Source organism: Peromyscus maniculatus, chromosome 15 (genome assembly GCF_049852395.1).
Source record: "Peromyscus maniculatus bairdii isolate BWxNUB_F1_BW_parent chromosome 15, HU_Pman_BW_mat_3.1, whole genome shotgun sequence".
Classification (NCBI taxonomy): domain Eukaryota; kingdom Metazoa; phylum Chordata; class Mammalia; order Rodentia; family Cricetidae; genus Peromyscus; species Peromyscus maniculatus.
Genome location: NC_134866.1, coordinates 17,804,183 through 17,876,271, shown reverse-complemented (window position 1 = coordinate 17,876,271; position 72,089 = coordinate 17,804,183).

The window sequence follows — 72,089 nt, the reverse complement described above, 5'->3', positions numbered from 1 at the left end:
TTTTAGGTAAATAACAGTGAGTACATGAAGAGATGTCCTGTTAAACGAATACCTGATCGAGATAGTGAGTTCCTGGGATTCTACTACTCTTACTAGCTAGGGTTTGAGGTACTAGGTAGAAATAAATAGAAAGTAAAATTTGCTTTGGGATTTACCAATTCCATGTTATCACAGCCTAGACTATTTTCTGATGACCAGGACTAAATTTTTTCATTGGTATATGGTATAGATTCCACTCAAAATATACTTTATTCCTTGTTCCATATAAGAAAAGGTGAGTCAAATGGAATACTATAAAAAGGTATCATGCTTAGAGATGACTTGGTTTTACCTTTTCAATGTGCTAGCTGTTTCTTCATTTGCAAAAACATCCTCTATGTATATGTATATGTGTGTGTGCATGTGTGTGTGTATTTATGTGTTGTGTGTCCAAATATCTCCCCTAGTCTGTATCCTCAACTTTTTCTTTCACTAAATGACTTGTAGGATGTATATTTTTTCAGTGTTTTTGTTAGCAATGTGTGGCTGTCACTTAGGACAAGTTTTCTGTGTACCTCTCCCTCTCTCAGTTGTGAAATTGTTTCCATGAGTACTTATCACACACCAAAGCTGTAACTTTACAGTTTGAGGTGTGACAGCAAACTGGAGCACATTCTATTTCCTTCTTCACACGGTCCTTGATAGATTGGTTATCAGTGCATTTCTTACTAATTTTGGACTAACAGTCCCTAGGTATGATTTGATTCCCCCACTTCACTACTCCGGCACTGTTTATCTGGGCACTTTTGTCTGATTTGGGGAGCTATGAACAAAATAAATGACATCAGTTGAACATAAGCCACCAGACACTCCAACAGTCCCATTCTGAATGGAATACAATAGACATTGAGAGTCTCTAATTCCCAAAATGGTAGATAACGTAAGAATTTTGAGTAATTTTAGCAATTTCCCATGGAATATTTTTAACTATTCTTGATCAGAAAAACTGAAGCTACCTGCAATGAAACTGTGTAAATGGAAGGTTGATGTTTAGTTTCACATGATTGATAGACGTCTCCCAAGTGTCCTTATTCAATTCCTACCTTCTGGTGTTTGTACTCTTCTGGAATATTTTACCATTGTGCCTCACTTTGTTTCTACTTGACAGACTGTGGTGGAAGCTGAGGAGATGAAATTTGGTGTGTGTGAAGTTGATGAATTCTATTTTGGGTAATCTCACTAAAATTCATTGAGTAATTCATTTTCGTGGCATTAGGACTGAGGTCTCATAAGAGACTAAGAACTAGAGGACATAAATGAATATTCTCTGACTAGAGAGGTTAACATTTTGGACTTTTGGTTTTAATTTACAAAATTTAGGAATAAGATGTGAAATTATGGTAAGTATCTAATAGAAAGTCTTATTTTAAACAAGCAAGACCCATGCAAAAGAAATCAAAGGTAACATAATTACAGCAGTTGTTTATGGAGGTTTGAAGTAGAAAATAGCAGAAAACATTTGCAAGATTTCACTAACAATCTGGTTAATGAACTAATCCCAAGACAACAAATGTTTGCCTATGCCTCAAAAATGTGGCCATTTTGGTCACTGTGAGGTGGCTCACTGCTTAGGGGCATTTATTGTCTAGCCCAGCACTGAAGTTTGATCTCAGAAACCCACATAGTGGAAAGAAAGAAAGACTTCCATAATTAATCTTCTGAGTTCAATGTATTTATCCAACCTCATACATAAATTAATTAATAGGAGACAACATTAATAGATATGCTAAATTTGAAGGTGGAAATCTTATGAAATTCCACCCTAACCTAAGAGCTAGAGAACATTAAAGACTGCTGAATGGCAGAAAATTTGTCTCCACTAAGAATACACTCCCTAAGTCATTATATACACAGTGGTCAGCCCTGAAATTATACACATATTGGTAACACTAAAAGCACTCAGAAGGTTATAAATGCTTGTTTATATGTATAAACACATGTGGTCATATATTTAAAAAATTAAAATTAAACAAAGAAAGGGGAGTCAGAAAATTGAGAGGGATTGGGAGAGAAAAACATGGCACTAGTTGGCTGTAAAAAGAGAAGTGGGATAATGTAATTATTATTTAATTAAAATTTTAAAAAAGCAAATAAAAGGAATCTAAAAGCCAGTATTTGGGTTCCTGGGTAGATAAACATTGTTTTATTTCAAGTATGAGACCAGGTTGAATCTCCACATCTGATGCCAATAAAATAAGTAGTATATGAGAAGGATAAATAGACTTACAGGAAAAGGGCTGAAAGTAAGACTCTTAAGTTCATGATGGAGCCCTTTAAAAGCTGGAGAGTAGGAAAGACACCACTACTTGCATTGGCCATTAACAATCTCTATAGGACTGGCCACTATGGGTCCTGTAGGCAGAGTTTTCATCCAAATGGTTGGCTCCCCAATAACAACACAGACTTAGTATTCATTCTAAATGCTTGGCCAAAAGTTTAGGCTTATTACCAAATGGCTCTTACAAATTAAATTAACCCATATTTCTCATCTATCCTCTGCCACGTGGTGGTATCTTTCTTCAGCACAAGTTCATCCCCTGCTTCAGCTGCTTCTTCTTGTGACCCAGCCCCACCCCCTGCGACTCTTTCTGTCCTTCTTCTTCCTAGCATCCTATCAGTTTGGCTGCAGGGCTAACATCTTTCTGGCTAGCTAGTGCCAATTCAGCCCTTTCATTAAACCAATACAAAGGTGCTTTGGCAGAGACACATCTTCACAGTGTACAAAAAGGTTATTCCTTAACAGGTCCTTATCTTTAAGTCTAATCTCTTTTTTTTTTCCCCTGGGACATGGGTGTGATGTCACTATCTGCAGAGCTCACCAGACACCAATGGATAGGTGCAAACCTCATGACAAGAGATGGCTTTGGTTAAACTCAGTATCATAAAACAAAACAGTTAATAAGAATGTGAGAAAGAAATTTGATAGGAAGGGGATGATATACAGGAGGGTAAGGAAAGGACAGGGATGTCAGTGTGTCTTTTATACACATATTAAATTATCAAAAAACAAATTGAATTGGAAATTATAAGTGATAGTAGAGTACCCTCCAACTCTCTTAACTGATCAATTACATTATGAGTAAGAAGTGTTGTATCTAGATCTAGCATGTAGTCCATTGGTTAATAATTTGAGGACTCACTCTAGTGCCAGTAAGGAGGGAAGTGAAAACTTTAGAAGATGGAGAAAGTAGAGTGTGGAGGTCATTCTGCACAAGCCTTGAAAGACTACAGTGACTGCCTTACTCTCTCCTTGCTTCCTGTTCTCTGTGAGCTGAACTACTTCCCTCCACCACAAACTTCTGTCGTGATTTACTGACTGGACAATGGACTAACACAAAACAAACAAACCAATCAATAGAAAACAAAGTCTCTATGGGCAGAGATTACTGAAACCACAAGCCAAAGTGAATCTTTCTTGCTTTTAAGCCACCTTTCTCAGAAAGTATTTCTGGGCATCGCAGAAATCACGCGCTTCTCTGCAGAAGCACATTAGCTCCACTTCCTGCCCAGCCAGGTATCTGGAAGAGAGCTAATAGAACAGAACATTTTTACTTGCTTCAGCAACCATACTGAAGAACATTTAATAGTTTAATTAAATTGGTAGATAAAATAATCAATGTTGTAAACCCAAGCTTTCCAAATATTCCTTTAAATCTTTTAGACTAATTCGTGAAAAACCTCAGAAAACTTGGAAATTTATATTCATTTTATGCCCTTTTATTTTGACATTAAAATAAATGAGATTCAGGGCTAAATATTAGAAGATAATATTTCCTGCTGTAGAGAAGCAATTTGAAAATTCAACTAGCAATGTCATCTAAAAAAACCTAGTAACACCACAAAATATTGTAAAATATATATTCAGTGAACTTGGGAGACAAGCTGTGCATTTTGTGCCAAACTTATCAAGGAAGATAGAGTTTCACTAGCAATGAAATAAGCTTCCACAAATTGATTCTCTTTGTGTGTACTCATCAGTGTAAATACAATTAAGCAATAAAGACTGTACTTGTTTAGGGAAAATGTGTTCCGTTCATCCTTATTCTATGCCTGTGCTTCTGGCTTCTGGTAAATTTTTGTTCTGTTGAATCCTTCCAGTGTGACAAGAGCAATAAATTAATTTCAGTCTCTCAGAAAGAGAGAGGAGAAATTGGTCCATTTGTTTAAGAGATCATTGCTGGGTGTGGTGGTGCTGTCCCTTTAATCCCAGTACTTGGGAGGCAGATCCCTATGAGTTTAAGGAAAGTGTGGTCTACAGAGTGAGTTCAAGGGAAGCCAGAGCTACACAGAGAAACTCTTACTCAAAAAAAAAAAATCATTAAAGGTTTTTATTTCTAATTAGCACCATCATACATAGTTTATAAAATATTTTAGTCTGCTTAAATATCTAAAATTTTAAATTTACCAGTTGTGTGATTAAAGTATAACTATTTCCATTAAAATTAGATGAAGAGAAAAAAAATCAGTTGCATCTTTTTTATTACAATCTGCAATTTTTATTTATATCAATTAATGCTTCAGAACTTGAAATCACAATGTAAATTTACAAATTGATTTAAACTATTCAATTTTTACTGTCATCGTAAAATTAGGTAATTTAGTAATACTAATAATTTCATTTATTTTAATTTTCTAAAGTACCTTTAAATGTGGTAATTAGCACATCTGGTATCCTGATAAAAAACTGGCAACTCAAAGGTAGTCATTGTATCTGGAATCATGACACCATTAAACTATCTTATGGGATTCAATTTTTACTAGACCCAAAGCTTTTACTAACAGTAGAAAACAATTATTCATGCTCAGCTCTGTATAACCACCTAACTCTAGTGATCTCTATTTTGCATGAGAAAAGAGAACACTACATTTACATAAATAAAAAAACAGAATCTCTAAAATATGTTGCATAATGACAAGAGGACAGGTGAAGTGTATGTGCAACTGAAACTAAAATTCTCATAGATGACTGAGAGAAAAACTATAGGAATGGACAGAACATTAGCAGAGTTGAATAATAAAGTTACATGAAAATCTCTAATTTCCAGACAACACTGGCATATTTGAAGAATTTCAAGGAGTCATTTTGGTGTGTTTTAATGTATATTAACTATGTCAAATTGCATTTCGTGAGCAATATCTTCATGATCATCAGAAATACACTCATGCTCTCAAAAAGTTGTTCCAAATCCAGCCACAACAATTGTCTTCTCAGAAAGAAAGAAACAAAGAGGGAAACAAAGAAAGAGAATAAGCCAATGCCCTTAAAATATATCCCAGAAACTACCCTCATTAATTCCCTTTCTATTCTACAGCGCTGAAACAAGTCATACGTGCTGTCCATAACACACCAAATTGCAGTACTTATTCAGGGTGATTTTGTGTCTACCTAAGCACAAGAAAAATCTTTTTTTATTGCTGAGGCAACTGTGATGGGATATTGATTTAAACCATCATTTACAGGCATAAAAAGTACCTTATTCTGTGATACAGCAATAGAGAAATCATCATGAGTGGAGCATGCATTTTTTCAAGATCAGGAAAGAATCACCTGATTTCCCATGTGTACCAAGTCTCTCCATTAGAGTCTCTTCAGTGATATCTCAGATTTGCACATAGAAACAAGAGACCTATCTTCGAAACTAGGTTGTTTTAGGGTTACAGTTGCAAAGATACGAAGAGAAACAGAATGAATGGTACCTATGGAATGCCAAAGTGGATGGGAAAAGCCCATGAGGCTTCAACCCTATTCAAAAAAGTTAGGAAACTAAAGAAAGCTGGGAGTGGGAGAAGAGCACAGAAATTGCTTGTTCAGTGCCAAATGGTCAGCTCTGAAAACATAGATACAAGGAGAACTTTAAGAATGGTTAAGAATATAAAGGTGAATATATATACTACAAGCAACAACAATGAAAAAATAGGATATGAATTTGAAGGAGAGTAGGGAGATATATGCGAGAGTTTGGAAGGATTAAAGGAAAGAGAGAAATGTTTTAGTTAAAATATCAAAATTTTTAATTAATCCCTTGTCATCAAGATGAGAAATTTATTGTTATGATCTTGTTTTACCCTAGAAAGTATTTGGTGGTAAAGTATGTTAGGCATCAAGAGATAACATAAATTCTTGTCATTTATAAATTTATCTGCTCACCGTGTTTTGTTTTTTTCACTTGTCTTGAAGCTGAATTCTGTCTCTAGGTCTCCATCTCTGCCTCTCTGTCTTTGTCTCTGTCTCTCTCTGTTTCTGTGTGTGTGTGTGTGTGTGTGTGTGTGTGTGTGTGTGTGTGAGAGAGAGAGAGAGAGAGAGAGAGAGAGAGAGAGAGAGAGAGAGAGAGAGAGAGAAAGAGAGAGAATAAAATAAAATAAAACAAGTAAAGGAAAACTAACACCGTGGTAAAGGACAAAACAAATAGAAGGAAAAGAGCCCCAGAAAAGATGCAAAGGGCACATTATTCTTTCAAGTCTAAAATGCCATGTGGTACAGACCCAGCAGGCCCTGGGCGTGCTGCTTCAGTTTCTAGAAGTTCATATGTGCATCAAGCCTGTTGATTTCAAGGGCCTTGTACCTTGATGTCCTCTATCCTTTCTGGCTTGTACACTTTATCTTCTTCTACAGGGTCCCCTGAGTCTTGAGGGGAAGAAGATGAAAACATCTCATTTAGGGCTGCATGTTCCAAGGTCTCTCACTCTTTGCATATTGTCTGTCTGTAGGTTTCTCTAGTTATTCACATCTGCTGCAGAAGATAGAGTCTCTAATAGTGTCTGAGCAAGGCACTGATGAATATAGCAAAATGTTATTAGGAGTCATTTTCTTGCTAATTTAGTAGAACCATAGTATTTGGTTTTATCCTATTTCCCTGGCTATTTAGGTACAGGTTATTGATCATCCACGCATTGTGGGGCATGGGTTCCATCTCATAGAATTTCTCCTATTCCAGAACCACCAACAATCCACAAATCCATCTATAACCACTATTCTATTTCCCTTTCCTAGGGAGATCTATTTGTAGCCCTGAGTTCCTTACTCTATAAATAACCTCTGTGGTTCTACTGATTGTAGCTTGCTTATTCTTTTAACAGTTAATATCCACATGTAAGAAAATACATACCATATTTGTCTTTCTGGTTCTGGAAAATCATACTCAGGATGATTTTTTTTTCAGTTTCATCATTATCTGTGAATTTTTCTTATTCCATTTTAACAGCTGAGTAATATTCCATTGTATAAATATATCCTATTTTTTACCCATTTATCTACTGAGGGATATGCAGATTATTTCTCATTTTTGGCTCTTAGGAATAAATCAACAATGAAAATGATTTAACAAGTCTCTCTCTGGTAGTATGAAGTGTCATTTGGATATTTGCCCAAGAGTGTTTTCTCTTTTGAAAATTATCCATTTAGATCTGTGCCTCAATTTTTATTTTGGTTATTTGTTCTCTTTTTAGTTCTTTATATAATTTGGATATTAGCTCTCTAGTGTATGTGTAGAAGGTAAAAACTTTTCCCATTCTGTAGGATGACACATTGTCCAAATGAAAATGTCCTTTGCCGTGTGGAAGCCATTCAGTTTCATGAGGACCCATATTAAAAAAAATGAAAGAGAAGAGTATATTATCATCTCCTTAGATTAAAAAAGTTCTTTGACAAAATTCAACAGCCCTTCATGATAAAATTCCTAGAGAGATTAGGGATGCAAGGGACATACTTCAACATAAATAAGCCGATTAAGACCATAGCTAATATCTACTTGATCTTAGAGGGAAACTCAAAGCAATTCCACTAACATCAGTAATATGTTGAGTCTGTCTATTCTTTCTATACTTATTCAATAGAAAGACTTAGCTAGATGAATTAACTAACTGAGGGAAGTCAAGGGAAAACTATGAAGGGAAGAAATAAAAGTATTTTTATTTGCAGATGATATAATAGCATATCTAAGTGACCCTAAAATTTCAACTTGAAAACTCCTAAATTGTATAAACATTTTCAATAATGTAGCCGGATATAACATTAACAAGCAAAAGTCAGTAGCCTTCTTATGAACAAAAAACAAAGAGACTGAGTAATAACCCAGGGAATAACACTTTTCAAAATAACATCAAAGAATATAAAATATTTTGGAGTGATTCTGACCAAGCAGTGAAAGATTTGTATGATTAAAAATGTCATGTCACCAGGAAATATTGGTATACACCTTTAATCCCAGCACTTAGGAGACAGAGGCAGGTGGATCTCTGTGAGTTAAAGCCAGCCTAGTCTACAGAACAGGTTTCAGGACAGCAAAGACTACACAGGGAAACCTGTCTGGAAAAACTAAAAAGTAAAGTAAAGTAACCCTGGGTTTTGTTTAGAACAAAGATAAATTAGGATAAATGAACAGAAATGAATAGCTATTAGTGTAATTTCAGTCAACAGCTCAGACATGGACATATGTGTAATCAACATGAAGAGCCATTTTTAAATGTATTTCAAGTAATTTTCAACCTCCATAATTAAAAGTCATTCCTTTAAGTAAATGTGTGTCATACACATATGGGCAGGTTTAAAAACATCCTTAAATTGAAACACAGAACAGAACACCACGAGAAATATCTTCCTTACACATTTTGAGTCAGACTTGCTTTCTCTTACTTCCTGTTTCTAAAACCATGAACTGATTCCTCACTTAATAGCAATACATTCTCCAGAAGTGCATTAGTTCTGTGGCTAGTGAGACCATTTTGATGTTTTTATACACTAGTTCCAGAGCTAGCAAGTGTCCATTGTGATTGTTCACAACGGTTGCTAAATTTAACATGTTTTGAGTTATGAATAAAAAGTTTTCATTGGATATACAATTTGGAAATATTTTTTCATTTGTGCTTTTCTTTGTACATCTTTGTCAGTGTCTTTCCAAACAAACTTTGAAATTAAGACAAACTTTGATCAATAATATTTTATTAAAAAATGATTTTCTTTCAATAATGGATTAAAGCATTACATAACTTTAAAACTGATTGAAGACAAGGGGACATCACCTGGAATGATCCCACAGTAGCAAATAACTTATATGTTCTATAGTTAGTTACAAAGCTGAAAGGTTAGTCTGATTTCTGTTTCCTTCAGAACAATTTGATGGGCTATGATGTGCATCCAAAAAATTGTTTGTAAGCTAAAAATTTCCTAGTATGCCACTTGAAGGAAGGTTGCTAAGTTCTGCCTATTGAGTTACATTAAAAATGCCAAGAGAACAGTATTTTTCACTTTTGGCTGTTTTTATCATTGGCTCTTCATTTCTACCTGTGTCATTTTGTGATGGGTAAATTTAGATGATCCCAGTGACATTAGTTTATGCATTTGAACTGAAGGTTAACAAACTGGAAATGTAAATGTAGCCATCCATCCTGCAAAACTTGTAAAAATTAAAGTAATTAAAATGTACCGCGGTTCCATCAGCACTTCAGTGGTGAAGGACATACAGTACGCTACAAATTGACTTTTTTTTAACTGTCTTGAGGTAAGTTTTAAAATTCAAACACCTTCAGAGAACTAACATTGCACATAAAGTGTGGCATGTAAATTTTCTTTAATAGTTTGTGCATGCAATTTAATTGACAGCAGTGATAACATTGACAGCAATGTGCACATAAAAATTCCACCTCTGTCCAGAATATATTAGAAATTAATTTACTGATATCAGAATAGTTAAAATCATTTTGTGTTTTTCTACCAAATATCTCATTCCTTAAAAACTGTAAGAACTGCATTAAAGTTTGAATCCTGAGCATGTTAGTTAAGAACTGAATTAAGAAGTGTTAGGAAAAACAATAGTACAATACCACTTTCAACTAGATAGGATATCAGTTTATTCTGAGATATTTTATCACTCTCATATAACATCTGCTAAAGACAAAATTTAACAAAGTACTATTATTCAGGATGCTAGTAACATTTGTGCAGTTCAGGATGTTGCAAATTCATATTGTTCTACTGACCTTTTTCAATAAGGATTATATTTGGTTAGATTTGATCATGGAATTTTTTTTCATTCTACCTTTTGTAGATGTTGCTTAAACAAACTTCAGGATTTATTGTCATATTGCTTTTGAAAGATGAGTGAATAAACACAAAAAATATGCATAGTCCTTTTCTTGTTCTTCTCTCCTTGTGAAAATGTATGTTGCTTAGTCACTGCTCAGATCTATTGCTGTGAATGGATACCATGATCAAAGCAACTCTTATAAAAGGATGGATTTAACTGAGGCTTGATTACATTTTCCAAGGATCAGTTCATATCATCAGGGAAGGGAACATTGTAGAAAATATGGCATTGACACAATAGCTGAGAGCTACATCCTAATCCACAAGCAGAGAGACAGAGACAGAGACTCTATGAGCTTGGCATGGGCTTTTTAAACACCAAAGCCTACTCCCAGTGACACACTTCTTCCAACAAGGCTATACCTTCTAAATCTTCTAATCCTTTCAAACAGTGCAATTCCCTGGTAACTAAGCATTCAAATATATAAGGCTTTGGAGGGCAATTTTGTCCAAGTCACTTAAAGGAACAGGATCCATAAATATACCTCCACAATAGACTACTGGAAATGGTCGAGAGAAAGCTTGAACTGACCTACTCTGGTGATAGGATGGCCAAACACCCTAATTGTCATGCTAGAAACCTCATCCAATGACTGAGGGAACAGGATGCAGAGATCCATGGCCAGGCCCAGGGTGGAGCTCTGGGAGCTCAACTGGCAAGAAAGAGGAGGGTTTCTATGAGCGAGAATTGTGGAGACCAAGGTTGGAAAAAGCACAGGGACAAATAGCCAAACGAATGGAAACACATGAACTATGAACCAATAGCTGAGGAGCCCCCAACTGGATCAGGCCCTCTGAATGGGTGAGACAGTTGATTAGCTTAATCTGTTTGGGAGGCATCCAGACAGTGGGCCTGGGTCCTGTCCTCAGTGCATGCGCTGGCTGTTTGAAACCTGGGGCTTATACAGGGACACTTGGCTCAGCCTGGGAGGAGGGGAATGGACCTGCCTGGACTGAATCTACCAGGTTGAACTCAATCCCCAGGGGAGCCTTTCTCCGGGAGGAGATGAGAATGTGGGGTAGGCTGCGGGGAAGGCTGGGGTGGAGTGGGGGAGTGGATGGGGTGGAGGTGGTGTGGGGGTGGGAGGGGGAGAACAAGGGAATCCGTGGCTCATATGTAAAATTAAATTAAATTATAAAATTTTAAAAAAAAAAAAAAAGCTGAGACTAAACTACCCTCATGCCTGTATCAAGCAATAAAGCTTTCATTTCAATTCAAAAAAAAAAAAAAAAAAAAAAACAGAGAGACAGGATCAGTGCAGGTAGAACCTCCATAGGCTCAAGCTAGAAGCTATTCCAGCATTTAAAGATGCAAGTAGACAAGGGGTCTTACCGCTAACTAATAATCTATTTGTAATTGATGCCTGTTAGCAAAGGGGGAAATTATCTTTTTTTTCCTAATGGAGTGCCACTGGGTGCTGTGGAATGTCGTTCTGTATGCTGTGAATATGTGTTGCTCTGATTGGTTGATAAATAAAATGCCGATTGGCCAGCAGCCAGGAAGGAAGTATAGGTGGGATAAGCAGAGGAGAATTCTGGGAAGAGGAAGGGATGAGTTGAATGTCATCAACCAGACACAGAGGAAGCAAGATGACAAGGCAGAACTGAGAAAAGGTACCAACCAAGTCATGTGGCTAAACATAAATAAGAATTATGGGTTAATTTAAGTATAATAAGCCTGAGCAAATGGCCAAGCAGTTATAATTAATATAAGCCTCTGTGTGTTAACTTGGGGGACATGAATGGGAGAGATTTTTCCTGACCACCAGCCAGGCAGAATGCAGGAAAACTTCCAACTTCAACTGGGTATATCAACCACACTCCAGGACAAGCTTCATGCCCAGGAGTACTTGGCTAACACAAAACATAATTCCATGTTTTTTGTTTGTTTTGTTTTTTGTTTGTTTGTGTTTTTAATTGTCTTCTTTGTTTCATTTTGACATGTTTTGTCTTACTGTTTTTGTTTGTTTGCTTGTTTTGATTTTCGTTTTTGTTTAAAAGAGAGAAACAGAACATAAAGCTGGGTATGTAGGGATATCATGATCTAGGATGTGTTGCAAGAGGGTAAAACATGATCAGAACATAGTGTCAGAAAATATTATAATAAAATTCTAAAGTGCTATGCCATGCATAAAATACTACCTCTAAATTTTTCAGATCTCTGTTAATCTTCTTAATGAATTAAAAATTTCATTGGCAATTTTAAACATACATACATATACTGCATTCTGATTACTTTCAGTGTCCACTCTCTTATCTCCCTCTTCCTCCTCTTATTCCCTCCCTCCTACATCCCATCTCCCACATAAACACATTTTCTCTCTTCAGGCTTTTGTTTTATTTCTTACCCAAATCAAGGACATTTGTGTGACTATACAAACTCCCCAGTGGAGCTGGGTTGGCTCACCTGTTGGGTACACATCTCATGATAATGACTCTTCTTCCAGAATACGTTGGTAGTTATTCAATAGAGAATGGTACAGCCATATGAACTCCTCATCCATTCATGGCTAGCTATGGACAGGCATAGTTTTCTAAGAGCACTTGCTAGCAACCTGTGTGATCCTGATTGCAATGACTATACCCTTTATGTTTGGAAGAAAGCACTTTACATCTTTTTATCTCTATCTCTGACAATCTGTTGGCCCCTTCAGCTCCAATATTTTAAAATAGTCATTCTTACTACCTCAAAATCCATGTGTTAAAAATAATGAATGCTCAGAAAAAAAACATGATAGCTATCCTTATCTATCATAACAATTTCAACTAACACTCGTATAAAAAAGAAAATCTAATACGAGAAAGGTTTTCTAAGTTTGTTAATTTAGAGTTTCAAGTAGTGGCATTCTGAAAGAAAGATCAATTTCTCATATCATTACATTTCTTAAATACAAACAATAAAGTAGAAACAAAGTTTAACTCAAAGGACATAAGCTGAAGATAAATTAACTACAGTCTAAAAAGGGCTGTTGGCTTTGAGTCATCCTGACCTCTTTTCTTCTATATAAAAGATATAATTTCTCCACTGAAAGAGATTTAACATAGAGGCAAATATTGCAGCTTGGAGATTTTCTAATAGCTAGCTTGCACAAAGAAAGGCAGCCTGACCACAGAGTCCTAATTCAGTACATTGGTCTCTTCAACCTTCCTTGGGTGTACTCTTCTACGGCTAAGGAAAAAATTAAAGGGTGATAGTCACGTGGGCTGGAGAAGGTCCAGTGAGACTTCCCCTGAGGCAGTTTCTGAGACGTTGCAACTCTTAACTCGATTATTTAAGTTGCCTAAGCTTCATACTATAGCTTATAATTTTATTGATGCTAAAAAGACAAAAGGGAACTCTTGGTAGAAACATGAATTCTTGGTATAGAAATCTAGGTTTTCAAAGATGCATTTCTGCTGAATGGAAAATCTTATATATCATTGTTCCATTTTCTTAAATGAATGCCTAGTAAGTGAAGAGTCAAAGACTGAGATAATTAAATCAAGAAATATGCTGTAATGGCTACTTGCAGATTATATGCTACTTCTTGTTCCCTGCTGCTACTTGTTTTGTTTTTTGGTTGTTTGGTTGTTTAGTTTCGTTTTTCCCTGAAATGCAATTTGTTTTGTGAACTGTATAAGATTCCCTGAAAGTAAATATCAAACTGCCTTCAGTTTATTGAAGAAATTGTAAAATCTCCTGTTTAATCTATTTGAGTAGAATAGATATATATCTAAGCTATTTTAAATGAATCAATATTAGCTAAGATTAAAAGGAAATGATACATGTTTTATACAAATTGTGTGTATGAGTTCAATAACAGGAAGCAGATATATTAGATAAGGTAAAGTGTTAACCTTAGCAACAGATCTACTTCATACTAGTGCCTGAGTAGAAATACTGTAGTCAACGAAGGAAGCCAAATCTCAACATATAATCTCACCACTAGTTGATGATCTGTTTACATTTGTTACTGTCTGGGAGAGAGAAAGTCAATGTTTTTAATGGTATGATCCTGGTTTAATACATACTACACTCTGGAACAGGCCCCATTCCGATTGTAAATTTGTTTGAATAAATGGAAATGCTTAAGAATTAGTCTTTTAAAAGTAGGCAGAATAACTAATTCTTTTCCCTCACATTCTATTCTTTGGCCTTCAAATTTCACCAGCATTCACAATGTTTCCCTAATTTCAACAATGTCCCTTATTATTTTCACTCTGGACAAAAACTTGCAGTTTTCCAGTACTGGTTTGAGAAACAATTCCCTATTAAGCATTAAATTGCTTATTGTTAAATATGTTCTAAAGATTTCCATTGTGGAAACTAATTCCACATCAATAATCTTGACGAATTAAATCAGATATAACCTTCAAGTCAACAAGCTACTTCAAGGTGATCAGGGAGTACAGTGGCTGCCTTTGTCCTCAACTAATAGCTATATTAATGATGTGGATGAGTGAGCAAATATCATAGCAGGGAAATCCCTTGCTATTAAATATGTAGATTCTTCAGAAACAAATAGGTTCAGTGCTGATGGCTGCAAAACGACATAGAAAGGTCAAAAAGAATTAATAGGGGTCTAATATTCCTCTCCTTTTTGCTAAACAAGGTCACTACATTGATAAAAAAAAAGTAGACAGTGCAGAATTTCAGCAATGATGCCAGTACCAAGAAGAAGAAGAAAAGTTATATGCTGTATATTTATGTAGTACATTAAAGAACTCAATACTTTACACAAGTTTATATTGGATTGCCCTTTCATTCACAAATCATTGAAACTAAACCAGATGCAATAGCTCATGTATTACTTGATATCAGAAGTGCTATGAATGTGGAAAAGTCTACATAAATTCACATAAGTAATATTCCTAACATTTTCATTGTATATATTTTAAATATTAAAATTAACTTGATATTTTATTTACTGTGTATTTTTATTAATTTTGTTAACAGCAATGGCAGTAATATTAACAATGTGTTAAAATTAACATTATGTAACATTGTTACACATAACAATATATGTAACAAACACATAACATATTTGTAACAATGTTAGACATAACAATAACAATAAGAACATTCCCAGTAATATTAACATTAACAATAATGGCAGGAAATGTTGATCTGCAATGAGTCATATCTAAATGACAAGAATGAAATGTTGGATACACTCCGATGCCAGGAATGTTGATTTAGAGTGTATCATAAAACAAATTAAACAATGCACCTGAAAGACAGTAGAATTAAATTTTGGCATGCTGGCTAACATAGAGATGCATGACTGGTCAAGATACTGAGGACACATGACTAGTGAGCGCTGAGCATTAAGTAACGCATGCATATCATGCCAAAAAGCATGTGCCTGTTATATTCTGCCTCCCAAAACTCAGTCTTTTTGATAAAGAACGTAGAAAGGCTGGGAGAAGAAGAGGTGATGAATAACTTGAAGGAAACAATGTTCTCTGGGTCCAACATAGGAGTAACCCAAATGAACTCAGAATGATTAATTCTGTATACCTTTGCAAGCTCAAATAAATAAAATCCCAGCATGGAGTTGGGACATGAAATCTCACCACTAGTTGATGATCTGTTTACATTTGTTACTGTCTGGGAGAGTGAAAGTCCATGTTTTTTAATGGTATGATCCTGGTTCAATACAAACTACACTCCGGAACAGACCCCATTCCCAATGTAAGTTGAGCAATACTAACTAGCCTCCATGGGTAAAGAAAGGAAACAAGCTGTGAGGGAAGGGTGGAGCAGGGGGTAGAGCAGGGAGAAGTGGAGTAAAGGTGGAGACAGCATAGATCACAGTAGTGAAAGACTGTGAGTGTGTGTGATCAAGACATACTATATTAAATCCTCGGAGTTAATAAAATATTTTAAAGAGCTAATTACAAAAGACATTAAAAATGAATGCCCCTCATGTTTTCAGTTTTACTATGACTAAAACTGTAAAGGATTCAAGCTCAGTCGGTTAAAAACCAGCACACAAAGGTGGTGGGATGCATCGAGGGGATGAAGGTGAGAGAGTGTAAAGTGGACTTAGGAGAATAAATTATATGTCTGTATTAAACTATTGTGTTTTATAGATTATGTTTCTACCACAGTAAGTTGAAAAACTCATCATAGCGTCTTCCTTTTTAATAAGTTTAAAGCACAATCAAGTATAAAACTATCAAATAATCTGTTTTTTATTCATTTGTACAAATTTACACAAATATGGACTACTTAATTTCTCATGGCAGTGTTCATTAATTTTCTGATCAAAATTAGTCACCTATTCTGGATTAAAAGTACTAGCATTTATTTCATTTTGATTAATACTCCATGTATTGTTTTACTTTGATGTTTCTTTTTTTTTGTAATAACACACGGATAATTGAAAAATGAGGATGAAACATTTCTGCTATGTTTTCTTTCATGTCGATGAAATTTCTTAATCTTAGGTCTAATAATGCTCATAGTTATGGTGATGCTTGCAGCAAACATCAACTTCCAGCAAGACGGTTTCTCACATACATTGTATTAATTTTTTTTTTCAGTTTAGTGCAGCTATTGATAGTTTTGGCAATGGTTCCTGATCTGGAAAGTAGATTACTTGAATTTTTAAGACTGAATCTTACACGAACTCCATTCTACCAGCCAGTTTTTCCTTCTCATATAGAGATTGGCATTACCCCAACAGCTGTTAAGGCTCGGCTATTCACACCCCTCATTGTGAAGTATGTGGAACACAGTTCCAAAAATCTGCTAACTCTTAGAGGAGTTTCCCAGGGATTCATTATTTTGAAGCAAGATGGGTCGAAAAAGCAGAACATTGTCATAATAATATTCACAGTAAATGCCGCTGCCACCCCCATAAGAAAGCAAAGCTGCTGCCGAAATCTTGCTCTGGTCAGGAAATGACTCAATAGCAAGTAGTCAGAGAACCCATGTTTTATTGTCTTCTCTTATATATTTTCCTACTAGCAATTATGATAAACTCACTGCAACATTGCCCTGATTAAGCATTTGTATTTGCTTAATTTTATGTATGTTTTTTAGCTCATCATAAATTTATATTTATATAAGAATGAAGTTTGAACTTGTATGTTACAGTTGGTACCCACTTCCTTCTCCACCCTCCCTCTCCTTGTTCTCTTAACAAACAAGAATGTAACTAGCATCATAATCAGTATTAACAAGTATGATTATCTGAGACCTCAAGACTCATTAGTGTGAGTAATCAAATTGTTTTGTTGTGTTACTTTTCTGGGAAGGTTTGTAGAAAGGGCTATTAACCACAAACAGAGAACAACCAATGTACAAAAGGTGTAAGCCACCTAAATCTGCACTGGTGAATCATTGGTTTCAACTGGAATTATTTATAGAAGTATGGGTGACTCAAAGTCAACTCTATGATGGAAAAATCCAACTCTATCATAGATAATGACCCCATGAGATTCATCAGTGACATCTGACCCCCTCTCAATTTTCTGCTTCCTATACATTTGAGCACTTCCCCAAATCATCTGAGGCTGGGAGATAGGAGGAATAAACAGGAGAATGCCACTTGCCCATTACCTGAAAAGGAAGATTAATAGTTCCACTAACATCATATATTGATCTGTCAATGTATTGTCATTTGAGGGCTTGGGAATGGCATAGGGATAGATAATGGCACCGAATACCAAGTTTTTCCGTAAGACACTATAAAATCCCCTGCTTTTGTTTGTTGTATGGAAAATCACATGATTATACCTGAAGGATATATTAATGCCACAATCAAAATTTAAGCAATTGTTTATATTTTATAGACACTCAAAATGAATACTACACAGTTTTTCCATAACTTACAGTGTCACAACTGTGCATGAAATTTCATTCCATGAGCTGGCCTTTCATGAAGGATATCTCACTCTGGACTCTGCTCATCTCTTTGTCCCTGTGCTCTCATAGACAGTATTTAGATGAGACACACATCATGTAATGTAGCAGATAGACATCATTACAGATTGAAGGAAAATGCTCTCAATGAGTGAGTGTAAGCAGAGCTCAAATGGTAATTTGTTATAAATGAAGCTGTCAAAGGGCCTCTAAAACTGAGAACTTCTCCTGAAGGATATTCTCCTATCCAGGTAATTGACAAGGTCCATTTAGATAAATTCTTAGGGAAGGAATCAATGTGTGATAGCTATTTTGTTTCAAATTTCACTACATCTGGAAAACCAAGTTTATTCGTACACATATGAGTAAATCATGTGAAGTGGGAAGACCAACTATTAATCCAGATGTTTTGAGGTGGACAGATCCATCTTTAATCTGGGTCACACTTTCTGCTAGCAGCCTATGCCAAGGACATGGAAGAAGGATATTTGCTCTGTTTTCTTGATTCATTCCTTCACTGACACTGCAGCCAACTTCTCTGGGATTTCAGCATATACATATATTGAAGAACAATTGAGACATCTAGCCTCATGGACTGACAATGACTGGATTCTTGGACCTTCCATGGGTAAACAGCTATTATTAAACTAGCTGTACCACAGCCTGTAAGCCATTATAAAAATATCCCACTTTATATATTTCAGTTCTGTTCCTCTAGGAGACTTCAACTAATACAAACTGCATGTATTTTTTTCCTAGGAAGCCTGTAGTTGGAGCATGGTTTTAGAAGTTCACTGGGACACCTTGTCCAGCCTACAGGGGGAGGTGCTTAGTCTTACTGCAACTTGATATGCCATATTTTATTGGGACTCATGGGAGACTTGCCCTTTCCTAGATAGAGATAGAAAAGGAAGAGATTGCCTGAGTGGGAGCAGGTAGGGGATGGGGGAGAGGGGAGGATGGGAGTGAGGCTGTGGCTGTGGTTTAAAATAAATAGATGAATAATAAACAAAACAGAAGTTTATATACTTCCCTATCAATGATGTTCTTGGCAGTTAGGAATGCCATGTATCCACCTTGTGTGAGAGATACCTTCAAATCCCAATTCTTTTGGAGAGTAAATTGAGTCTAGTGCTTTTCTTTTGTGGCTCTGTTAGTTACTGAGGAAATGGTCCCACCCCAATGGCTCTAACTCTTGTAATAATATTTAACTAGTAACATAAAACTTGAGAGTAATCCCTGAAACTATATACTCATTGTTTATAAGACATTGTTGGACCTTTTATCTTGTGTTTTGCAGATTTCTCTGCCTGACACAACTTGGAAGTTAAAGGTCATAATAAAACAATATTATCTGGAAATAAGAAAACTTGTTACAGGTAAGCAACAGATTTTGCCTCTGCCAAATAGTCATACCACCATATAAACTATGTTCAGTTCAAGATCTCTCTCTTGGCCTTCCTTTGCCTTTGACATCCTTGTTCTTTACCCTGGTCAAGGCACATCTGAATATCTTTGTGTGAATCTCTAATACGTCTCTATGGGATCTACATGGTTTTTCCGAACTATACTACAAATTCAATACAGAAAATATTGGAGTTTATATTTCTTTGTTTATATAAATTAAACACCATGATCATTCTTTTTGCTAGATATTTATATATTGAATAAGTCTTATATTTCACAGTAGACTGTAAAGGATTTGAATATGACTTTTCATTTCTAAAGAAAGGAAATCAGACAGAAATAAGTATATTTATGGGTGCTGAAGCATAAAGAATAAAATGTGAAATATGTAAAAGATTGAATGCTCTGTATTCCTTTTCAAAACAATTAATCCTGGGTTTTAATGAAATTGCTTAGAACTTACAGGCAAAATATGTAACAACCAAACAAATTCTTCTAAAATGACATTGAAGTCCTCAAATTTAAATCTAATCCTATAAAGTAATTATTTATGGAAAGACATCGATGTTTTTCATACCTTGGTTATGAACAATAGTGAAAGAGAGAGAAAAAGCAAGATTTCATTGTCAGTTACAATAAAAAATATTTCAGGATAATATTTCACATTACTTCAAGAAAAATTTAATAGGACTCTTTTTAATATAATTTCTTGTATTTTGACAAATTCATACATGAGTTTTGTATTTAAATAATGTCTATGCCTTCATTTGTATTTCGAATCCTCCCATGTTTCACTAGTCCTTCGCCAAAGGACTTTTTATATAATTATTAGAGCTTACTGCTTAGGATTAGATAACCAATTAGGGGACTCATACCTAAAAAACAGTTCTCCCTCTCTCAACATCCATTGATTGTCTATAGCTCTTCAGTTGTGATGGGGTCTTGTGAGTTTTCTCACATCCAAACTGACATGTTAACTGACATCATTATGCAGGTCTTGTTTTGACAAGTATATTGCTGTGATTTCATGGGCACAGCATGTCATGTTTTGAACAAGAATAGCCCCAAAAAGCTCATATATTTGAATTCATAGTCACCAGATAGTATAACTCTTTGAGAGGAATAGAAGAATTAGGAGGCATGAATTTGTGGTGATATTGTGCACCCTAATAAACTTATCTGGGGTCATAGAACAGAACAGCCACTAGACAGACATAAAGGCTAGAAAATGGAGGCACAAACACATTTAATCCTAGCATTCTGGAAGCAGAGATCCATCCAGATCTCGGTGAGTTCTAGCCCACACTAGAAATAGAACTAGGCATGGTGGCACACACCTTTCCCAGGAAGTGATGGCAGTAAGCAGAAAGGTATATTAAGGCGTGAAGACCAGGAACTAGGAGCTTTTAAGCTTTTACACTATTAGGCTTTTAGCAACAGTTCAGCTGAGATCCCTTCGGATGAGGACTCAGAGGCTTCCAGTTTGAGGAAACAAGGTCAGCTGAGAAGTTAGCAAGGTGAGGTTAGCTGTGGCTTGTTCTGCTTCTCTGACCCTTCAGAATTTACCCCAATACCTGGCTTCTGGGTTTATTTTTATTAATAAGAGCATTTAAGATTTGTGTTACATGGACTTGTTGGAACAATTGTGTCACTGGGGATTGGCTTTGAGATTTTCAAAAGCCAATTCCATGTGCTTACTTCTCTCTCTCTCTCTCTCTCTCTCTCTCTCTCTCTCTCTCTCTCTCTCTCTCTCTCTTTCATGTGGAACATGTTATGTTATTAGCAGATATGATTCGGGTTTTTTTGTGAATATATTTGTAAACCTTACTATCATCCCCCAGTCTGAAGGTCATTGGCTCCAAATCCTTGACATAGTTTTGAAAAGTCACAATTGAGACTAAGATTGTACAATACATTTTGTATCCAATTGTGTAAGATTAGGTCTTAGGTCTCTGCAGGCCTATCTTACAGGAAGCTTCGCTAGCTCTTCACTTGATTTGTGTTTCCTTCTTCCTGGACTTATGAACATTTCCACAGGACTGAGTACTAACTCATGGTACCCTGATACCCTTGCTGCTCTCTTTAGTTTTCCCATATGTCAGCTAAAAATAGAGAACTATAGCGCCTAACAGAAAAGTGGGAAGTGCAAAAATTCAGGGCGGTTTACTGCACTAGGTCATGGAAAGTTACTCCCACACCACTAAAGCCCTGAATGAATGTAGTAAATGAAAAACATGTTTTGCTCTTAGCCACTAACAGTGGAAGTTATTTACTGAATGCAGGCATGATTATTTAAACTCTTAAAGGAGTCTACTAAATACCATTCAATTTCCCTGTCAAATTCAGAATGAATTGTGGCATGGTTGTGGGAAGCTATGTCAGGGCTGCAACATTCAGAGCTGATCTCACAGGATTCCATAAACATGGGGACAAGGGGCCTTTATGTCATTTGAAAACTCTGTTCAGGATCTCAGCACACATATTAACTTCAAGAAGGACCTTTCATCCTTCTGGGGTTAAAGATGATTAATAGGTCCTGCTGTTAAGCCTAAATGCACCAACCTTTACTGTGCCCTTGAGGCAAAACTGCATAATGTATAACAAAGATAGATGAAGTGCACTAGGCTAAGATAAGCTGTCCTTGGTAAATGTCCAGGCAATCCCCAAACATGAGTTTCTCCAGCTGTGTACACAAAGCAAGCTTTGGGGTGTGGCAATTTCTGAAGATGTGATAGCATTATCACTTCCTCCAAAATCAAGACCTTTACAGCAATTCTTCCTTATGCTCTGTGACAGATATTTCCTGGGGAAGGAATACCAAAAATGGAGCCCCGAAGAGACCAAATCAAGAACTCATCAGTGTCCAATTTGGTGAATAAGTGAGCTTTGTTACTGGGGTCATTAAAAGGAATATGGTTAAGCAATTACTTACAAGGAAGAGGGATCACTCAAAAGCAGCTACATCACCAGAAAGCCCACCTATCCATCCATGAAGCCTTTAACAGTTGCTATCCTGGAGCTCTCTCCATGGCCTGCAGACTGCTGTACAGTCTGGACATCTCTTTTTTTTCTGTTGTTTGGCCGCACAGTCTGCAGCACCAGACAACCTTGACACTTTTTCCTACCCTGGGGAGGAGCCATGATAATTTCTCAATTCTTGTCATACTGGGCCTTCATAACCTCTTGAAGCTCCTGGACTTCCCCCTTTCCTCCTGAAGCAATTATTTCAATTTGGAGGAAATGATGCATTTCTCAGAAGCATGCTGTAGAACAACCTGATAAAGACATCAGTGTCCAGCCATCTTAGACCCCCAAAAGAAGAGAGGTCAATTATCATCAGGAGGCCAGGCCTCACATCTAAAACGTAAGAACTTAACCTTCTTTCCTCACAGGTTACAAAATGTTTTAGTCTCTGAAATACTGAGACAGAGGGATGACTTGAAAGTTCTAGTATTTGTTAGTGTGCAATGATTAATGTTATTTTCAGTCCATGCTAAATGACTTTTCAGAAAACTAATAAGCACAATGTGAATAATGAGAAGTGCTGACATTCTTTTTTTTTTTTTTTTGGCCAGGTCAGAGCTTGGAATAATGAAGAGAGTTATTTGGATACATTGATTGTCCAGTAGTTTCATTTTCTATATATTAATTTAAATTTCTAACATAGAGGTCTAAGTAATTTAGTCCATTTCTTAGCAGTCTATTTTGAATAATATGCTTAAAACTTCTCAAAGCCTTTTGGACATTTTAAATTGAAATAGAACCTTGGTTACATCAAATGCAAAATATTTTAGCAATTTTCTTCATCAGTTTTCCCCTTTGGAATCAGAGTAAGGTTCACATTACACACACACACACACACACACACACACACACACACACACACACACACACACACAAAATCTAAAATAAAACAAAGTAAACAGAACAAGCAAGATCAAAGCACCAGTAGAACACTAAGATTAACTGTGGGTTAAGTGGTGCTCAACACAAATTTCCACACACCTATACAAATGTGTATGCATTATTAGATCCATTAAAATCTGCTTATAATAAAAGCAAAGGCAGTAGAAACTGAATATGATAGTCGAAGAAAATCATCAACATATGTTGGAAGCTACAAAACCCAATGCTGGAATTGTTCAGTCTATTTCTGATTCTTTGGGATCTCTTTAACATGAAATTCAGTTAATATATTCACATGCATGGAGGAGTGAGGTATTGAATTAATTACCCCAAACACCCTACACTGACTTCTCTTATATTTCTCATGTTAACATGCAAATATCCCATCTTCATTACTATCCTACTGCAGCAAATTACAACACAATTAGAGATCATTAACCTTCTCAATTATAATCAGCAGTTTTCACAGGATGCAGATATGAATACATCTGGAACACAATCCTGTCACATACACTTTCACTTTAAAATATTGTTAATCATTTTCCTTTAGCAAAGTAGATGATAGAGAAGAAGGATGTCCTCCTAAGGTGTGCTTTACCTTCCATCTTCCTATTGAAAGAGAACCAGAAATATTTGATGCTTATCCAGGGCCTTATTTTCATATGCTGAACGATTCTGGCAATCCAGAAAGGCTGATTCTCTACTTTGTTTTCAGTATTATATGGAGAATTGTGTATATAAGATTTTTTTAAGTTATTCCCCCCATATGGTTTAAGTATTAAGAGTATGCGATGTGAAAATAAGAATAATAACCAAGGAAAAGATTTGATTGATTAGTTATTCAAAATTTAGGTTAGGTTTCTTTTCTTTCAATTTGATGTATTTGTAGGGATAAAATAACTGTTAAGGTTTGCAACAATGTCTTAAATCTGACTCTACCATCCTAACACTGATTAGGCTTCATTTTCTTTTAAATTTTTTTTCATACGGATTTTTCATTGAAGGCAATTTTAAAGATAATAGAAAAATTACAAAGGGACTGTCATGTGACTACATATTTTTTTCTAAAATTTCTGCTATCATGGACTCTATTCTTTGACAGGTTTTACTTCAATATTGCATTTTGCCCATTGACCTGTGCAAATCAAAGAACAGTCAGTGTTGCCTATTGAAAAACACTTAAGGTGGGTTCGGCCAACTTTTAGCACCCCACAAAACAAGTCTCTGGTTACCTCCATACTTTTATCTTCCTCTTCTATAGTCTGCTTAAACAAGACAGGCTAATGCTCCATAAATACATTTTCACTAAATCAACTCCTCACATTTGTCCTTGAGCTCCTAATTTTCATGTTCCAAAGCCTTCTAACTGTTAAGATCCTATGAAAACCTATGATATGTTCTCCAAACAGATAATTTTAAATTGACCAATTTCCAAATATCAAGGTTGACTTAACTTTTTGAATCATTGCCATTGCACTATCAATTTTTACTTTTCAAAAAGATATTGACTCTTGATTTTTCCTTTTGAAAAGAGAAATGTAATTTTGACATTTTTAGTTTTTCTTCCAGAATTTTTTCCTGAGTATTGAAATGCATACTTTGGGAAAAAGGGCAAGATCGATAATTCATCTCCATTTTCAAACGTAAGTGACATGAATGACTAACAAAACCTTTCAGAAATGACTGTGCATGTTTTATGGTTTTAGATTTATTCCCTTCAAAGACTTGAAGAACTATTTAATTGAGATGTCAGAGGGCACCTGAGTATAAATTAATCTTAAAGTAAATCATTCTGCACATTTTGTATAATTCTCCAAAGGAGTTCAAAGAACTGGTTGACATATTTATAACAAAAACTTCCACTTCCTTTTACTCATTTCTGAGTATGAGTTCTTGGTATGTATCTATGAAAGTAAGAATTTGGGAATAAATAAGATGTGGACTTGCCACATTCCTGCAATGTGCAAGGTTAATTCATGTACACAGGAGACAGTAAAGCTAAGAGAAAACATTGTCAGGAGATGTATTTTCAAGTAAATGATTTCAAAAATATGTATTATCAAAAAAGGAGGGTCCAAAATTGCATAAAACAAAGACAGAATAGGAGAGGGATTTGTTTTGGAAAAGATAGCATTTATCAATATGGGACAATGTGTGAATGTGTGTATGAGGATATTAACATTTCAATGTCTTGTGTGAATGAATGATAACTTTTAAATTTCAACATTTTACATATATTGGGAATTATGTCCATGTAGAACTCTTTAACTCATAATGAAGAAGAAATATGCCATGAAAAATTGAAGTGCAAATGATCATATGTACTAAGAATTATGATAAGGTAGAGGGAGCCTGGTCAAGGGTAGAAAGACACCCACTTGCTTTTTTTCATTCTTGGAGAACTTTTTCAAGAAATTTTTTATTTTAACCTCTTCTTATGCTTTGGATATACAAGTAAATATCTTTAAGGATAAATGATGATATTACAAGAATTATAATTAAATTTATGCAGTATTTTGTTGTCAATCTATTTTTAATAATATGTAAATTTCATGAAAGGCAGTGCTTACCTTTTACTACTACCATGAAAGGTTAGATAAGCTACTAGTTAGTATACTCAAGTTTTTGTGAATAAATGTTAATATAAAGATTTCTCATTTGTAGTAAAATGCAATAAAATAATGTCTCAGAAAAAAATCAATAGAAACTCCACCTAACATGTAAGTTTAATATTAAGAAAGAATGTATAGCAAGTTCAATGCCAATTATGTACAAGGAAAAACATCTTTATTCTTTTGGAAACATGCATGTGACATGTATATGAATTGACCTGAAGAAGTTTATCTTTTTTTTTTTCAATCTTGTTAATATTTTCTTTAAGAGACACATTTTTCTTTTGTTTGGCAACATACTCAATGACAAAAAAGTTTCTTCCTTGTTATTAAGTCTAGATGAAATGTGAGGTGAACAGAGCTTAGTTTTGACTTATCTTCACCACACTCAGAATGTGGGAGGATATTTCAAAGATTCTGAAGGGAGATACTTTTTGCTAATTAAAGACTTCAAATGCTGAAAATTTTTAAAATAATCCTTTGACAGTGAAAAATTTGGAAGAACGTCTTTATAAGTTTCCTAATATCTACTTAAAAATTTAAAACTGTAATAAATTTATGTTGGAAGGCCTTGCTGGCTGGTCAGAGGTTATGGTCTATCCTGGCCTGGCAGCTTTTTCCAAAAGCTCAGCGACATGGAGACTTCCTCCCTCCCCAGCTAAATTTCCTACTATCTGCCTGCCCTTATGGGTGAATGTCCCTGGGCTTGGAAGACTGACCTTATCTGAAAGCTGTCTCTAAGCCAGATGCCTGATGTATCTTTAGCTTGACCCCTTGGCACAGATTCCTGCTAGATTTGTGCTAGGAGCTCTGCTATAGGAACCTACTGCCACATACTAAGCCTTATGATAGTAGTGTGCCATTTAATGCAAATTTGAGTTTGTCCCCAGACTTCCAACCCTATATATTCCTTATATTCTGGAATAAAGCTGAGCTGAATCACTAGAGTCAGTCTCCCAAAGGGCTGTCTCCATCATACCCACAGCTATCCAAACACTGTTCCCTGCTTCTGCTCCCTCCACCCTTGTGGACCAAAGCAGCCAAAGATCGCAAAGAGGAAATGGAGCCACATTTTTATGAATGAGAGACAGATTACATTGGCAAAACTTGGTACAACGGAACTGCCACCCCATCTCCTTTATGTAAATATACCAGTTGGTATAAAGATTTCTATATAATTTTTCATTATTATGAACTTATTACATTTTTTTAATGTGAGGAAGGATCACTGTTTAAGACAGTTGGTAGAAGGAGATTTTCATTCATCAGAGTCAATGGTGAGTTATGTTGAACTGTATGTCATCACTTTCGGCAATGACTCTTTCTGCCAAAGGACATCTTGGGGAATTTACTAAGAACATATTATCATTAAAAAAAAAGTGTGAATATTATCCTAACAGCTGGAAAAGCTAATAATAAACATAAATAAGTAAAAGTTTGTGGTCTGGAGTCTAAATGGTTCAGGAGAAGTTGTAAACAAATAAAATGTAGAGAGATGAAGTCAGATTGCTGATCCAAAAGAAGTTTGGTGAAACATTCTTGTGCCAATTCAGTTAGCTCAGGCTGTGCAGGGGCAACACAGATCAGTGACCATGTAACTATTCAAATATTTCCAATCTAAAGGGACATAGAGATGAACAGCATTTTTAACAAGAAGTACACACTAGAGAAAATATGGCAGGATAATTGATTGAATCAATAACCATGGCTGTTTTCTCCAACTGCTGAAATTGAGGGGTAATATTTACTAGAGAATAAGAAGTATTATTTCTTCTTCTCAACAGGAAGTTGATCAGGGATTGCTGTCTTAAGTATGAGAGGCCAGTTTTCTTTAGGAGGCAAAATCAAATGGCCTTTGCAGATATTTATATAGTGTAGTTTTAGAGTGATGTTCGGTGTAGGTATGGGTCCAATGATCCAATAAACACAAAGACTTTGTTCAGAGCATGAGAGTTTAGTGTATATTTTCATCCTTCCTCCAGAACTGCAAGGGCTCCAGGACCTGTGTGTGAGAGAGATATAGAGAGAGACAATGAGAGAGGGGAGGGTATGGGGGGAGAGAGAGATAAGAGAGAGGTGGAAGCCCACCAAAAAGGCATCTAATGGTTGACAGCTTGGATACTATAAAGATGAAGTATGATTGTAGAATGAAAGGGTGGACAGCAGGGCTTGTAAACTCTGGAGGATTGCAGAGGGAGTGTGTCAGTGATCTGAAGAATGACTCTTCCTCCATCTGCCTAAATCACAAATATTTGAATTCATTTTTTGGACAGGGGTGGTGGATATTGAAGCAAGGAAAAGGGACTTTTAAAGCTAGCCCTATTTATTTGAAAAATGCACTATATAAAGATACATTTGATGATCAGATAAATGCTGCGTTTTTTTTTTTTTTTCCATAAAAGACTGTGAACTGAATTCTTGTCTCAGCACTAGTGAGACAAGTGTTGTCTTGTCTTTCTGGTACTGAGGATAGATGCCATCTTCTAGCATGTTGTCTGCTATTGTCTGACTGTGGTCGTTATGTGAGAACGGCCCCCATAAGCTAATATATTTGAAGGCTTGGTCCCAAGTTGGTGGAACTGTTTGTGAAGGATTAGGAAGTGTTGCCTTGTTGGAGGAGGTATGTCACTGGGTGCGGGCTTTGGGAATTTAAAATCTGTACCATTCCTAATTACCTAGTTAGCTCTCCCCAGAACCTCTCTACCTTGTACTTGTGAATCAGGTCTAAGCTCTCATCTACTTTTTTTTTTTTTTTTTTTTTTCCTTCCTGCAGATTGCCATATTCTTTTTCATGATGATTATTGAGTCTAATCCTTGGAACTGTGAGCCCCAAATTAAATGCTTTCTTTTATAAATTGCCTTGATCATGGGGTCTTCTTCACATAGCAATAGAATGGTACTGAAAACACCAGTTTAGGATGTTTTGTATTGCTTTTATAAAATAACAAAGACAGTATAGTTTATAATAAATAGCAATAAATTCATCCAGTTTGAAAAGCATCTGACAAATCCAAAATTTAAAGACTTCATCTGAAAAGCACCTTGTTGCTTTCTGGTAACTTCATGAAGCCTCTCTAGGGAGAAAGGGGGCAACAAACTCTTTTCTTTTAAGGAACCTTCCTCCATGATAATGAACCCTTTCCTAGGATAACATCATGATTAATTCATGAGCCCGAAGAACTCATGACCTAATCACAATCCAAAGGTCTGCCCTTTTAACGCTGGTGTTTGGGGACTAAGACTCTAGTACATGAATTCTAGAGAACACACTGCAATCTAGTACAAAATCATCCGCTGAGTTATTCTGAGGCATGTCTGATGACAAGAACCACCCACTGTGATGCAGACAGGATGAGGACAAGTGTCATCACTGCTGAACACCTACTGATAGCTTTCTGAGTATCTTCTCCCTTTTTGACTTGTTTTCACAAGAGGTTAAGTGTGTGTGAATTTATTCTGAAAAGTCTTTTTGTCTATTTTCACTGAAAACTTGTAAAAACTGTCTTGAATATACAGGAAGATTTATGTTCCCTCTTTCTGGGAATTTAATTGGATTTAAAAAGCAAAAGGAAAAAGAAAAAAATATAATCTGCAATACTGTTTCCAACAGCTTTATTATTGCCAGTGAATATTTGGGTACAGTATAAACTTTCAGAAATTATTCCTATTTAAAACAGCTAGATGTGAGGATTAACTGTCACTTTCAATACTTGAAGATTTAGATATTGTTTGGAGACACTCATGTCAGAAGTCATCTGTGGCTAAAAAAATGGTAGGATGATTTTTGTATCTAGAATATGCAAGACTAGAATCTTGATACTTCCTCTTTTTTAAACTATTTTCTTCACAGTATATGGTTAATTGCTATGTAATTAGAAATACAACTTCTCAAGAAGATATGAAATATGAATAACTCATAAGGACCTGTAGATGTATACCTACACTATATAGTAACAGATCTAAAATGGGTTGGTATTCATATTAAAATGAAATAATTTTGAAAATCTAATAATTTTTCAATACAACTTCATATGAAGGAAGTTTTTTCAAATTATAACAAGTAGCAAAATGTAAAACAGCTTTAGAAATGCATGATGTTGGTGGTAGTGTGATGGTTCAATAAGTCAGAGCACTTGTTGCTCTTCCAGTGGGGCTGAGGTCAGTTTCCAATACCAGTATCAGGAGACTCATAATCACTTGAAATGTTATTTCCAGGGGAATTCCTAGTCTTGGAGGGCATCTTTGCTCATATGCACATACTCACCTGGGCACTTAAGTGTTAGATTATTGCTGAGTACTATTGAATATAGTATTTTAGAATATTAATTAAAGAAATCAATTATTTTTTTTTAAATTTTAAAGTGTATCTTTATGTGCATTCAAGGGAAACATGGATTTTTTGCCTCATTCTATTTTATCTTTTATCTTTATTTATCATGTGTGTATATTACACAGTGCATAGGTACAGGTTAGAAGACACATGGGTGGATTAGTTTCTTTCTTTCCACCTCTATATGGCTTCCGTGGATCAATCTCAGTTTGTCAGGCTTGTGCAGCAAGAGCTTTTACCTGGTAAGTCATCTTCTCAGCAGCAATTATCTCCTAAATTATAGGATTCATTCCTAGTTTCTGTCATGTCTCTGTAATAAAATATCTACACAAAAAAGTCACTTAGGGAAGAAAGATTTATTTTATCTCACAATGCCAGGTTACAGTCCATCCTAGAAGGCAACCCAAGATGGCAGAGACTTGAAATAGCTAGCCACATCCACAGCCAAGAAGAGAGTGATGAATGCCCATATGCCTACTGTTTAGCTCTTTTTCTCTGTTCATATAACTCAGTACCCAATTCAGGGGAATGGTGCCATCCTCTTTTAGGGTGGATTTTCCCACAGCAATTAATGTGATCAAGATAATCCAGACAAAGACACAAGGAAAACACTTTAGACAGTGCCTCATTCTAGACAAGTTCACAGCAACAACAAAAGTAACCAATATAGTCTTCTTTATCCCAGTAGCCACATCTACCATACTTCAAGAACTTTTATTTTTTTTCCTGTTTTGTTGAATTTACATAGATTAAGTAGATACTGGAAACAAGGCAAAGACAAAAAATTGCTGTAGCCTGTATTTATACACTTAAACCATTATAACAGGAATACTAGTCTCCTACATCATCTTGGACATGCACTGTATTTTGCTGTTTTTTGTTTTATTTTTGTTTTGTTTTGTAGTATTAGGGACTCGAAATAGGACCTCATATTCCTAACACAATCATCCTACTAGGGGACAACACTTCTACTAAGTAACACTCCTAACCACCCACTTTGATAAACAAATTGCAAGAACAGCTCTTAGAAGCATCAATATGTCTACCAAGCTGGGCTGACTTCCCAGGGGAGACCTTGCCTTGGAGGAGGTGGGAATGGGTGGTGGATTGAGGGGGAGGGCTGAGGGGTGCGAGGAGGGAGGATGGGGGAATCCATGGCTGATATGTGAAAGTAAGTTAATTATAAAATAAAAACTATTTTAAAAAAAAAGGAGCATCAATATCCTTGCATGCTCTGTTAGCTCTTTGAATTCCTTGGAAATAGGAAGGTTTCAAACTTCCAAGGGTGCATATGAACTGTGTATTTTGTATCAGTATCTCCAGTATTTGAATATTTATCTGTGTTAAATCATCAGTGCTTTTGTAGATGCTGCTTAAGGTCAATAAAAACTGTACAAAGAAATTAATGAATTATTCTTTGCAAACTATGGTCAAGAATGTTATCTTTGTCCTTGATTAAATTTTAGATTATGAATTATCACATGCACAGAGTTCAAGGATAAATGACATTTCAGATGCACATAGAAATCAAAGGGTTTTAAGACTAAATGCTATCAATTAATGTGTTTGTCATTACCTGAGCTGTTTCACAAGTTAACATTGTGAAGATTGCTTTTACGACTTTACACATCCCTTCTTCATGCACCAAGTACATGTCTGGGTTATGGTTGCTATGGCAAAGTGATTTCTTGATAAGAAAGCCAGAGCTTAGAATATAGTTCTCTGCATGAGAACACTTGCTGAAAAAGCATGCAGACTGCACTCCAAATGCCTGAACCTGCAGAAAAAGCTGAGCATGACCAGGTATGTGCCTGTAACCACAGTATTGTGTGGGACAGATAAAGGCGGTACTTCCCAAACCTTGTCTCCTATTGGAACATGACATCTAATGCTTCCTCTGACATCTAATGCTTCTTCTGTCTTATATGCACAAACATGGACATGTGGACCACCTGCACACACTTCTCTCTCTCTCTCTCTCTCTCTCTCTCTCTCTCTCTCTCTCTCTTTCTCTCTCTCTCTCTCTCACACACACACACACACACACACAGACATAAACACACACACATACACACAAAAATGCACTTAAAAATTAGAAAGAATATTGTTCTCAAATTGGCTTATGTTTTACTTTATTGTCAACATGTTTGTGCCTTAGACTTGATAAATTTTGCCTCTCCTGAGAGTTATTCCTGCAGAGTCAGTTTATATATTAAAAAGGAACTGAAAAAAGGATGTTTATATATATATATATATAAATATATATATATATATATATATATATATATATATATATATATATATATATATATATATATATAGCTTCAGCAAGAATCTTGAAATCCAAGTCGATTTTCAAACAATCTCAGTGTTTGTAAATGTAACACTTGGGGACATTTATTCTATTTCTCCATTGTAGCAGGAATCTTAAAAGTTCTTATTAATAAAATCAAACCTGAGGCCAGTTATTGGGGTGAATACTGGAAGGTCAGAGAGACAGAACAAGCCACAGCTACCTCACCTCGCTGGATCTTCAGCTGGTCCTGTTTCCTCAGACTGGAGGCCTCTGAGTCCTCATCCAGAATGAGCTGAATTGCTGCTCAAAAGCCTGAATGCTTAACCAGCCAAATGCTTCTAGTTCCTGATCTTCACGCCTTATATACCTTTCTGCCTTCTACCATCACTCCCTGGGATTAAAGGCTCACTTCTTGGGATTAAAGGCATGTGTCACCATGCCTGGCTCCTTCCATTGTGGCCTTGAACTCACAGATATCCCAGATGGATTTCTCCCTCGGGAATGCTAGGATTAAAGGCATGAGTGCCACCATTTTCTAACCTCTGTATCTAGTGGCTGTTCTGTTCTCTGACCCCAGACAAATTTATTAGGGTACACAATATTTTGGGAGAACACAATACCACCACACTCCATAATTTGTCTGGTTTTCTAAATGTACCAAGTATTCTTTTAAACTTGCCATCTTCAAAGTGTGACATGGCTGTTGTACCCAAGTGGTGAGACCCCTGAAGAGACCACCAGAGACACGAACTCACCAAAATGCAAAAGCAAAGTTTATTGGAGCAGTTCAAGCTGTGGCAGGGTCCTTGTCAAGCACACGAATGAAGCAAGAGGCCAGAGGAGGTGCCCTTCCCTGAGCATGCACGGTTTTTAAACACAAAACCCACAAGGTTACCATATCAGGGGGGTACAATCCTGATGGGCTCATGCTTAGGGACTTTCCAGAATTCTGCTGTTATCTCATGTCTAGTTTAACTCTGGTCATTTGTTAAGCACTTTTCCTGAGCAGTCTCTGGATTGGGACATTCTGTGGTTAATCAGTTGCCACAAGATAGCCAGATGTCCATTCCTAAGGTCCTGACTCTGTACTTTTAGGTTCCTGGAACTTATGTCAGCAATACTGAAAACTCAAAACCTATGGCCTGTTGCAAAAAAAAAAAAAATGGAGAGGCTTACAAGATGGAGGGGCCTTGGTTCTTCAGTGGCAGTGATGGGTAAACTCCGGCCCTGGCAATTAATGAAGCTGGTATCCTCCATGTTTTCACATATCTTGGGTAGATGATATATCTTTCAGAAATTTCCCAAAACTGCCATTTGTGGAAGTACAAACAACTTAGATGGAGATCCCACAGGAGAAAGGGTGCGATGGTTAATATTATTTATCAACTTTTTATGATCTCGTATCACCTGGCAAGAGATTTTAAAGAAGGGTTTATATAAATCAGACTGTCCTACAGATATGTCTGTGATACAAGGTTGTATTATTTGATGTGGGAGTATCTCATCTCTGAAGGAGATACTGGAAGAGGAACATGGGTTGTGTAAGAGTTGATGAGGGAAACTGTGCACAAATATGTGTGCATTAAAGCATTACATTCTCTGTCTGTCTGTCCATCTGTCTGTCTCTGCCTCTGTCTTTCTCTCTCTCTGTGTGTCTTTCTCTCTCTGTCTTTGCCAGAGATGTAATGTGACTAGTTCCCCAAAGTCTCTGCTCCTTGGTTTCCTCACTATGATGGACTGCAACATGGAAATGAAAGCTAATGACTACACACACACAGAGACACACACAGACACAGGAGAATATCAGTTTTGGACACAGAGTCTTTAGATTGGCCTCAAACATGCAGTAATCTTCCTGCCACAGACTCACTAATCATGAGGTTACCAATTTGTGACACCATGCCTACTTTATGACTTCTATGTTACCAGTAAAATTATATATACAATTAGTAAAGAAAAAAATATTTAAAAGCAGCAATTATTTCTCTCCCAGGTTAAATAGAATTATGACTTAGTATCTTACATTATTATCATCTTTTATCTATTATAAATGCCAAGCCCCACATGGTCTATTACTTACTCTCCATATGGTTTGATAAAGATATAATAACTGTTATAGCTAGCATGTTTGCCTATCTAGGCTCGGATAGAGAATTTTCTTTAGTCTAAATTTACTATGAATTTTCATTTCCTTCCCAGGGTATGTAAACAGTTACCAACACTTTCAAGCTAGCAAGTCACATAGCCATTTTTTCTCATGCTTCTGATCTTATGCTTTCTCATTTATATTATCTCTCTGATTGGTCTTGCTAGCCTCTTGTTTGTTTATAAGTCCTTACATAATATTGGATGATACATGTAATACTTTTTGTATCACACAATTTGCAAATTTCTTTTTTTTTCATGAAATGCCATAAATTCACAGGTGTAAAAGAAGTAGGTTAATGGCACAAGAGCCCAAAATGTTTGTGTACTGCAGCCACTGATTCCTGTTTTGATGCAGCATTGTGGGTAAGTCCTCAATATCTCTTACCCTTTCAGATATGATCTCTGTAGCTTGGCCTTTCTTCTATATCACTCACTCTGGGACCCAAATCTCAATGAGGTAGAAACACATTGTTTAGTCACTATTCTATTGCTGGAGGAGACATTGTGATCACAACTTATTTTTTTTTTTTAAAGCATTTAATCGGAGGCTTACTTACAGTTTCAAAAGCTTAGTTCATTATCATCATGGTGGGCAGTGCAGTGGTACATAAATTAGTGGAGCAGGAGCTGACAGCTGCCTTCTTATCTGCAGGTAACAGGCAGAGAGAGACCTTGGGCTTGGCATGAACTTTTGAAACCTCAAACCCACCCGCAGTGACACATTTCCTCAAACAAGGCCACACCTCCTAATCCTTTCAAATAGTCTCTCCCATTCAAATGTATGAGCCTATGGGTGTCAGTCTTACTCCCACCAGCACACTGTAATTCAGCGTACATCTGTTCAAGACTCTTCATTTGTTTCTCCTAATGCCCTAACCCTGATCAAATGAAGAACCTTATGATTCACTCTGTCATCTTCAGCAGCCGGTCAGGAAGACACTATATGTACTCTAGCAATATAAGTAGTAAATAATGACTATAATAGGTTTTGCATCTCTGAGGAAAATTCATATTTAGCGGAAATGACAGTTTGTTCAAACAAAAAGAAAGGTTATTATAGTCATATGAGATATGTTCCAGTTATACAGAATCAGGCTTAATTAGATAAAATAAAAAAAAAAAACAAGTTCTTAGGTTTTATAAAACATCAGCTAAAATATATAATCTTAGGTCATAGGCTTAACCACAGAAACTCTTTGTGTGTGTGTGTGTGTGTGTGTGTGTGTGTGTGTGTGTGTGTGTAATACTAGCTTGTACTTAAAATATTCATTTCATGAAATCTATGACTAAGCTAATGAAAAATGAAATCAAACATATGCCAATGGTGAATAAGTGTAAAGAAATAAAATGTACTAACAAAATACTTCAAACTTATTTCTCATATTCCACTCAATGTCCATAGATTGTTTATCAATCTGCTTTACATTATGTTATTTTGTATTCAATAAATTACTTGTATATACACATTCCTATGAAACTGTGTAATGAACATGTCAAGTCAGAACTTGCAAATGTAATCAGGACATTCATTGTGTATACATATGGCATTTTCTCATTTAAAAATATTTAAGAATGCAGAAATACACTTACCTATCATTACACTTTAAAATTTCATTGATAAAAGTTATCATCTTGTTCTTAAATTTCACAAATAAAAGTTAAAATTTTGCCTTCAGTTAACCTATGTTCTTATGTGTAGCAATTCATACTTTGAGTTACTGAGCATTGATAGAGGCATAAAGCTATTAATTTTTATACAAAAATTAATGTATATAGAGAAATAGATAATCTGTCTTTTTGATAGATTGAATACATTGATACTTCAAAATAATTAACTATGACTTCCATGAATGGGCACATTATTCATACAGTAAATATTTCAAGGCTGGTATGGCCTCAGAAAGCCTTGTCTGAGAGAACAAAGGCTGTTAAGTTGACTAGCCCACCAGGAGTTTATTGACTACTGAGCACAAAACAAAGAAATAGAAACTATTTGGATAAAATAAAATAAAGAAGCAAACATAATTACAAAAATCTTGGGAAGAACTGTGTCTGCTAAGATGGCCTGAATGATTAAAACTTCAATGATTGTGGATAGTTTATAATGATGCAAGTATGCAGCCTAATTAAATTTTATCTTGGGATATCTTCAGCCCTCTAAATAACCATTGCCTAGCTCCGTTATGTAGGACTTGACATTGGGAGTATACAAACTTAACATCAGTCTAAATTTTCAACAACTGAAAGGCTACAATTTATCTGAGACCTATAGCTAAAATTTCCTCACTTTGCTTTAACTATCTCCTTAATGCTTCCAGCACAGTATTTAAAAAGTAGATTTGTGAATTTCTTTGTCCCATTAACACATCATTAAACTCCATCTAAGTTGGAACATGGAATTTGGGTTGACCTAAAACTGTGATTCTGGACCATAGCTGTTCATATTTGGCACCAGAATAAACTATTTCTTAATTCCTTGGAGGTGAAAGCCATGTTTTTTTTTTAATGAGACAGACAAAAATTGCATTTATAAATGACACATTAAATATGTATATCAATATAGTAACTACAAAATAGCATATGCATATAATCAGCTATTTTCTCTGAAATAATAAAATGTTAAAAGAAAGAAAGCTATTGAAAAATATTATTGAAAGGGAGCTGTCAGTCAGTGTGACTATTTTGGATTGAGAAGGTGCATGATTTATTTGAAGAAATGACTCTAGGGTTCTCACTTCAGAATAATATTTCACATAGGATATATAATCTTACTAAACTGATGCTATGTTACTTAACAGATATAAGAATACAAACAGCAGATGGATATGAAGCTTTCCTAGAATGGTGTTGTCCTCACATATAAACTTCATGTGAAAAATGTGTTTTTTATTTTACTTTTTGCTCTCTGGAACAGAATTATAAAAATGTTTCTCTCTCTCTCTCTCTCTCTCTCTCTCTATATATATATATATATATATATATATATATATATATATATATGTATGCATGTGTGTATGTGTGTCCGAATAAGTGACTGTTTTGTGAAAATTAGATCTGCCAATTCACTAAAATAAATGTTAACATTAAACATCAATCAAAACAGTTTATTATGGAGTCCAATATGAATGACAATGGCCTACAAGCACATATTTAGGTTACCCCAAATTCCACATTCTAATTTCGAAGCAATATCATGAAGTTTTTCTAATTTCAGAAAAATAATTCATAGTCAATGATAATAAGTAATAATAAACAAGAGCAACAATATAAAACAGTGGGAATATTATCTATACCAAAAGAATAAAAATCAATATTATAATAGCCAGGTAAAGGTTCACAAAATAGAATATTTCAAACCAGTTTGCCTCTAAGAGGTAGATAATCCATGTGTGATATTTCAGAAATAGCTAATTATAGTATCATCTACTCATATCTATAAAAATAGAAAGCAATGACAGATATCCATCCATGTTCACATATTTTATTTATATCAAACTTAATTTTCAGGCACAGAAATATTTAAAATCACACATTATTTCAAAAAAGTAGTTTTTTGGAATACTAACATGATCATTGTTCCAGAAACCAATATTAAAAATACATGTGGCTGAATAGATGCACCAGAGGCCTGGAATATACATTGTTTTTCCAGAGGACCTAAGTCCAGGTCCTGCACCCACGTCAAGTAGCTCACAACCACCTGTAAATTCTAGCTCCCAGGGATTGATGACTCTGAACTCTGTATTCATGTGTACACACACACTTCGTTTTTTAAAAGAAATAAAAATAAATCTTAAAAAATGACTACAGAAATTCACAGGGATATATTTGAAGGAATCATTTACAACAGCAATATTAATATTTTAGGATCAAATGCTTCCTTTCAGTGCTATCTAATACGACAACTTTAGTAAATCGTTAAATTCCTGACATGCTTCAGAAGTCCCATTTGAATTATAAACTTTAGATAGATCAGATATTGAGTTGAAATCATTTTAAAGTACTTGGAAATTTAATTATATCTCGTATTGGCATTAGAGATTAATTATAACGAATGAGTGTACAGCTCTAATGATATCTATTTAACAGATGCTAATAATGATATATTTAATAGGTTCTTCTGCTATTATACTTAAACTACAATTTTAAACCAACCAAAGCAAGCCTGTAGTGTTTATTTTAGTTTATTGTATGTGTCCAGATTTCAAACACCATTTATTTCTTAATCATAGTTTAAATAACAATAAAAAGTAAGATCATAATGTAACAGAATATGTTTTGTTACTTTATATTTCTTTCAGATGCTTACTGAAATCTGTATCGTATGTCAAATGCTACATTTTCTAGATTTATAGAAACATATGAATAACCCACTAAAATTACATTCAATGGGTATTATCTAGAAGCTTTTGTAAAACATCCAAAGACTGAGATGCTCATATAGAATGCTCAGTTTCATAAAAGAGAATGCTAGCAATCAGCCTTTCTGGATAATAGAATTCATTGCAGATAGTGGTGAAGAGCTTTGCTAAGAATGGTGTCTGCTGTGTTCATCTCATAGCAAATTCTCTTTAAAAGAGTGGAATAAAATAGTTGCTTCCATATGAGAAGGTTTATTTTTCAATTAATGACATATTGGTAGACATCACTGAGAAGTGTTTGGTCAATGTGATAAATTTCAACTTGAAAAAAATTAGTACACATTTTCTGTTTTAAGAGTGAGTAAGGAAATACATATAATCTTTATTGTCTTTGACTTGAAATTCTAAAATTTAAGGCATGGGCATTCAGTGTATAACAAAGCATGCATTATTTGCAAAATCTGAAGATCTGCTTATCATTTCAACGCTTTGAAGAATTTCTTATTCATTATATAAGGACAATTGCACACTGTAATTACTGGATTTTTTTAAACTAAATTTTAAGCATCTGATTAAAATTCAGTGTTCATTACCTTAATAATAAGAGTTACATCAATTTTGTTAATTTAAGCTAGTAATTCAATGTTTTGAAGTATTTGGTCTGACGAGTTTTCAAACCACTGCTTTGAAATAAGTAGTAATAAAAGTTCCACAAATATCAAAATTTTAAGACGAGCTAAGGGGGAAAATCAAATCTCAGTCTGAAATTTCTTCTCATTATAAAATAAGTTAATTTTGTCACTTCAACACAGCCTGCAGTCATCTGACTGGAGATCATCAAATGAAGAACTATCCAGAACTTATTGCCCTGTGGGCATGTCCCAGAGGATTATCTTTAGTATTAATTGATGTAGCAAGGCCCAGGCTGCCTTTTGCAATACATCCCTGGCCAGGTGGCCCTGTATACATAGTAGCATTAGGTAAGCACAAGCCAGTGAGGGAAGCAGTGTGTAAGACAGGGAGCTACCTGGGTTCTGCCTCCAGGTTTCTGACTGGAGTTCCTGCTCTGACTTACTTGAATGGCTGACTATGATCTGGAAATAAAAGTCAAACCAACCCTTCCTCCCAAGCTGTTTTTTTGTCAGAGGGATTTTATCAAAGCAACACGAAAGAAACTACAAAAGTTACTGTATAATTCATAGTTCAGCTTCTACATCCTTCCAGCAGAAAACAACTCAATGCACTTATATTACTTTATGTCATTGGTAGTCTGGGGAAATATTAAGCAAATTAACCAGAATTTTAATTTCATATTTTTCCCTGTTTTAAAAGCAATCTTTATTATAAATGGCTGTAGTACAAATACTGCTTCTCCTAATTACAGGAGAATAAATCTCTGAGATATCAGACAACTTCAGATTTCCCCGATAATAAGCAGAAAGTCAGAGTTCTTCAGTAATGCAGTCAGTGGGGTAGAATATTCTCCGATGGCTGTGAACTTGGCGGAAGGAGGCACATGCTGAGGAAGGCAGTGCAGTATCCCCACAGGCTGATGTGTTTGAACACTTGGTCTGCAGCTGGGCAGGCTATTTGGGAAAGTTGTGCAATTCCTCAAAGGTACAGACTTGCTGCAGGAAGTAGGTCACTGTGGCAGGGATTTGGGGCGTTAGATCCTGGGCCCACGTCTCATGCACTTTCTGCTTGCTCACTACCAGTGATGCCTTTTAACCAACCGGCCTCCCACTCCTCCCAGGCCTACAGCTCCATGATAGATAACATACCCACCCAGGAACTCTAAAGAAGAGTAAAGAAATTTTCCCTGTATTGATTTTTTGTCAGGCATATTGTCATAAAATGACAAAACTCACAGAACAGATCATCTCTGGAGTAGTGGTTCTCAACCTGAGGGTCTAGACCTCTTTGGAGGACATAGGACTCTTTCATAGGGGTTGTTTATCAGATATGCTGCCCATCAGATATTTACATTATGAGTCAAAACAGTAGCAAAATTACAGTTGTGAATCATCAACAAAAATAATTTTAAGGTTGGGGGTCACCACAACATAAGGAACTGTATTAAAGGGTCACAGCTTAGGGAGATTGAGAACCACTGTACTGAAGGCTGAAGATAACAAGAGAGCATGTTCCCTAACAATCCAAAGGCACTCAGTCTTCTCAAGACATACATCTGGGTTCAGTAATATGTATTTTGCATTTCTAACCTCCAACACAATTGTGTGTTCAGACACTAACCTTATATTAATTAATTAAAGGATAATACAAAACTAGCAGAAATTTGAATAAAGTTACATTCAGATTTTGAATTCAGTTATAGTGAAAACATTCTGAATGGAACAAATTTGCCATTGTTCATTGCATTGTTCCCCTCCTCAATAAGACACCATTTGTTGGCTGCCATAGAAGTTAGCAAAAGATAATCAGACTACAACCCATAGCTCCAGAGAAGCTAGGAAACAAGGAGGAGCCTAAGAGGGGGCATGGAGTACCTTGGGAAGGGGAAACGGATGATGAGATCTCCATGAGTAAATTGGGGGTGGGGGACAAAAGAGGGGAGGGAATGGGATATGCGAATATGAGAGGATGGGATGATCGAGCTGGAGGAGGGATGGAGTGGGAGAGCAATGAAATAGATACCCTGATAGAGGGAGACATTATGGGGTAAGGGAAAAACCTGGTGCTAGGGAAATTCCCAGAAATCCACAACGATGACCTCAGATTAGACTACTAACAATAGTGGAGAGGGTGCCTGAGCTGGCCTACCCTGGTAATCAGATTGGTGAATATCCTAACTCTAACTGTCATCATAGAGCCTTCATGCAGTAACTGATGAAAGCAGATGCAGAGATCCACAGCCAAGCACCAGGCCGAGCTCCAGGAGTCCAGGTGAAGAGAGGGAAGATGAGTATATGAGCAAGAGGGGTAGGAACTCAGGAACTTTAGACCACCAGCCATGGGACCTGCATGGGACTGAAGTAGGTCCTCCACATATAGGAGACAGCAGTGTAGCCTGGTTTGTTTGAGGGGCCCCTGGCGGTGGGATCAGAATCTATCCCTTGGAACATGATCTGGCTTTCTGGAGCCCATTACCTATGGTTGAACTCCTTGATCACCCTTATGCAAGGGGGAGGGGCTTGGTCCTGCTTCACCTGAATGTACCAGGCTTTGCTGACTCCCCATGAAAGGCCTTACCATTTTGGAGAAGGGGATGGGAAGGTGGGTTGGGGAGGGAGGGGGGGGAGCTGGGGTTAGTGGGAGGGGTGAGAAAAGGGATCTGTGGTTGGTATGTAAAATGAATAAAAAGGAGTTGGCTGTTTGAAACTTGGGACTTATGCAGGGACACTTGGCTCAATCTGGGAGGAGGGGACTGGACCTGCCTGGACTGAGTCTACCAGGTCGATCTTAGTCCTCAGGGGAGGCTTTGCCCTGGAGGAGGTGGGAATGGGGGGTAGGCTGGGGGGAAGGGGAGAGGGGCAGGAAGGGGGAAAACAAGGGAATCTGTGGCTGTTATGTAAAACTGAATGGTATTGTAAAATAAAATAAAAGGAAAAAAAAAGAAATAAATTTTTCATAAAATAAAAAAAAGTTTAAATTACGCCGGGTGGTGGCGGCGGCGGCGGCGGCGGCGGTGGTGGCGCACGCCTTTAATCCCAGCACTCGGGAGGCAGAGCCAGGCAGATCTCTGTGAGTTTGAGGCCAGCCTGGGCTACCAAGTGAGCTCCAGGAAAGGCGCAAAGCTATGCAGAGAAACCCTGTCTGGAAAAAACAAAAAACAAAAAACAACAACAACAAAAAAGTTTAAATTACACCAGGTAGGCATTCAGGATTGTTTTATCATGGAACTCAGTAGTTCTCCATATGTTATATTTGTCCTTACTTAGGGAAATTTCCAACATGTTCTTTTGATCTTTTGGCACACAGAACTATAAACATCCGATTGATACAATATTATCTTTGTTGTCCAGTGCCACGTGATTATATATCTTAATCACATCAACACAGCACATTCACAGGGTAACCTAGATTTGTATTTGATTGAGCAACAGAGAATTGCAATCTAGCCCAACCAAATGTATCAAAGGAACATTGCCAAATATTGTATGAAAGAAGTGATTTAGTTGAGAACAACAGCATCATCATCATCATCATCATCATCATCATCATCATCAATTAGATTAAGACAAGCTGTAATTTGAGAGGTGGGAGATGGCTGACTAAGCGGGAAGGCCTGAGGTCCTACTCAGAAACAATGTTAAAAGCCTGGGTGTGGGTACAAGCATTCTTGCAACCCCACTGATGTGGAAATGAAAATGACAAGATCATGGGGGCTTGATCACTACCAGCCTAGATCTAGTTCAGTGAGAAACCCTATCTGAGGAGAATAAGATAGTATTATGAAGTAGGATTCTGGACATCCTCCTCTGGTCTCTGTGTGAGTACCCGAGTGCATACCCACATGCATGTTTGTGCATACACATCAGCTGTACACAAATATATACAAGCACACATATATACACACAGATAAAATGAAATGAACTTAAGATGGGATATATGGTGATATATTGTGTACCCTAATATACTTATCTGGGGATCAGAGAACTAGCCAGTAGATTAGACATAGAGGCCAGACAGTGGTGGCACACACCTTTAATCCTATCACTTGGGAGGCAGAGATCTGTATGGATCTCTGTGAGTTCAAGGCCACACTGGGAACAGAGTCAGGCAGTGGTGGCACATTCCTTTGATCCCAGCACTTGAGATCTCATGTCTTTGCTTGGAAAGCACACAAACCTTTTATCCCAAGTAGATAAAGATAAGGCGTGAGGAGACAGGAACTAAGCAGCAGTTCAACCGAGACCCTTAGGGGTGAGGACTCAGAGGCTTTCATTCTGAAGATCTGTGGAAACAGGATTGGCTTAGGAGTGGGCAAGGTGACGATGGCTGTGGCTTGTTCGGTTTGTCTGATCTTTCAGCTTTTACCCCAATATATTTTTTTTAAATTAGACCCCTCGTAAGATTCATGTTACAGGGATATAATTTAAATTCCAAGATTTTTTCCTATGTAAAAGCTATTCCTTAAATTAAAAAAGAAAAATTCAGTTACTCCCAAATGAGGAAATGAATTTGCAAATAATTAGATTTGTCTAAAAAAATTCACTGTAATATGGCACAAATAATATATAGGAAGACAAATATTTTTTTATAAGATTAGTTGTCATTCTGTCATTTTGAGCCTTTCCTTGAAGTGGCTTTATGAGATGATCACCCATTAGTATTTATTAGAATGTAAATAACCAAACTAATCAATTTCCCTATTTTCAGTTGTAGCTCTTGATGGGAGAGTGAAGAACACCAGCCACTTTGAATTGTTTCTGCTTCATATTCACCAGTAACTTCATGAGATTAATCCTCTCTGTATACACCTCTTTTTACCTAGTATAAAAGAATCTCCTCAAATTAGCCAATAGCATCCTAAAACTCCGGTTCCATTCAGCAACACAATATGTTGGTCTAAAAGTACGACAAACAGTTACATAAGTCCCTGCCAGTTAATTCAGCCTTTCACCTGAAGATTGACTACTGCACGCATCACATTCAGCTCCTGTGGCAGATGGTCAGCAGAGCAGGAATTGGCCCAGTCAGCGAATCTCCGTCTTTAAATCCATATGTATGGGGCACAGACGGCTGTGGGAGTGACATTCACCAGCCAGGCCCTGAAAAAGAGCACGGTTGACCTGAGACTTGCTATTAAAGACATTCCTGCTTTGCTTGGAAAAGAGCCAAAATCCAGTCCCTTCTGTGGGACAACAAAAACCCTGAACAAAGAATGATGCCTAGTTTAAAAAAAAAATACAAAGTCGAAAATTGCATACACAAGATATGTTTAAATATATATATTTTAACATATTAAAAGTCTGTATGAAGGATGGGTAAAGAGCCCATTCTTCATTGTTTTCTTCTTCTTCTTCTTCTTCTTCTTCTTCTTCTTCTTCTTCTTCTTCTTCTTCTTCTTTATCTTGTGACAAGGTTAATTTTTATACATATAAGCAACTAGAACTTTATCAAACTTAAAATCTAAACTCTTTTTATTATTATTAGTTGGAGTTCCCAGAGAATAAAACATGATTTAGTCTGCAAATAACAGTTACAATTGATCACCATCGTTCAAAAATCTAACAAATACCCACCAGAAGACATATTTCTGGTGACTGTCTCTCACTCGTCATTGACCATCTGCTTGGCTAGCTTGACCACAGTGGAGATTCATGCTGCTTTGGTTTGCAATGATGCCAGGCTTTTCTCTCATCTTACACCTGGGCTGCATCACTCATAAATGTCATCTACCTGGACTCTCATTTTGTGGAACTAAAGCAGAGTCCCCAGACTGTAATGTGCATCTCATCACCTGGAGGTCTTATTGAGACAGTGTTCTAGGTTCTGTTGATATTTCAGTGGAAAGTTGGGCCACAGATATTTGTGCTTCAAAAGTTTCCAGGCCATGTTGACAGTACTGATCTGAGGACACTTTGAAAGCTATTCCTTTAGGATTGAACATAGACCAACATAATGCATCATATATTCTTGATCATGTGGCACATTTTGCAAGCTGCCCAAGAAGAAAAATGTTCCCCCAAGCACTTACTCCTTCATGAAAGAGTGTTTTAGTTTCCTGGGGTACTCAAAACAAAACACCACAGACTTTGGTTTCAGTAACTATGTAACATTTTTTACACAGTGTTGCAGTTTGGATATTGAGTACAGAGAAATCAGTGGTATTGGGATCTTCTGGGACTGTTGCCATGGTTTTGAGGATGATGCTTTTCTGACGCCTCCTTCTGTGTCATCACTATGCACCTGCATCCCAGTCTCACTCTCCTCTTTTGATCCTAATTAAACACCTGTCATGTTGCATTAGGACCACAAAAGACTCCACTTAATTGTTAAAATTTTGTCTCCAGCTATGGTTACATTCTGGTCTTTAGTTGGGAGGTACTTCACTATGAAAGTTTTTGAGAGACAGACTCAGTTAATATTATTGAGATGCCACAATCACAAAGGCAGACATTTAAAGCTATTGCAATTTACTTTTTAGACAAAGATTAGAATTGCTTAGCCACATTCTCAAAGGGATTGGAGATTTTATCACAGCATCTGTCTAGTGTTGAAAAAATCATCGCACACTAGCAATTAGTGTTGCTGAATCTTATGGTTAGATGTCGTCTTGGGGAATCTCTACTTTCTTTCCTGAATGTCTGGAACTATTCATAAGCACATGGTGTGTTGGGAGTTTAATATAGGTCCAAGTTGATTGCAAAGAAATATTTGTGCAACATTACACAATTAAAGTAAACATAAGACAAAAGTTAATAAAAACATTACTATCCATATATCCTTGTGATTTGTTCTTTATGAAAAAAAACATGACATTAAACAATTTCTTTGTGTCCTCCATGTTTTCCTACTTTCTTTTCTGCCCTGTTCCCTTCTGATTCCTTCTTTCTTCTTGCTTTGTTTATCTTTCTCTGTGTCTCTCTATCTCTGTGCTTCTCTCTGTCTCTCTGTCTGACTCAGTGTCTCTTTCTCTGTCTCTCTTCATTTCTCTTTCTGTCTCTATCTCTCTTCTGTCTCTCCTTGTTTTATCATAATCTAAAAATAATATGTAGCATGCTCTTTTCCAATATAATAAATATAATTGAGGCTGAACCTAAAAAGCTTAGATATAATCCTGGATTCCAAATTATATATACTATAGCTCTGTTTGTAATAGTTCTGTTTCCAATATAGTAAATATAATTGAAGCTGGATCTAAAAAGCTTGGATATAATTCTGGATTCCATATTATGTATACTATAGTTCTGTTTGTAATAACTATAAGTGAGCACTTGTAAATGAAGAGCTTAAAAAATAGTACTTAGGAGTCATATTAATGAAAATTCCATGCTTCAATAACTGACTACTGTTTTCTAATACAGATAGGCCATATTTTAACTTATTATCTCCATAATAGTAAATGGTTTTATTGCTAGGTTGAGGAAGTTTGACAAGATAATGCTAGTAGTCCCATGTACCTAGTTCGAGAACGTCATATATTATTCTGTAATTTTCTTAGGCTGTTAATTTCAGAGTGCATAACCCATCATAGGTGGAAGGATACAGATGCGAGTACCCGCATAAGTGACTGTGAAATGTGAGGTAGAGGCCTGTCTGCATATTTTCAGGCATGCAGCATACACATGAGCCCCAAAGAGAAGCCAGCACAGCCTTAAGGCCCACTCCCAGTCACATACCTCTGCTAGGGAGGCTTCACCTCCTAGAGTATCCCTAACTTTCAAAATTGTCCCACAGGCTAGAGAATGAGTGTTCAAGCCATGAAACTGATCCAGCTGTATGGCACACCTGTGTGATCCAGGTACATAAGTAGTAGGGGCAGGAGGATCAGAATGCCAAGGATATTCTTAGCTACCTAGCAAGTTAAGGCCAGGCTGGGCCCAAGAGACCCTGTCTCAAAAATGAAACAAACAAATGAATAAATGTCATTAAAGTAGGGAGACCATTTTAGATTCACAGTGCACTTACCAAAATATCCTTCCGAATTCTGTGTGATATAAATCTAATCTAATCTCATAACAACTTTCCATAACATAATTAAGGTAGACTGCTTAAAGAGCACGTTAAAAATTTGCTTTAGGATTGTGATGTAGCTCACTTGGTAGACATGTTGCCCATCATCTTTAAAGTTCTGGGTTTGATCTCTGAGCAATGATCCTGAGCCTTAGTTGGGAATGTTGTGTTTAGATGGATCCAATAAGACTGGACTTCATAACACTTTTTTGTGCTTGGCTGTAGTTTTCTGTAATAGTCTATGTCTGTTGAAAGAGAAGTTTCCTTGCTGAGAGATGAGAAATACACTTATCTGTGTGTAGATATGCTTATAAATGCAAATGATGAGAAAAGAGGAGATGGATTAAAAAACACAAGGATGGATGTATGGGAGGGTTTGTTGGGAGGAAAGGGATAGTGATGAGATTATACTATAATCTCAAAAAGTAAAATAATAAAAAATATTTCATCCATTTGTAAGAAAAACAGCTTAATCTATAAAAAGAAACATGAACATCAAATGCTGAATGATGTTTAGTAGTACATCACAATATCTCACAAGGACTATGGATTTTTAATAATCATTTTTTTTTTTGGAGACAGAGTTTATCTGTGTAGCTTTGTGCCTTTCCTGGAACTCACTTCGTAGCCCAGGCTGGCCTCGAACTCACAGAGATTCACCTGGCTCTGCCTCCCCAGTACTGGGATTAAAGGTGTGTGCCACCACTGCCTGGCTTTTAATAATCATTTAATAAACATAACTTATCAAAAACATATAAAAGCTGAAACATATACATGTCTTTTATTTCATCATGTAGATATTAACTTTAGAAAGTATTCTGAAATGCTCAGTTGTGTTAACAATTTTATTGGACAATGAGATATAGATTCTACTATTCTCCTCCCATATATTGCTTAAAATGTGCTAGGTACTCTTGGAAAATAATCTTATTAAAATTGCAAATGAAATAAGAAAACTATAAAAACAACAAGCTTTATAAAGTTTTAGGTATATTAAAATTATGTAGTGGTCACTCACACAACAGATAACCAAAAATTAAAAACAAAAACAAACAAACAAAAAAAACCCTCAGCATGTTGTGTCTGTGTAGTTTTGTACATGGAAGCACACACAGGGGAGGTTGTAGAGAGGGTCCCTGGTAGGAGCTGGAGGGCAAAAAGGGATGCCACTCTATTCCAATTAAAAGAATATCTTAGGAGAAAAAACACAAATCAAGAAATACAGTAAAAGCATCATCATTTGTATTCTGTTAGAAGAAGTAATCATAATGATTCTGCTTTTAAAATATTGACAGGGAAATATAAAAAATAAGTCACAAGACTTTTGAGTTAGGAGACACCATTTCTCTCTCTCTCTCTCTCTCTCTCTCTCTCTCTCTCTCTCTCTCTCTCTCTCTCTAGTTTACTTCTTTACTATTTGAGCCAAAAAGTGAACAGAGCTTCAGGAAGTGCTGGCTTTCTACAGTAACAGGACAGTCACAGAATTGCTTTTATTTACTTGTTTGTTATTTCTCTTTACATATGACAGTAAATTGGTCCTGGTGAATAATTGCTAATCCAAAGTCTCAAGAAAATTATGTAAATACGTCAATTAATCTTAGAATCTTTGAGATGTATAATCTTCAGTGTGCGACACTTCCTTTCTGCATGGGAGAATAATGCTTTTTGAAATCTGAGATAAAAGTTTAGCATTTTTTATACAACCATCCATGTGACGATTGTTTGGATTTGAAGGATATGAATGTCTAGCATAGACATGTGATAATAAAATTGTTTACATGCATACCTTATATATAAAATAACTGTGCAAATTTATGAGTGATGATAGAATTTTGTTGTGTATACATATATAAGCATACATGTATGTATGTATATGTGAGCATGCTAGTATATATGTGTTTAGGTTTTTTCCCTGTAAATCGGCAATTATGGAAGTAAATAAATTTAGTTGTGGAGTAGTTTAAATGATTTTCTTAATTTATACTGCTATTAAGTTTTTTTTTGTGAAGTTTCAAATATTTTCTTTTTATTTTTCAAATACCAGATCCCAAAACAGCAATGGCCAATGATATATGGCCAAAAGTATCTAAGCCTATGAGTACAATAGCAGTGTACAGCTGCAAAACAAATTAAACTTTCTCTTGAGGGCAGTAGCAGTGGGAACAAAAACAAAAACAAAAGGATCTCATATGACATAAAGTGAAGTAATACTCAACCAGGCAGCAAAATATTCTGCTACAAGAAATATCAATTTCAGTTGAGGGAACTGTTATGTAGTATTTCAATTAAAAGTAGACAGTTCAACAAACATGCATGTAAAATAAAAAGTCTACATCTTTGATTGTTCTCTTACTAAATAACTATTACATTATAGGTGAAAATCTCAGTAATCAATTTTTAAACCACATGCTATGCTTATTAGGAGTCTCATCATCCCTGATAAGAATTATGTCATTAAATTTAGAATAATAGGAGTTTATATATTATCAAAAACTCTCTACAAGAGGGAGATAAAAAGGCAATCCTTATTCATTTAAAGATCTGTACCAATTTTGCCTCATTAACTGTAAAATATCCAAAAATCTTTATTTATGCATAACTCAGTGTTGCATATCTTATAACTTCATTTTTGGCAGGAAAATAGGCAATGTAAGCCCGAGTGGTGGTAGGTAGTACATGCCTTTAAACCCAGTACTCAGGAGGCAGAGCCAGGCAGATCTCTGTGAGTTCGAGGCCAGCCTTGGCTACAGAGCGAGATCCCAGACAGGTACCAACACTACACAGAGAAACACTGTCTCAAAACAAACAAAAAACAAACAAACAAATGAAAAACAGGCAATGTATACATGGGAAATTGGGAGCTATATATGGAGATAGATAGATTAGATGATATATATATATATAGATAGATAGATAGATGGTAGATAGATGTGCTAAAAGAATACAAGTCTGAGAACAATTCCAGAGCAAGATACGAGTGCACAGCGGTCTACAACAGCTTCTGAACATGTGCACAGTCACAAGTTCTGATAACCCGTGTCTCAGTCATTATGTGGTTATATCAGATAATATCCTTTCCTGTATGATAACAACAGTGAAGATTAGCACTAAGTAGATTTTGAGCAAGTACAGGCTAAGAATTAAGACTCTGGGAATATTCAGACCAGACTGAGTTTAGACAAATTAAACTACTAATTCTTGGTATAATAACAACAAGTAACATACTTTTCCATGGAGCTGCGTCAAAGACATATGATTTTATGTTTTATTATATATGGAGTTGGTAGCCATGGCTTAAACAATAAGGCTATAGTAAAGGGACAAGTAATTCTAGGACACATTCTGTAGATGAAAGTGACAGGACCTTGTGATACACAGATGATGATGCAAAGAGCAGGCCCCAAGCAAAATCAGGCCCTGAAATAAAGAACATTATTAATCTTGACTTGAAATGAATGAAGGATGGAAAAAAAGAGAACCAGGGAGAAACTTCCTCACTTTAAAATGCTTCCAAAAATTGTAGGTATTCATATTTGAGAGCATCAATTCAATGGAAGGAGTTTGCTTTCTGTTTTCTTTATCATGAGCTTAATAGACTGCTGCCAGTTAGGACACAACATTATATCCTTTGCTCCACTCAAGCTCTGCATTAATTGAAAGTCAAAACAAAGGAGGGTGCACAGAATCAGTGTACACACATAAGTACTAACAGGGCACCGTGGGGGAGGGTGAGAAACACAAATCTCTTCTCATGTGAAATTCCAAGATTGGGCAGACATATTCATGCTGTTGTAGGATATATAGGGATAGACTTTTTATTAGAATTTTTGTGGAATTGTGTTATCAAGATGAGAAAAGGAAGGGCTCTCACAGATACCTTTGTGTGTATGTAGGTACATACATATATACACATATTATATATGTGTGTGCTTACATACACATATACACATACATACATATTACATACACATGTGATTGAATACACATATCCATATCTTTGCTTATGCATATACATATATCTACACATTATGTAAGTGTGTGATTCTACAGCAGCCACAAGCTAGGAGCCCAAGTATCAATAATTCTCAATAAACCAGTGACTGTTTATATTCTAGTATATCTTTTGAAACCATTCTTATCTCTTAGGATCAGAATAATAAAGCAGAAATACTCTAATTAAATTGCTTAATTGTCTCACTGAATAAAACTTATGGAAAATGGGAAAGAAGCAGGTTTTTTATTCAGTGGCATAGCAATATAATAATTAGCAACCACATTTCTTTATCTTTGGCTAACAAGCAGTAATATCTGAATAAAGATGTAGCATCTCCTAGTCTTCATAGTACAGAATCCATAAATCCAAAGAATGTAACTTTCTATTTTTTTTTTGATTTTTCGAGACAGGGTTTCTCTGTGTAGCTTTGAGCCTTTCCTAGGACTCATTTGGTAACCCAGGCTGGCCTCGAACTCACAGAGATCTGCCTGGCTCTGCCTCCCGAGTGCTGGGATTAAAGGCATGCGCCACCACCGCCCGGCAGTAACTTTCTTTTTTATTTCCCTACTTTCACTTAAATGTATTTGCCTGTTTTTTCCCAGCAGGCCTGCATTGCAGGTGTTATGTTGGCTAGAATTTGGTAATCTTTCTAATCCTGAATAATCATAGGGACCAGAATTACAATTGAATAAAAGTCCATCATGTATCACTGGACATGAGAGGGAATCAACATTCATGAGCTTGGTGTTGATCTCTGTACAGCAGGGAGCAGTTGAGATATTATGTAGTGAAACATCAAGAACCAGAACATCACTTATCAACTACCTTTTTTACCCTGCATCTCATTTGCCTTCTATGATGGAGATTCAAATACTCAGAACGAATGCAATGCATTAATTTATGCATACATTCAAATGCTGAAGTCTGAAAATCTTTTTCATGCAAATGAAAAACATCAATATAATTCAATTTGGCTGTGATGAATTATTCTAAAGTAAATGAAAAATGAAACATTATCAAAATCATTTTAACCAACTAATCAACTAGAATCTCTTTTGAAGAGTCATGTTGCCTACTCAGTTGAAATGCTTGATCATTTTTCCTTCTTGAACAAATATTCTTTCATTTATCTTCATGCAGTCATCTAAAACAAACATCACTTTCAAAGTCTAAGTTTCTTTGCAACACATCAAAATGAATATGTTTATCTGAAATTCTGAATGTGCTACATAAACAACTAGAGGGAATTTCCATGTACAATACTGTGAAATATGATACACTGATGTTATTAAACCTCTGCCATATTGTGACCAATTATAACACTTCGATATGGCAAAATCAATTATCTACTATGCACCTTCAAGTAGGAATAAAAGCGAACACCTTTTGATTTAAACAAAGCTTACACAATGTGTTTAATTTAATTGATATGTTTTAAACAGGATGTTGCAAATGTTCAGAATATCATGTGGTTAGTTCATTACCACAGGTCTGTGGTTCTTAATTATCCGTATGAAGGCCAAATGAATCAGTAGTCAAATGGGGGCAATTATCACATTTACAGAAGAACATGACTCTCTGGATGGAGGTTTTTGCAAGCCTCATTTGCTGTTACAAAGTCAGCAGTAGAGCATTTCAATACAAATGAGAATTGAATGGTCCAATATCAGCCAAATGTCATCAGCTTGGGGGATGGAGACAATATGGTACAGAGGCCTGTAGTTTCTATAAAGTTTTCTTTGGCCAATTTCTGGTTATATAAGACATAGAATTTGAAATAAAATAAAATAATTTATTTCATAAGACTTACTTTAGGGAACTGAAACTCTGGCGCCACAGAATCCATGAAGATACATCATGTCATTAAAGTACAGAGCGAGGAGGAAGAAAGGCTGAGGAGTGCTGCCAGCTGTAAATTGCTCTCTTTCTTCCTGACTATAGAAAATATATAGATACAGGGAAGATTGTTCTGTCTGAGCAGCTATAAAACTATGACCCACGTGTCCGAAATACACAGCTGAATAAATTCTCGGTAGAAATTGGAAAATGTGCATGCAGTAAGAAATAAAAGAGAAATATATAGCCTTTTCCTGTTATAATTATGCTTTGCTATTAATCAAGAGTAATGATTGTAAGCAGCACTATTTCAGGAGCAGTTACAGAGATTAGAAATATAATTGACTCACTGATGCCCTAGATGCCCACAAACTTCTTATGAGCCAGTATATTAAGCACCTAATTATAGGCAATGATAATATGTTTTCTGAGACATGTCTCAGCAGTGTTTAGGAGTATAAAAGTAAATAAAAACCCCAAGAATAGCTACATGATTTATGTTTTAATTGAATTCTCCTTTTCCTATTAAATAGATACACATTTGTAAATAATAACTAATGTATTTAAGTCCAGCTTATGATGCTTAAAGAGTACAAACTGTTCCAGTACCACAGTTACCTTTGGTATATTGATTTGTTCATTTGGCAGAGATGCATGGATTATGGCATATGCACCATATATGCATACACATACACAATACACACACACACACACACACACACACACACACACACACACACACACACATCTCATGACAATTAAAGAAATGGACATGGGAATTTGAAAAAGAACAAGGTATTGGGATTCCTGGATGGGTTTAGAGGGAGAAAAGAGAAGAGGTAAAGTATGTAATTATATTATGATCTCAAAAATTAGAATATTATTTTAAGACATCTTTTCTAAATTTGTACATATAACTCTTACACAGGTAGAGGCACACATATGTATCTCCTTTTTATGGTCTCTATTCTGTTCTTTGACATGTCTACTCTTTTTCTAACACTACTTCTTGTTTGTTGTATTATTTATTGTTGTTAAATTAGGCCTTTGTTCTGTTGAGGTTTTCTACATAAGTAATCATGAGATTTGAGCCAAAACATCTTTGTTTCTTCTACAGATTCTACTTTTTTTCATTTTCTTTTTCTTTCCTCACTGTATTCACTATGCTTTTTAGTTGAATGCTGAATAGAGAGACATCTTTATGTGTCATTTTAAAGAGAACATATCAGGTTGTCTGACTATATTTGTTCGTTTGTTTTGTATCCTGACGATGTTAATATACGATATTATCAAGATCTTTTCATCAGGTCGTAGCAGTTCCCATCAAATCTCAGGTCAGTGACAGGTGTTATTACAGTATGTGAGCTCTTTTCATATATATTTCTGTGACTGTTTACATGACTATGCTTTATAGGCTGCTGATAGGAAACATTTCATGAAGTTTGCATTTAAATGAATTTCACATTGCTAGAATAAAAGCCACTTATTTTTTGTGTACAGCAACTTATGTAAATTTGTGGGTTTAATTTGCTAAGATATTGCAGACTTTTGCATATATGTCTATGGGAAATTCTTGGCAACAATCTACAATCTTTATTTCACTTGGATGGCAGAGCATTTCTAGCTTTAGGATTGGTGACTAGTATCAGCTGTGACACAAAGCTTTTATAGCACTGATTGTTGAGATCATGTGGGATTTGTTATTTTTGCTGGGAAGTTTCTAACTATTGTAAAAAAGTTTAAATAAGAGAAGACTACTCAGGTTAAAATTATTGTATTCAGAATATTAAAAAATACTACATTTTGTGTTTTAATGATTTTTTAATGCTATCCTTCAAACTCCATTTACTTGACTGTTATTGAGGAAGCCTGGGAAATTTTAGAAACTTGATGGAAGAAATTTAGGTAGCTGTAGTGTGATTATAGTGGTTTTATGGCTATCATTAACTCATCATGTAGTAAAGCTGCTGGTAACTCTGGAATGCTGATACCATCATTTGTGCATTATGAATGAGAAAACAAAAGATTTCCTGTGTTATCTGTGAAAATCTTATCTTAAAGATCATGAAATGAAAATGAAGGACCAGGAACTCAATACTATTCAGTTGACAGTGGAGTTGATATTTTTCTGGAAAGTGCAAATATACAGTATAAATAGTTCCTATATATTTTTCTTGTTTGATGTGAAAATGAATTTATTATAATATCTATAAAGAGAATTGGAAAAATTAATGCCATGGTTAATATTAATTATTTTAACTATTCCTACATAAATTTTGATCACAACTAACAAGCCTGATGAAACAGTGAACTATTTTCCTACTAGAAAGTTTGAGTTATGGAAAATGTCAAAAATTAATTTAATATTAATAAATTCGGGGACCAGTGAGTTAGATCAGAAAATAAAAGTACTTGCTGCTGAGCCCTACAATTTGAGTTAGGTCCCTGGGGCACATATAATGGAAAGGGAGAAATGACTGTTAATGGTTGTCCCCTGATGGTGGCACATATATGCCCTTATATACACTTGCACTTATGTATGCACACGCTATTTAAACAATAAATAATATTCAGTAGAATCTCAAAAAGTGTAACTAAAGATATAGAAAGACAATATTCTAACCATTCTTAATGTGGATGTTAAAATATAATTACATTATTTCCCCCTTTGGCTTTCCTTCCTCCAATCCCTCTCATTTCCCATCTCCCTTTGCTCCCAATTAAATCTGTGGCTCTTGGACACTTTTCCTTTTTTAAATATATATATATATGTATATATATATGTGTATATATATATATATATATATATATATATATATGTCTGTGTGTTCCTAAACATGCAGCTACCAATTGTTTAGTCTCTCTCTCTATATATATTTTATTTATTTATTCAGTATATATATAATTTCAGTATATATATATATATAATTTCAGTATTTATATATAATTTCAGTATTTATATATAATTTCAGTATATATACATAATTTCAGTGCTGACCTCTTGCATAACCATTTGGGGTCATAAATCTTAGATATCTTCAATCATTAAAATTGAAACATTTATCAATTTAAGTGAAAATGTGATGTGACCTTTTCTCCACATAAAACAGTATTTTACAGAGATTTATGTTCACATCTTCCTAGCTTGTATTCTCTAAGCCAAGTCTTATTTCCCGATGTTGTATGAGATTTAGTTTTCATAAAACCTGAAGCCACTTGCGAGACTACATGAGATTGAAAATTGGGGGGGGGGTTGTGTGTGTTTGTGTGTGCTGTATTTCACTGATCTTTAAATTTAGAATGATAATTTATTACGACAAGGCTCCCTCAAACATTAGCAATTCAGTTTTCTGAGATTTGTTTTGTTCCCACAACATGCTACTTTTCACAGTTTGGACTTTCATCTTTTTGTCTTTAATATCCTCACATTTTGTTTACTTTTGCATATCTTATTTTTTTTACTTGCCTAGATTATCATTGTAATAGATGTCTAATTCAGCTCTATATTTGAAGTATTCTAATGCATGAGTTAGTAAGGGCACAAATGGGCCAAATTATTTTTGAAATATGAATGTTCTTTTCTTCTATCTCAGTTTTATATTCATTTACAACTATTAATCTGATCCCTTAACTACATCCCCCTAGTTCCAAAGGATATTCCACTTTGTATTCTGGAGCCAATATTTAATATGCAGCAAAATTATTTTTGCCTTAAACCATTTTGAAGTTCTGTTCATTTTCTGTTTGAGACAGAATGTTAGATATTCCCAGAGGTAGTTCCTTCTTCTGAAAACTTTTGAGGAATTGGATAATTATTTCTTCAGTAACTTCTCAAATTCAAAAGCCTACAGGAAGGTTTCTCATTTCTTCCCATTGATATTTTTAGAATAGTAGCAATCCATGTTCTTTCAAAATCAAACCTACCTCACATGCTTGTGATATAATACAATGAATTTCTGTATTCCTTTGAAATTTTTTCTTTGTTTTTCCTTTTCCCTGAAAATATACTTTTTCTGGCACCCTCTCCACTATTGCTAGGAGTCTTAGCTGGGGTCACCCTTGTGGATTCCTGGGAGTTTTCCTGGCACCAAGGTTCTCCCTAATCCCCAGATGGCCCCCTATCAAGATGTCTCTTTCATTATTCTCCTGTCTGTCCTGCCCCCTACCCAGTACCCAACCAGATCCCTCATGTTCCCATACCTCCATCCCACCCCCCTGTCCCCAGTTTACCCAGGAGAGTTCTATTTCCTTTCCCCAGGGAAATCCATGTGTTTCTCTTTGGGCCCTCCTTGTTACCTAGCTTCTCCGGAGCTGTGGATCCTGTAATCAGATTGGTTACTATGCTAATTGTCACCAGAAAGCATTGATCCAGTAAATGATGGAAGCAGGTGCAAAGATCCACAGCCAAGCACTGGGCAGAACTCTAGAGTCCTGTTGAAGAGACAGGAGGGATTGTATGAGCCCGGGGGGTCAAGGTCATGACAGGGAACCCCATGGAGACAGCTGACCTGAGCTCCCAGGCGATTTCAGGATTGACTCTGGACCAAGAGCTATGGGGAGCCTGCATGGGACGGACCTAAGCCCTCTGTATGTGTGACTGTTACATAGTTTGGTCTCTTCATGGGGCCCTTAGCAGTGGGATCAGGATCTATCCCTAGAGCTTGAACTCACGTTTGGGAACACATTTCCCAGGCTGGGTTGCCTCTCCTTGCCTTGCTTGATACCGGGGGAGGAGCTTGGTGCTGCCTCAGCTTCATGTGCTGTGTTTTATTAACTCCCATGGGAACCCTGCCACTGTCTGAATGGAAATGGAGGAAGAGTGGATGGGAGGGAGGAAAAAGGAGGTAGGGGGAGGGGACAGGAGGAGAGAAAGGGGGGAAACCGTGTCAGTATTAAAATCAGTGAAAATAATGTAATAAAACAAACAGAAAAAAAAATACTTTTTTGTATGTTATAACCTGTTTACTTTTTTTCCTTCTCTCTTGTTTCTGGTGCCTCCCCAACTACCCTCTCCTCCAGATCCACTCCCTTTCATGTCTCACATTAGAAAACAAGCAGGCTTCTAAGGAATAATACTAAAATGCTCTAAAATATAGTAAGATAAAAGAAAAACTAACACATCAGTATAGGACAAAACAAATGGAAGACAGAATCCAGGAGATGGCACAGAATCTGAGAACTCCCAGTTCAAATACTCAGGTATCCCATAAAAACACTACACTAGAAGCCATAATATCTACTCAGAGGACCAAGTGCAGACCACTGCAGGCCTTTTACATGCTGCCTCAAACTCTGTATGAGCTTTATTCATGTTGAGTTAGAGTGTCATGTTTATTTTGTGTGTCCTTCATCCCCTCTGACTCTTACACTCTTTCTGTCCCCTCTTCTGCAGGATTCCTTGAGTCTTGGAGGAGAGGGGTTTGATGCAGAAATCCCCTTTAGAACTGAGTGTTGCACGCCTTTAATCCCAGCACTCGGGAGGCAGAGCCAGGCGGATCTCTGTGAGTTCGAGGCCAGCCTGGGCTACCAAGTGAGTCCCAGGAAAGGCGCAAAGCTACACAGAGAAACCCTGTCTCAAAAAAACAAAAAAAAAAAACAACAACAACAAAAAAAAAAAACAAAAACAAACAAACAAAAAAAAAAACCAAAAGAAAAAAGAAAAAAAAAGAACTGAGTGTTTCAAGGTCTCTTACGGTCTGGTCTGCATAATATTTGGATGTGGGTTTCTATATCTATTACCATGTTCTGTAGAAAGAAGCTTCTCTGCTAGCTGAGCGAAGCAGAGATCTGTAAGTAACACTTTATCGCTACACTTATTTATTTATTTATTTATTTATTTATTTACTTTAGGACAGTAGTGTGTTATTTTACCTGAGGTCTCTGGTTCTTGGCCATTCAAGCTGTGTCGGATATGCGGTCTATCTCATATGACGTTCTACCTTAATAAGCCTTAAGTCAAATCAGATATTGGTTGGTTACTCCCATAAATTTGTGTCACTATTGCCTTGGTATATCTGTCTTTTGGGGGGTTTCTATTACTGTGAAGAGATACCAGGACCGTGGCAACTCTTATAAAGGAGAACATATAATTGGGGATAGCTTAAGTTCAGAAGTTTAGTACATTATCATAATAGTGGTATGCAGGCAGACATGATGCTGCAGAATGTGCTGAGACTTCTTCATCTTGATCCTCAGGCAGCTGGAACTGAACTCTCACACTGAAGCCTGCCTCCATAGTAGCACTCTTCCTACAACAAGGCCACACCTACTCCAGTAAGGCCACAACTTTTAATAGTGCCACTCTCTATGGGCCAAGCATTCAAACACAAATCTATGGGGCCATACATATTCAAACCACTATGATATCTTACCTACAGGACACCATTGTAGATGATAGAGTTTGTGGCTGGGTTTGTGTTTAAGCTTCTCTTTTGGTAGCATGCAGAGTACCTTCCTGTACCAAAAACATTAGCATGTTGGGGTGAAGGCTCTATGTAGGTACTGGCTTGACCTTTCAATGTTCAATGATTTGTATAAGTGTTATCTTTAAAAATGGAGAGTTGTTGTCCGTTTTTGGAGGGCAACCAATAGTCTTGTTTATTGAATATTTTTAGTATTACTTCTTAGGTAGTTTACCTTAAGTGTGCTGAAACATTTATTACTGTTATAACTTCCTACAGATATAAGTTATGTTGTGAAGGCCTGGAATCATGGTACAAATCAATGCATATCATGTAATTGCTACTGTGAATATTATTTTCTAACATGGTAACTGGCAAGCTTAAGGTTTAGCTGGGTTGGTATGCTTCTGCTTATGTGAAGTTTGGGGATCTTGGTGATATGCATACCATCATGGATAACCCTTGCTTTTACTCTGTCACACTTTTCATGGGGTTTCCTCCTTTAATAATCTCATTCTTTACGGTAACTCAGTATGACGAATTAAAAAATTCTTCAAATTTCTAATCCTAATATTTTAATACCCTAATTCCAAGAATTCTGCTCCCTGACTCATATTTACATTTCCATCTCAGTTTCTAAGAACGTCTGTATTCACAAACAGTGATATCCTTAAGGATCTGTAATTCTCACACCTGTGGCCATGTTTTGCTGTTGTTTCAAACTCTCACAGACCCCTGTCTTGCTTCTTGTATAGAATGGATTATGTATCTCAAGGTTGCAATTATTTTTACGTGTGCACTCTTCTTGTCTCTTAACCCAGTATTATACTGTGTATTATTAACTTTGTATTATACTGTGTATTATTAACTTTGTAATATACTGTATATTATTAACTTTGTATTATACTGTACGCAACAAGACCGTAGCCCCTCAGCCCCAAACCCCAGCCACTTCTTCCCAGCAGTTGAATATGGTTGAAGAACATGATAATAGTCACTTAACTAGAGTTATTTTTTAAATTTATTTTAATCTTTATTAATGTCAAAATGATCCTTTACATGTCTCAGTTATTCATGTGTAAGAACTCTATTTTTTAAAAAAATCACACTTAGAAGAAGCATCTCTAATTTCATTAAAATTTGGATGAAGATGAAAGAAATATTATAGCAAAACAAAGACCCTTGGGATAACAAATATTTTCTTGGTGGCTTCTTTTTAAAAATTCACGAGGGTATATAATAATACTTTGATTAAAACTAAATCCATTTCCTTCCCTCCAATTCTTTCTACTTTTCTCTTAAAGTTCATATTAGCTCTTTCTCCTTCTCTCCTCTCTTCCCTCTCTGTCTCTCTCTTCCCCCATTAACTTTACTAATTACTTCTTTTCTATGTCTGGATGTAGGACCTTCTTTCTCTGGGTGGCCATTTAGAAGCCATATCCATAAAGAAAACATATTCTGCCTACCCCAGGCAGCTACCAATTTCCAATTGCTTCTCAGCTAGGATTGAGACTTCAATAGCACCTTCCGTACTCGTGTTGGAATTTTTGCTACATTGATGTTTTGCATATCTTGTGCATGCAATCACAGTGCCTGAGTTCATGTGTGTAATGATCCTTTCATGTACAGCAAATGATTTAGTGCTGTGAATGTGCAATACTTCTGCCTCTTATGATCACAGAACCATTGCAGGTAGTAGAGTGATGCAGATGATGTAATTAGAGGTGAATGTTCCACAGGCTTTTATTTTTCTTTGCATGTTGGCTGGTATGTCTCTGTATTAATCCCCATCTATTACAAAAATAAAACAAAACAATATTGTATAAATTTAAGGTGATAATTATAAGAACTTTTGGGGTGTTATCTTATTACCGTCGTTTAGTAGAATGTCTGTACTAGGTTCTTCCCTTGGTCTCATGATCTGACAGTTCATGAGCTTGGGCCCCAGTTGATAGGACCAAGACTGAGTTTTATCTAGAGAAGAAGGCTTTGGGTCCATTCAGATGGTGACTTTTTGCTTCCATGTCATTTGTTCCTCCATTTTAGCACTGGACATGTCTTGGCATCCAGTCATTGCGACTCAAGGTTCACAACTCGATATGGTTGTTGAAAACTTTTCTCCCCTGGTAGTGTAAATATAATTTTCTAGCACTATGAAAGCTTGTCACTAAGATCTCATTTACCAGATCTACCAAATTCATTACAGACTAGTACCATATCCAGTGACAAAAGGATGTGGTATCTTCAGCATCAGGTCTTACATCAAGTTCTGTAAGGTAAGCAATTTCAATGGTACTAGTCTGTAACATTTAATGGGGCTCAATGGCCAACAACTTATTGAGTATCCTATACCTGGCGCCAGGCTTTTTATTCTATTGCCTATATTAACTGAGGAATTATACTCTCTCATATAGGGTAAATACATTTAATCTCTCTCTATCCATATATCTATATATCTATATGTGTGTGCATATATATATATGTGTGTGTGTGTGTGTGTGTGTGTGTGTGTTAGGAAGCCTTTATAGTAGGAGCTTCATGTATGGCATTTTCACAGATCTTTGATTTTAATCATGTTTTCCTATTCTCCATCCTCTGTCATGCATCCATATTCCTACTATTTTCTCCCTACTGTATATGACCCCTTACTCATTTCCAGGCTTTAATAGGAAATCCTGTTTAAAATCACATATCCCACATTTACATATAGCATTCATATATGAGAAAGATCATCTGATTTTGTCTTTCTGAATCTGGGTTACTTTAATCAACATTATTATTTCCAATCCCATCTATTTCCCTGAAAATTTCTCTTTTTGTTTATAGCTGAAAAACATTCCATTGTATAACACATTTGTATTATCCATCTATCAGTTGATAGACATCTCATTTATTTTCAGTGTCTGGCCATTGTGCATAATGTAATCAAAAGACAACGCAAGGACAAGATCTGCAGGAAAGGAATGCTTGCTGCTGCCCAAAGCAATAAGACTAGAACAACTTCCCTTCACACTGGAAAATAAAGTCTTAGCCTCACGCACACCCTGAGTTCAGACTGCAGGCTCTAGAACTAGGAAGGTATATATTTATGTTGTTTAACCCATGAGCTTGTTTTAAGTTATTGTAATATTCTCCAATTAATATAATGAATACTTGATTTTTAAAGGTGTTTTAATTGGAAAATAAGAGTTAACTTAAGAAATACTGTGAGAAGAACTTGAGAAAAAATGTTTGCCCCATTTCTATCACATGCAAATAATAAAATTAATGAAAGAAATAAATTCAACATAAAACAATAAAGCTATGAAAAGTGTAGAGGTGGTCATAAGTTGTATCTTTTTGACCTTGGTCTAAGTGAAGTTTAAATTGGATATAAGTCACAAAAAGTAAGTGACAAATTGGAATTTAAAAGTTTGGTCTAAGTGAAGTTTCAATTGGATATAAATCACAAAAAGGAAATGAAACCTTAACATTTAAAACTTCAGCTTGAAGGAACATGACAAAGAAAGATGTAATTTGAAAGATGTTTGTCATCTACAGAGCTTACAAAAGATTTATATTCAGAAAAAGTTAAAATGGGCACATAAATACAACTTGTGTGATTTTAAAAGATGAACAAAAGAGTCAAATCCACATGAGTTCTACCACCTGTCAAGCAAACTCAGATATAGCAAGATAGCAACTTCCAGGAAATAAAGGATATGGACACCAAAAGAGGCTGAAGCATGGATATGGGCCCTATTGCTATAAACTACCAAACTTTGAACAGAAGAGGGTGGGCACGTGGCTAATGTGCAAGGAGATGGACAGACTACCTGCCCTGGGTACAGCAGTCACATAGCAGGTCAATAACTCACAGTATTTACTCAGCAGACTTTTACTTTGTCTGATATTGAGAAATAAAGCCACCATCAGCAGTAGAACCTGACCACATAAGAACAGATAGGTAATATCCAGGGAGGTACTTGCTATCATGAATAAAAACAAGTCAAGGCAAAATTAAATAAACAAAAGCTTTATTATCTGGAGTGAAGGTCAGAAAATCTTAAACCAGATAGTGGTGGCTAATGTCTTCAATCACAACACTTAGAAGCAGAGGCATCTCTGACTTTAATGCCAGCTTGGTCTACAGAGCAAGTTCCAGGACAGCCAGGACTACACAGAGAAACCCTGTCTTGAAGAACCAGGATATAAATATATATATATATATATATATATATATATATATATATATATATATATATATATATATATGTATGTAAAATTAAAAACATTAAAGAAAATCCTGCATTGCATAGGACCTATCAGATCAAGAACATCAAATATAAAAAAAAATAAACAAATGTACATTTGTATGAAAAAAATATTTTTGCAGACAAGAGAGATCAATTGTTGCTCTTTATTTTGGTGCTGTTTTTTTTTTTTAAAAGAATCTTTCACACATTTAATAAACAGATATTCCATGACATACATGCAATTTAAAAATATGCCGGGCAGTTGTGGTGCACGCCTTTAATTCCAGCACTCAGGAGACAGAGGCAGGCGGATCTTTGTGAGTTCAAGGCCAGCCTGGTCTACAGAGTGAGACCCAGGAAAGGCGCAAAGCTACACAGAGAAACCCTGTCTTGAAAAACCAAAAATAAACTAAAAACATATATGTATAGCAAATGATTTCACTAGCACTTCCAGACATATAAACTGTCATCTTAAAATACCTGATAGGTGTGTTTTTCTTAAGAAGTTAAGAATTCCCTAGATGTTTCCTTTATTGTGATATTACAGACACTCTAGAGTGTGAAGTTAAATTATATTGAAGAACATGCTAACTTTTGGAATAAATTAAAACTGTGTTTCTAAGGATGTTGAAATATAACATCCATAAAGTGATCTTGAATAAGTTTTGGGTAAACTTAATAGATTTTCCTTTTTGACTGTAACAGATTATCATATTAGTCATAATAATGACACATTCATAAATGAATTCAAAAAATATGTTAAAAGTTTCATTAAGGGAATTTATATTCAATAACATTGAATTATATGTTAAATATACAAAGATATATTTGCATATTTGTAATTATATCTGTATAGTTAGATAATTATAGCATCAAATCACAATATTGTTGGCTTAAGGTGACAGAACCTTCTAAAGTAAGATAACATAAATTGGAACAATAGCTAAATGTATTATAAGAGCTTAGACAAATTTGTAGGGTAGAAATGTATCGACATGCCAGCATGGACAAGTCCCTGGGAATAATTCCAATACACACACACACACACACACACACACACACACACACACACACACATACACAAACACACACCACATAGCACAACACAAATCTTAGTTCAGGAGAAAACTGGAAAAACTTTTGGTTTTCATTACAGATTTTTTTTTGTTTCCTACATCTATTGTTAGTCATTTTATGTATTCAGAGATGTGTTTCTATTATCATATGCATAAATATGCAAATTAGAATATACCAATATAGCACTATGCATTGAGTATATGAATGTTACCATTTTATTGCTTTATTTTTAAAATAGGTGAGTTTGAAAGAAATTGATTAAAGAATTATTTTCTAATAATGTATCAATCCCAATTTGTTTTCTTTGATACAAAATAATTTCTGAGAATAAAACTTGTGGACACATTTTTTTTCTCCAGACAAGGTTTCTCTGTGCAGTTTTGTTGTCTGTCCTAGATCTCTCTTTGTAGACCAGGCTGGCCTCAAACTCACAGAAATCTGCCTGGCACTGCCTCCTGAGTACTGGGATTAAAGGTGTGTGCCACTAGTGCCCGGCAATAAATTTCTAAACGGTCTTAATAAATAAAAACTACATGAAAAGCCTGGACATGAGTGGGCATAATGAAGGGCGAGGGACGAGGGAAAGAGAGCTTGGGGGGAGGGGCGGGAGATCCCAGGTGGATCAAGAACAGAGAGGGAGAACAAGGAATAGGAGACCATGGTAAATGAAGACCACATGAGAATAGGAAGAAGCAAAGTGATAAAGAGGCCCACAGAAATCCACAAAGATACCCCCACAATACCCTCTTGGCAATGGTCGAGAGAAAGCCGGAACTGACCTACTCTGGTGATGGGATGGCCAAACAGCCTAATAGTCATGCCAGAAACCCCATCCAAGCACTGAGGGATCTGGATGCAGAGATCCACAGCTAGGCCCCAGGTGGAGCTCCAGGAGTCTAATTAGTGAGAAAGAGGAGGGTTTATATGAGTGAGAATTGTTGAAACCAAGCTTGGATAAAGCACAGGGACAAATAGCCAAACGAATGAAAACACATGAACTGTGAACCAAAGGCTGAGGGGCCCCCAACTGGATCAGGCCCTCTGAATAGGTGAGGCAGTTGATTGGCTTGATCTATTTGGGAGGTATCTAGGCAGTGGTACCAGGTCCTGGGCTCGTTGCATGAGTTTGCTGTTTGAAACCTGAGACTTATGCAGGGACGTTTGGCTCAATTTGGGAGGAAGGGACTGGACCTGCCTGGACTGAGTCTACCAGGTTGATCTCAGTCCTTGGTGGAGGCTTTGCCCTGGAGGAGGTGGGAATGGAGGGTGGGCTGGGGGGAAGGGGAGGTGGGCAGGAGGGAGGAGAACAAGGGAATCTGTGGCTGATATGTAGAACTGAATGATATTGTAAAATAAAATAAAAGGAAAAAAATACGGAAGCCAGGTATTGGGGTAAATTCTGAAAGATCAGAGGAACACAACTAACCACATTCAACCTTACTTCGCCAATTCCTACCCTCATCTTGTTTCCTCAAATTGAAAGCCTCTGAGTCCTCACCAGAATGGATCTCAGCTGAACTGCTGCTCAAAAGCCTAAAAGATTAAACAGCCTCTGGTTCCTGGTCCTCACCCCTTAAATACCTTTCTGCTTCCTGCCATCATTTCCTTGGGTTAAAGATATGTGTCTTTCCCAAGCAAGACATGGGATCTCTAGTGCTGGGATTAAAGTTGTGTGTAACCATGCTTGGCTATTTCCAGTGTGGCCTTGAGCTCAGAGATCAGGATGGGTCTCTGCCTCTGGAAGGCTAGGATTAAAGGCATATGCTACCACTGCCTTACCTCTATGTTTAATATAGTGGCTGTTCTGTTCTCTGACCCCCAGATAAGTTTATTGGGGTGCACAATATATCAACCACAAAAACTAGTCTCTAGAATCTGTTCAATATCAGAAGAAAATAAAATGCTACCAAGTGATACTATGTGTTCCATTAGACAGGCTTAGTAATCGTCTTTATTTTAGGATGAATAACTTCTTTATCATTGGTTTCTTAAGTTCTAAGTTTCCATGCAATAAATTCTCAATACCCTCAAGTTCAATTAATTTTTTAAATGAGGTTCTAAATTCACAATTACCTCTCCATAATTCTTCCATTTTAAAATAAAAAAAAAAAAAAAACAAGATTCAGTCATGTTTGTTTCTTTTCTGTGTGTCAACCCTGGTAAATTTTAACTTTGCTTGGCCAAATAGTCATCTTTAGAGCTACTTGAAGAAGTAGAAGCTGAAATTTCTTATAGCTGTTTCTATTAGAAACTCGCCTTTATGGTGTGAATGTTGGGATGTTTAATCTTGCTTGAAGGTTTTATTAGCTGACATGGAATTTGTCTTTGTTTCATAATGTTTTATAAAATTAATGAATTATAGGGAGCTTATTTTTTCTTATGTTGAAGTATTTGTGACAAAATATGTATATTCAGAAGTATAGCGTAGTAAATATTAGAACAGTATTTAAATATAACCATATATTGAAAATTATTGAGGCTAACTGGAAATTACAAATGTAGCAATTGTATGATTTTTTAAGCCTTTTAAGTATTATCATAAAAAGAGTCTGAGAAGTTTTTCACTGATAATATGTTCATGATGGGCTATCTTATTTCTGTAATATTATCTCTGAGATTTTAAATGAGAGAACACTACATCTTATTGAAAACATTGTATTTGATATTTCATATATTTTCAATATACACCAAAGTGCCTTTTCAATTTCTTGAAATTCAATACTCAAATACGAAGATATTCATAATTTAACATATACCAGATAGTCTGTGTTTTTCCAAAATGAATAGTTTCTTGGGGGTAAGTAGACATGATCATAAATTCATTAACTCACATATATTTATAATCTCACAACATTTCCTTTTAATATTTTCAATGAGAAATAAAAGATATGATGATTATGCTAGATAGATTACTTTGGGTAAAAGAATGATACTTTAGAATCTTCAAACTGACAAATAATTCTGCTGAAACAGTTCCTGAAATCTATAAATCATGTCTTCTGTTCTTGCCAAGTATTGTAAAAATTGAAACAGTGGGAAGAGAAAGTTATTTCCCATTGCACTATGTAAGAAGTGATTCATTATCATTATATTGATACCTGAACTTTCCTTCAGAGGAACAGAAGATTGATCCGGCATTGATGGCCCACTTACTAATCTTAAATTCAGAATTGTTTCCTTTCGATCTCACAGTCTAACAAAAAGAACAACATAGATATCAAAAGTGTAGACTACGAACATGATTGTTGTGTAAAGCCCAATATCACACATATGATAAAATAACATGTGGAGGAGCTATGCTTAATTAAATGTGCTCTAAATTTGAATCTTCACATTTGTAATACAAATGATTCTAAGAAAATATTTATACCTATGCTTTGTGTTTTGAACAGCATGCCTTTTCAAAAGCAAAGTTTATATAAATGGAGAATTTGGTTCTAAACACACACACACATTTCTGTTCATTTATATTTCTGAATGTGTGTGTGTGTGTGTGTGTGTGTGTGTGTGTGTGTGTGTGTGATGAATAAAAGTTCATGAAAAGAACAACTTTCATTGAACCGTCTGCATTGCTGATAGCTGATGAGAACTTTAATGATTCTGGCAAGGATGGACTTTTGCATGTCCAGAGACTAATTTAAATTTTTCTAGGGTAATAGATATCCCCCTAATAGCCATTCTCTAACCACCTCAATGTGTGACCTAACATCCTTGTGACTACAGGAATTTGAGAATTAGCAACAGTGTAGCTCTGTAATGAAATGCTTCCCTACCAAGAGAAAGACTGAGCTTCATACTCACACCATGAGCAAAACAAACAAGTATACAAACGAATATTGACAGCTTCAGAGAGTTAGTCCTCCTATAAGATTGCTAAACAGGATTCCTATTGTGTCCTAAAGAAGCAACTAAATAAAGCCAAGTCTGTTTAATGATCACTTGAAGCCACAAAGGAATGATTTGCTTTCCCTTCATTTCCAGCAGGAATTCAAAGGATCAGTTGTGCAGAGGAACACGAGGAAACACTGAAGCAGATGAGAATTCTGTTAGGGATGTCTCTAGTAGGGAAGGCTATCTAATTTTCACAAATGCATTTAATCCCCCTTCAAGTGGCTTACTAGTCATCATCGTGGCTGGGAAAAAGCTAAACTGAGCAGAAGAAAAGGGTTTCTCTGTTTCAGAATTAGTACAACATATTTTTGAACTCTGAATTCAAGGTATTGACATAAAGTAGTATTTATAGCTTAAAACAAATAAGAAAGTGGCACATTTGCAAACAAATTACCAAAGAAAATGGCCTAAGAGTTTAAATAGACATTATTGAGAATGGCACATCATGCTTCTTTAAAAGAAGTTGCCCAGACTCAGAAGGACAAACATGATATGTACTCACTCATAAGTGAATACTACATATAAAGCAAAGAATAACTAGACTGCAACCCACAGCTCCAGGGAGGCTAGCTAGTAAAAAGGACCCTAGGAAGGGCTCATGGATTGCCCAGTGATGGAGAAATGGATGAGATCTACATGAGCAAACTGGGGGTGAGGAGAGGTAATGGAGGGCAAGGGCTGGAGGATGAGAGCTTAGATGAGCAGGAGTTTCGAGCTGGAACGGAGCAAAGTGGGAGAGCAAGGAAAGAAATACCATGATAAATGAAGACTCCATGGGAATAGGTAGAAGCAGGGTGCTAGAGAGGTCCCCAGGAATCCACAAAGATGACTCCACCATAGACTACTGGCAATAGTTGAGAGGGTGCCTGAGCTGGCCTACTCTGGTGATCAGATGGCAGAATACCCTGTCATCATAGAACCCTCATTCAGTGACTGAAGGAAGCAGATGCCGAAATCCATGGCCAGGTCCCAGGCAGAGCTCCAGGAATCCAACTGATGAGAGGAAAGAGGGATTCTATGAGCAAGAGATATCAAAACCATGAATGGAAAAAGTACAGAGACAACTAGCCAAACTAGTGGAAACACCTGAACTGTGGACCAATAGCTGAGACCCCCATGGTACTGGACTGGACCCTATGGATAAGCGAGACAGTTGTTTAGCTTGAACTATTTAGGGGGCCCCCAGGCAGTGGCATCGGGACCTGTCTCTAGTGCATGAGCTGGCTTTTTAGAATCTAGTACCTGTGGTGAGACACTTTGCACCGCCTTGGTGCAGGAAGGAGGGGCTTGGACCTGCCTCAGCTGAATGTACCAGGCTCTGCTGACTCCCCATGGGAGATCTTGCCTTGGAGGAGACAGGAATGGGGGCTGGGTTGGGGGACAATGCTGGGGGATGGGAGGAAGGAGGACAGAGGAATCTGTGGTTAGTATATAAAATGAATAGAAAATTTCTTAATAAAAAAAGAAGTTGCATAAATGAAAGCGTCTCTAGGTATCTGTTACACCCATTTCATGTATAATGTTATTTGATGGTTCTCTATTTTATTTTTAGAAAACCTCACTGTTGGAAAAATGGATATTGAATCAACTAAAAGTACTAATTTGGAATTAATCTTTCTCTAAGTAAGTAGTATACTTTTTAATGAAATTGGGCACACCATAGTTTGCTTTGAATATGTTTAGGATTGTATCATTTACTTGGTTAATTTTTCCCTTAATTAGAATGAAGTTACCTTTATCTCTTATGAATTGTTTAGTTTTAAGTCTGTTCAGCTAGTCTTTATCTTTTGACCGGGAGATTGAGGCTATTAATATTTAAAGGTATTATTAAAAAGTATGCTTTAATTGCAATAATTTTGTTGTTGTTTGCTGTTTGTGATCTTAGTAGTATTTTTTCTTTCAGTACTTATAGCTTCATGTATTTGCTTTCAATAGTCTTGCCATGCTTATTCCTCTCTTCAGTGTGAAATACTATTTCCAGTATTATCTGACAACTGGGAGTGAGAGGATGGCCATAATGGGTGAGGAATTTTTTAATTAATCCTGAAAATCTTAGATCTTTACTTTTGTTTCCTTGAAATAATACTTTGTTAATATGATTTTCTTCTGATTTTCCAGTTGGTTGCTTGTTTTATTTTTCCAATTGTTTTCCTCGTTTGCCATTTTATATATCATCACTCTGGGTATAGGGTACATCTCAAATTCTTTCAACTGAGCTTTTGACAAAGGAATATTGCTTAGGGCTTTTTGTCTAGTTTTGACTCGCTGTCTCACATGATGTTATCCCAACAAAGTTATCATTTGTCAATATGGGTGCGTATCTTTCCTTGCCATTGATGTTGGGGCCGCTACTGAAATTTTTTTTGATTGGTAAAGTATTTTTTAATTTTATTTCATAATTTAATTTAATTTCACATATCAGCCACAAATTCCCTTGTTCTCCCCGCTCACCCCACCTTCTCCCCAGCCCACCCTCCATTCCCATCTCCTCCTCCATGGCAAAGACTCCCCTGAGGATTGAGTTCAACTTGGTAGATTCAGTCCAGTCCTCTCCTCTCAGGCTGAGCCAAGTGTCCCTGTATAAGCCTCAGGTTCCAAACAGGCAGCACATGCACTGAGGACAGGTCCTGGTCCCAGTGCCTAGATGCCTCCCAAACAGATCAAGCCAATCAACTGTCTCACTTATCCAGAGGGCCTGATCCAGTTGGGGGCTCCTCAGCTATTGGTTCATAGTTCATGTGTTTCCATTCGTTTGGCTATTTGTCCCTGTGCTTTTTTCCAACCTTGGTCTCAATAATTCTCGCTCATACAAACCCTCCTCTTTCTCACCAACTGGGCGCCTGGAGCTCCACCTGGGGCCTAGCCATGGATCTCTGCATCTGGTTCCCTCAGTCATTGGATGAGGTTTCAAGCACAACAATTAGGGTGTTTGGCCATCCCATCACCAGAGTAGGTCCGTTGGGGCTGTCTCTCGACCATTGCC